The sequence below is a fragment of the Lygodium microphyllum genome, chromosome 13, assembly GCF_053477565.2.
Source record: "Lygodium microphyllum isolate KBCC chromosome 13, Lygodium_microphyllum_v1.1.10, whole genome shotgun sequence".
In the NCBI taxonomy this organism is placed as follows: Eukaryota; Viridiplantae; Streptophyta; class Polypodiopsida; order Schizaeales; family Lygodiaceae; genus Lygodium; species Lygodium microphyllum.
The window spans coordinates 4814884-4886972 of NC_141147.1; the positions used below are offsets into that span (position 1 = coordinate 4814884).

Here is a 72089-nt window from a genome sequence, read left to right on the forward strand (position 1 = left end):
GTAAGAAAACTTTAACAGCATCACAAGCAGCACAGTTATTTTTGAAAACTGTTTTTACTAACCATGGATTGCCGAAAGTGATTATTTCAGATAGAGATTCTAGATTTTGTAATAATTTTTGGATTACACTGTTTGCAAATCTAGGCACAAAGATTGATTTTTCATCTGCATTTCATCCAGAAACAAATGGACAAACAGAAGCCACAAATAGCACCATTCTAGATCTTTTACGTGCATACACTATCTCTAAACCTCAGACATGGGATACTCATTTGCATTTATTACAGTTTGCTTACAATAATACACCGCACACATCTACAAAGAAAGCACCTTTTGAAGTTATTTATGGACATAGATTATCTACACCTGTTGCATCTTTGTCTAATAGAATACAGAGTGCTGATGATATTGCTGTTATGCATAACACTATTTTTGATGAGGTCAAGGATATGATTGCTAAAGCCCAACAATCATATACCAAACAAGCCAACAAGAAAAGACAAGCCATGAATTTCAAAGTTGATGATTATGTTTGGCTTAGAATAGAAAAGCGTAGACTGCAAAGTGTAGATAGACATCCAGTTGTCAAATTAGCTCCTAGATTCTACGGACCATTTAGAATCATTCATAAGATTAATGACAATGCATTCAAGTTAGAACTGCCATCTCATTGGAAAATTCATAATACATTTCATATTAGTTTATTGAGACCATTTAGAGGCCAATTACCTATCCACCCTGTCTATGAAAACCCACCTTTACTAGAAGAAGAGACTGAAATACTTGAACCAGAAGCCATTATAGACACTGACTACATGACCACTAGAACTGGCAGAAGGTATTCTAGATATCTAGTCAAATTTAAGAACCATCCTGTAGAGGAAGCACAATGGATGCACACTCGAGACCTAAATGCTTTCCCCACTCTGTTAGCTCCACATTGAGCTAATAGCAATTGAGGTCAATTGCTATCCCACCCCGGGGGTATGATGCCAGGAGGCATATGCTACGGTGGATTCCGTGAGGTTTTACGGTGGATTCCGTAAACTTAGATGACCGGGGCTCATACGCAAAGAGGATTCTTTGTGCGAGAAGTTGATGGGGACGCCTGTCCTTTTCGGGCGTTTCATTAATTTAGTGTGTACATGGGTGATTCCATAGCGGGTGATTCCGCAAAATGCATATTAAATTAATAAACGTTTATGAGTTTAGAGTGCGCACTCGTAATAAATTAAGGTTAGGATTTATTTCTAACCAGTTGATTTATTTATGTAGCTGAAGACTGCTAGGTATTCACTTTTGTCGGTTTAATTGTGTTATTTTACTAACGATTGTGAATGCTTCAGTTGATGTGTAGAGATAGCAGCAGTGGCGGAGGAAAGCATTGGAGTCTAGCGGGTTTTCGACTCTTGGACTAGATTTTGATAGGCGCCACGCCTATATTTTGTTATGTCTATTGAGACATCGATTATTTATTATTATTTTGTATGCGCTTATGCGCCTGGATATGTTATTTCTATTTGGACATTGAGATTGGGCGTGCCAGACACTATGGGCACCGTCCATTAGCTTTATTTTCCTATTTTTTGTAGAAAGCAAACTCAAAAGCTAAAAGCTTGTCATATTTTTATAATTGGGCTATTATTGAGCATGAAGATTGGAAATATACATAAAATACATGCTTTCTGAAGCGCTCACACAAGGCATGGGGGGAGATTGAACCCAATTTGTCTCTTGCCTCTTGTCGTGCTTGCTTTTACATGGGTTTTTGTGCTAAAAAGTAGAGTACTTTGTTCTTGGGGACCTTCCGGGATTCACCACGTGAGCTATCTGCGACCGATCTGCGCACCAGACAGTTAGACTTTTGCATTACATGCTTTGGTTCGTGACATATGCTATTTGGTTCGTGTATGCCATACCGACATTTGGAGCTTGGATTTGGATGTATTTGAGCATTCCCGGCTTACTTGATCACTGATCTTGGTTGCTATTTGGATGTCATTGAGTTGACCGAGAGCTTATTTGGGCTTATGTATTGCTTCATGGTTAATACGACCGGTGCTTCATGTATGTCATGCTCTCTTGGATGCGCTTGATGCATTGATAGGGTCACTTATCACTGGTGCTTTCTCTTGGGTTGTTTGAGCTTCTGAGCTCGCTTTGTACGCCTTTTGTGCCAGTGGGAGCATTTTACATGCTTGCTTGACCTTTGACAGTTGCATGCTATTGGAGCACTTACATGTATTTGGAGCAGTTTATGTCTTGAGCAGCTACATACGCATTGAGACTTTGGGATCATACTCCGATCTTTATGGATATGCATTGATGTACTCTTGGTTCACAGGATGCTTATGAGCTGAGTCTCATATTTGGATCTTTCTCTTTGAGTAGACACCTATTTGTGTCAGGTTTTGGCAGTTACAGGAACACTTTGCCTAGAGTGTTTGGGGGTGTGCCTTTCACTGGCAGATGTTATTTTGACATGCTTCGGTGTTGAGCTCATGTTCTTTTCACTGTCATTGGCCTTGCTTATGTCTGTTTCATGCCGGCTTTGGACCTAGCATTGTTTGCTTGACATTGGATCCTATTTTGGGACAGTTTGCTCTCTAGACTGCATACTTGCAATTTATTACAGCAAGCAGTTATTGGTGGACTGAGGTGTACTTTTCATGCTAAAATATCCTGATTTGGTGTACCGCACCTAGTACTAAGTGGGCAGCAACTTTTGGCACACTTTGCTCGCCCTTTGGACCCCGTTTTGGTCATTTTTGGGCAGTTTCTGCAGTAAAACAGCAAGCAGTTTTGGACTATTTGGGCATTTCCAGCCTGCATAATGGCGTCATCTTCGCATGATAGTGCAATCTTTAACATTACAAAGTTGGATGGTACCAACTACTCTTACTGAAAGAGTCAAATATGGCACGTTTTGGTGCAGAAATCTTAGATTAAGCCACTTCGGTTGAGTGGGGAGCAGCCTGAAACTATGGACAATGACGACTGGCTTGAACTTGATGAGCTATGCAAGTCCACGATTGTATTGTCTCTCACTGAACAGGTACATTATAATGTATTTGAGGAAGCACAGAGTGCATGGGATCTATGGAATAAGATCAAGAATCTTTATGATAAGAAAAGTCCGACGAGTCAGATGTACTGGTTGAAGCAGCTTATGGATCTGCGCATGAAGGATAATGCGACTATGTCTAGTCACTTGAGCTAGTTCCATGCTATACTGAAGAACTTGACTTCGCAGGATATCACCTTTGGAGAGGAAGTAACTCCTCTTTTCTTGCTTGGGACTCTGAATGAGTCATGGGATGTTTTCCGTACTGCTCTTTGTGCCTCTAGTGCTACTCTAAAATTGGCAGATGTTGAGAGTGCTCTTCTTCAGGAAGAGGTGAATCGCAAAAACTTGGATGCCTCTCGTGGTAGTCATGCTTTGACAGTTAGAGGCAAGAATGACAGGAATGATCGTGGTAATAACCGTGGTCGTGACTCGCAGAAGGGTCGGTCTAAATCTTGTGGCAAGTCGCGTAGTAAGTCGCGTGGGCGCAATGCAAATGTCACTTGTCATCATTGTGGGAAAAAGGGCCATATTAGACCACAGTGTCATGAGTTGCGCAATGAGAAGCGCAAGGATAAGGGGAAAGATAAAGTGCAGGAGAAGTCCTCTGATCGCAGCATAGTACCTGCGAAGTCCAGCGTCAAGATTGAGGAAATTAATGTCACGCAGACTAAGGAGTCCGATGGTGGTGATGAGTTTATACTTGCAGCTAGTTCTTTTGATGCTTCACACTTGACTGAGACACCTAGTATGTATGCACAGTGCTGGTTATTGGATTCAGGTGCATCCTTCCATGTGACGCCTTACCGTGAGTGGTTCCACTCTTACCGCACTATATCTGGTTCAGTCAGACTTGGAGACGACAGGTCTCTTGACATTGTGGGCATGGGTGATATTCAGTTGCAGTTTTCCACTGGCAGTTCATTTTTGCTTAGGAATGTACGTCATGTACCTGTGCTTATGCGCAGTCTTATGTCTGCAGGACAGCTGGATGATGCAGGATTTCATGCATGTTTTGGGGATTCTACCTGGAAGATTACTCGTGGCAGACTTGTGCTTGCTAGAGGCGCCAAGTCTGGCAACCTCTATCCTCTTGTTGTATCTGGGTCCTCAGTTGACCATGTTTTGGCAGTGGGTTCTATCCCACATGTATCACTTTGGCATGCTCGTTTAGGGCACATGTCTTTGAAGGGAATGAAAATGTTATCTGGTTTGCAGTATCTTCCGCCTTTGGATTATGCATGTTTTGACTCGTGTGATCATTGTCTTTATGGTAAGCAGAATAGGTCTACGCATAAGAAATCGGGTAGGCCACGCATGAGTGAGCCCTTGCCATTGGTGCATTCTGATGTTTGTGGGCCTATGCCTTGCATGTCTATGGGTGGCGCAAAGTACTTCGTTACCTTCATTGATGATTTTTCTAGGAAAGTGTGGGCTTATCCCATAAAGCAGAAGTCCGATGTCTTGGCAGTTTTTCAGAGATGGCTTGCTCTTGTTGAGAACCAGACTGGATATAGGCTGAAATGCCTTAGGACAGATAATGGGGGAGAATATGTCTCGCATACTTTTGAGCAGTTTTGTGATGACAGGGGTATTAAGCGTCAGTTGACCGCCCCTTACACCCCACCCCAGAATGGTTTGGCTGAGCGCATGAACAGGACTATTCAGGAGCGTGTGCGCTCTATGCTTAGCCATGCAGGCCTACCACAGAGCTTTTGGGCTGAGGCAGTTAGTACGGCAGTGCATGTCATAAACCGATTGCCTTCCAGTGGATTGGATTTCCAGGTTGCAAAGGAAGTTTGGGCTAGTAAGCCACCCTCTTATGCGCATCTCCGTGTCTTTGGATGTGAGGCATTCTGCCATGTGCCCAAGGACAAGAGGAGCAAATTGGATCCAAAGAGCATTAAATGCATATTCCTTGGCTATGGTGAGTTAGGAGAGATGGGCTATCACCTATGGGATCCGTAGGCGCGGAAAATAGTACGCAGCCATGATGTCGTCTTCCATGAAGACAAGATGCACAGGCAGCCTGAGAAAGGGTTGAGATCCGCAGAGTGATCTTTCAAGAGGAGCCTAGAGCTCCAGCACAGCGAGTAGTACAGCCTGCAACAGTTCCTCCATAGGGCCAGGGTGTTGGACAGGCAGTTAGACAGGCAGCAAAGCCTGCGGTGAGACGGTCTGCTAGAGACAGACGTCCACCTGACAGATTTCAGCCCTCTATGCATTATGTTTTGGTTACAGATGTAGGAGAGCCTTTCACTTATGATGAGGCTATGTGCAGGGGTGACAGTCACTCCTGGGAGAGGGCTATGCAGTCTGAGATAGGCTCCCTGCATAAGAATGAGACTTGGGATTTGGTTGCCTTGCCTAAGGGCAAGAAGGCTTTGCCATGCAAGTGGGTGTACAAGCTGAAAAGTACCCCTGGACACCCCAAGCCAGCATACAAGGCTAGATTGGTAGCAAAGGGTTTTAAGCAGGAACATGGTGTGGACTTTGATGAGATCTTCTCTCCTGTGGTTAAGATGACCACCCTGCGCTTAGTCTTGGCTTTGGTTGCACAGCTTGACTTAGATCTATATCAGATGGATGTCAAGACGGCTTTTCTACATGGGGACTTGCATGATGAGATTTATATGGATCAGCCTAAGGGCTTTGCAGAACCTGGCAGGGAGCACCTAGTGTGCAAGTTGAAGAAGAGCTTGTATGGCTTGAAGCAGGCACCTAGGGAATGGTATCATAAGTTTGATGCCTTTATGTAGTCACAAGGCTACAGCAAGAGTGCTATGGATCCGTGTCTTTACATGAAGAAAGCCCGTGATGGCAGTTTGCTTATCTTGGTACTCTATGTTGATGATATGCTGATAGCAGGGAAAGCTCATGATGAGCTAGATGCTCTTAAATCTCAGTTGAAGAAGAGCTTTGAGATGAAGGATTTGGGACAGGCCTCACATATACTTGGGATGCGCATTAAGCGCGATAGGCATCAGGGGCTTTTGTATCTCTCACAGCGGGAGTACATTCATAAAGTCCTTGAGCGCTTCCGCATGCAGGACGTAAAGCCTATTGGATGTCCATTACCTTCTTATGTGAAGGTATCACAGGCCGATTGTCCGCAGACAGATGAGCAGAGGGCCGAGATGGCCAAGATCCCTTATGCTTCAGCCGTAGGCAGTTTGATGTATGCCATGATAGCCACTCGTCCAGATATTGCGCATGCAGTTGGTGTTGTGGCACGCTATATGGCTACACCTGGCAGCAGACATTGGGATGCTGTAAAGGGTATCATGAGGTACCTAAAGGGCACACCAGATATGTGTATTTGCTATGGCAGCCAAGATATAGGGGTCATGGGATACACTGACTCCAATTATGCAGGACATGCAAATAGTAGGAAGTCCACTTCTGGCTATGTATTCACCTATGCTGGAGGGGCTGTCTCTTGGATGTCCAAGGTTCAGAAGTGTACGGCTTTGTCTACCACTGAGGCCGAGTATGTTGCAGCCACTGAGACTTGCAAGGAGGCCATATGGTTAGGCCGTCTAGTTGCTGACCTTGGGATTGATGCTACACCTACACTGCATTCGGATTCTATGAGTGTCATTCAGTTGGCTAAGAATCCGCTCTTCCATGCGAAGACAAAACACATTGAGGTGAGGTATCACTTCATACGTGGTGTCGTGGAGGACAGGTCTGTTGACCTTGTCAAGATCTCCACTGATGAGAATCCTGCAGATCTGCTCACGAAGAGCCTCACTACTGAGCGCTTTGCCTTCCTCAGGAGGTTGATGGGCGTTGGATGAGATGTCGCCTTTCCTCATCCCTTGTACCTATGTACATTTGTACTGTCTTTTCTTTTTTCTTTTCTCTCTCACTAGGGCAGATTTGCCTTTAAGTAGGAGGTTGTTGGGGTAAAGGCGCCTCCGCCGTGCCGCCCTGTGTATTACTACACTGACAGTACCCGCCACTGCACACTGCAGGTGGCGGGCGCCCGTCACGTCACTTTATTCTTTATTCTTTTAGTGACAGTTTGAATAAAGGAAGGCCCGGTCACACATTGTGACTGTTGGAGTTCCCATTTCTTGTCTCTCTCTTTCTTGCTCTTGCTCTCCTGCCATAGCTCGCGTGCAAGCTTCGATCCTTCTCACCTTTCAAATGTGCGTGTAAATAGACCCGAATTTTGCGTTTATATATCTGCGCAAATAGACTCTAATATAGACGCGCCAGTAGACGCACAATTATTTAACCACCTAAAATTAGCAATTCACATAATTAAAAAATCAAAGTTAATAATTATTTAACCACCTGAAATTGATTCTTGAGCATGCACATGTGCGCATGATAAAAACCATAGAATTAAGAATACACATTGAATCATTGAATTTAAAAAATAGAGTTAATAATTACTTTTTCATTGCTCTCTAATGAATGGCAGTTCCTTCAGTTGACAAGCCTGATATAAGTAATTTAGCGGCAAGCGACAGAAACCTTACAATTAATAGCAAGCATTGCAATATGTATCTCGTAATTTCTCTACGTACTTGAAGATGATAAAAGAGACTTTCTTTTTATTATGGAAAATTCAATTTAGCTTTAAAATTAACTATTGATTCTTGAGTATGCACGTGTGCACATGATAAAAAGCATAGAATTAGGAATACACATTGAATCAATAAGCAAATTAAGTATGTTATAGTGAATGATCCATCTCATCTTCAATGAGATCAGCCCTTGCTAAACTATCTACTTCTAGGTCTATGTTACCAAGAGGTAATGGAACAAATAAGTCTATCCCACTATCAAATGTGTTGCTATATTGCTCAATAACTTCATCAATATCATCGACAATCACATTATTGTCTTCTTCTCAGTTTCCTTGAACATCCTCGCGAGGTTCATCTTGTACTATATATGCATATCATCCATTATGGTGTCGTCATGCACATCATCATTAATTGTTGGATTGTCATCTGCTATCTCCATGTCGGTAATATTACCATATATTGGTTTTGAACGATTAGATATAGGGATGACATACCACCATCGGTTATTATTTACCATTGGATGATACACAACCTGTATTTGGAAAACAAAAGCAAAAAACTTAAGTACTTATTATATTGTGTATATGTATCACATGTATACATATAAAAAAGTTAGCCTTTGCATATATACCTGCTCGCATTGTTGAGGTAGTACTAATATGTCATTCTTGTTTTGGTGAAATTTTGTAGAGTCAATGATTACAAAACCACTTGGATGACGTCTGATTGTGCAATGCTCACCATTTGTTACCACTTCTTTAAACCACTTCACATCGAGTACATATATAAAGAATCGTTTGAAGTCAAGCTTCGGAATATCTTGGATCAAGCCACAATAACCTTCCATAGTACCATTGGCAGCCTCGAAGTGACAATCTTGGGTAATGAGAGCGGAATTTAGGTGACGGGAAGTGCTTAAAAATAGCTAAAAATTATGAAGATCAAGGGAAAAATATCCACCGTCAAAGGCGGCGGCTCGATCTAGGACGATTTTAAGCGCCAAAGTGCTTTAAAGGCGCCCGAGCGACACTTGGTGATTTTTCATAATTTTTCAGACAGTCATGCGGGTTGACACAAGCTACTGGCCAATGCGGGATGCTAAGCCGGACGCCCAGGATTTTTCAGAGCTCAATTCGGAGTCCGGACAGGGAAATGGCCAAGGAAACGGTCAAGATATGAAAAGGTGGACACTTGGGAGGCCAAATTTGAGCATGCCTTTTGAGTTTGGACCCCCCCCAAAAAATTTATGCACCTTATGAAGCAAAAAACGTGGAGAGAGAATGAAGAGACATGAAAAAACGTGGAAGAAGATGGCGCCCGAAAAATGCGCCATGAATGGATGAGAGGCATCATGGCTGCTGCAAACAACCCCCCCAATGGATTATGGGGCTTCATTCCCCTCTGTCTGTGGACTCTATCGCCGCCTCTCGCCCGAGAAATGGTGGTCTCTATGAAGAATTCTGATTTCAGTCTTTCTCTCTCCTCCCTCTCTCTCTTCTAAGAGGCAGTTCATGTGTGGGAAGGAGCAATGAAGAAAGAATGATGGAGACTTGTCCGGCATGGACCGGATTGCTCCACGAGCTGAGAATGGTGATTTGTGATGTTGCTGGACATGAAGTGTTGCTGTTTTCCAAATCTACAGCCATGGACACAAAACCCGAAACACGCGTTTAAGCGGTAAACTAAAAAATTACAAAGAAAATTTAGTGTTTTATGCTTTTGATTGATGGAATGCCGTTCATATGGACTAAGATTTGATTATGTTGCTGATTCTTCTGAGTTCTTACTGTTTATAACTAGAAATTATGAAAAACATGCATTTCATGGCTCGAAATAATGTCAAGAAACCCGAAAACCATGAAAAATGGGGAAAAACAAGGGTTTTGGGCGTATAAATGGGGAAAACCGTCGATACACATCAACTAATCTTTCAATTTTGTTGCAAATGAACTAAGGGCCACAGCCCATAAACTGGTTTTCATTTTCAGCAATTTAAAAAATACAAGAAAATGAAGAAAATGGGGGAAAATGATAAAAAAACCATGAAAAATAGGGGAAAAATACATTTGGGGCTACGAAAAATATAGAAAAAATAGGATTTATGTTTGTTGATGTATAGCAAGGCTGGGGCATGAAGTTATGCTTCAGTTCAGCCTTGTTTATATGTTTTAGTGCGTGTTTCCTTCCTTTCTCCATATAAAATGACAAGGAAACCCTAAAAGAAATGAATGTAATGATGCACTATCAGCGGGGGAGGGTAGAGTTGTGGAAAAAATGGTTAAATGCCGCTGAGCATGAGGAATAATTTGTTGATTTTATATGCATTGCATCTAGGACGGAATAATAATGATAAAAATTAAAACCTAGTAGCACGAAGATCACTTCGGTGCTAGGTGTTGCAGCGAAGCACAAAGCGGTTAGAAAGAACAGCATGAAAGAGATGTTTTGCACTTACACGCTGCTGGTTTTTTAAAATGTTTGAGCACTAGGCATCCACCTCTTTGCATGATCATTTAGAGGAAATTAAAAGTATCAGAGTTAGCTCCTGGATATGCATAGCAATTGTCTTCAGTAGGCCCTTGACCCACCGTTGAGAGCGTGAGGTTCCTATGCTGTAGGCTAGTCGAGGGTTATAGGGGAAGTCAAGTAAGGACAATGGTACATTCCTGGATACGTTTATTTGGTACCTTGAGTGACGTTTGTGCGAAATGTCTAAATGTTGAGCGGCGCATCGAGGGGCCAATCCCCGAGGTGTAGGAGAGTCGCAGAGGGTTGACGGCATTCAGCCGTAGGAGGAACCCCATGTGTATGTGTTTCGAGCCTTTTGGCTATGTGAAAGGGACTCCCTCTGAGGAGCAATATTGGGTTAGGATCAGTTGGACTACAACGTATTACAAACGCAATGTTTAGGAAGGCAGAGATTTTGATAGACGCTCCTGGCCGCGAGGCCGAGGGGTTGTCTTGCGCATAGTGACGAGGTCCGGCTAGTGCATGAGCCAGTGCCGGCCCGTTTTTAGGTCCATCAGTGGTGCGTCTGCCGGGAGCTGCTTAAAAGTGGCGGTTCTCGAATCCTGGTTGTTTAAGGACCAACTAGCAGTTTATGCCAGAGGATACTGAGCTTGACCCGTTATTTATTGATAAGCATCGTCTAGCAGAAATCCAAAAGCAAGAAAGAGACGAAAGAGCTAGGCGACGTGCTGAAATTTTTAGGAGATATTCCCCTAAGCGTAGCGGTGCTGAACCCTTATGAGGGAGTGGATCTAGTGGTCTTAGGACCACAAGTAGTAAGTTAGGAGAAGGCGGAAGCTCTAGTGCTCCCCTTCCTGCCATAAGGCAGTCCACGTCAATTGCGGGAGGTGTAACCCCACCGTTCCCTATTCCTAGTGCAAATCCAATCCTCGTCATGGCGCAGCCTATTGCAATTCCAGCAGGAACGACGGATTTGCCGGCTCTAGGTTACCCGCTACCCATTTTTAATGGGCTAGTTGAGGAAGATGCGGAACTCCACATTAGGGAGTTTCAAAAGCTGATGTTTAACTGTCGCATTCAAGAAGAAGGGCATTTAATGATGTTCTTCAACATGACTCTCAAAGGAAGAGCTGCTATATGGTATCATGGTTTAGAAGCCGGAACCATATTGAACATTGATGCATTTTATGGAGCTTTTCGAAGGGAGTTTGCCCCTGAAAGGGGTGGGCAATATTGGTTGCGTGTACTCAACGTGACCCGCCAAGATCCACACGAGGATATTCGTGCTTATGCGAAGAAGATAAAAGAGGTCTTCCGTAAGTTGGACACCTCTATTCCTATCCCCGCAGCTGCCCAATTGCAATATTTCCTACATGGTTTGGACTTTAATATTCAATTGCAGTTGAGTAGTGTTCCCTTGGGGGATATAGATACTGCCATTACACGAGCACAAGAGGTGGAATCCCGACTACAAGCAGCCTATGCTTCTAGAGGCAATTCGAACATGGGTTTAGTATTGGGAAACAATATGGCAATAGCCAATGGCAGTAGTGGCCAAGGGATAGCGATGGCTAACCCTAATGGGAGAGGGAACATGATACAGAATGTCCCTTTATTACCAGCTCCCCCTAGCATGTCGATGCCTACGGGCAGTCAAATGGCTCCAAGTAGTGGAGGCCAGGCGGTCAATTCTAACACCATGTCTGCAGCTCAACAGCCTGTGCCTAATCGAATTGTTAGGCCGATGGAGCGACATGGTAATGACCAAGGCTATGAGTCGAGTTCTTCCAATGTTCTTGGCGAGGTTAAGGACATGATGAAGCATTATACCGACATGATTACGGAGCAGTATCGACAAATAGCCGTTGATGTCAACTTCCTTAAAAAACAACAAAATTTAATAGGAAGTAGATACCCAGAGGAGGGTGCACCTTCGAGGTTTAGTTGTAAATGGTGTGGCGGGCAGCACTATCCAAGAAATTGCCCAAATGTTAAGTGCGACATTTGTGGAAAATCCGGCCATTTAGCAGCTACTTGCTGGAGTAAGATCAGTTCTCTCCAGCGAGGAAGTCGGCAACCAGGGCCTGTCAATCATCGTGCTCAAGGAAATGATTCCCAGCCAGAAAATGGGCCTAAACAAATACTTCAACGACCAAAGACGACGGTGGAAGAACTACCAAGTGGTAGTGGGGTTAGTTTGATTGAGGCTGTACGCGTTAATGATGCTGAAACCTCTAATCTGCGAGCTGTACTTACAAGAGGTCAAAAGGGTAGAGAGGCCGACAAGGATAAGCCTGTCGAAGGAAACCCTAAACAAGGCGACAAAGGAACACAAGTTTTGGATCCTTCCATGGAAGGGGGACCTTTGAAGCCTGTAGAAAGTAAAGCCGATAAGGAACCACCAAAGAAGAAGGTGAAAGTTAAGAAAGAGGCAATAAAGCCAGTTCAGCGACCTAAAGAGCGGATGATTTGGCGTGAAAAGCGAGCTCTATCGAACTATCATGAATTCGATTTGGCGAGCTCTCTTTGCGAAGTCAAGCCGGATGTGAACCTTTTGCAGCTTATTAAGCTTTCCCCAGGAGTACGCAAGGAATTTAGAAAGATCCTACGTACCGGGTATATCGTAGAACCTTTGGGTATTGCGCGAGTTGGTGATGACTGGTTCGAGCATGCTGAGAAGCATTGCCCAAGGGTTGCAGCCTATGTCGATGGGATATTAGTAGATTATGCTATTGTCGACACGGGATCATCTGTTAACATTATGAGTTCTGAACTGATGGAAAGGTTGGGTCTTGCGATTCAGAAAGATACCTCCGCAATTCTTAGAATGGCAGATGATAGTTTGAGACAGCCGGAAGGCTGCATTACTAAGGTCCATGTCACTGTTGCAAATGTAGAATGCCTGTTGGACTTTAGGGTGATTCGTTTTGCAGGGCGCCCAAGTTATCAAGTATTACTTGGACGACCTTGGATCTTGCAAGCGGACTGCCAAGTAGATATACCCGCCGGTCGATTGATATTCGGCAGAGGTGCCCAGCGTGTGGTAGTTGATGCTTATCCTGAGTCCCCGCAGAGTGAAAGAGCTCCTCTATCTTCTACAGAATTGGAGACATTAGAAGATTTATCTGGCAGTGAGACATCATCGAGTGATGAGTCCAAAGAAGGATCCACCACAGAGGACATCTATCAGATCACTTTGAACGAGCCGATAGAAGCCCAAGATCGTATAAGAGATGCAGATGTTATCGAGCTAGACCTTGGTACGCTTGATGATTCGCGGCCAATCAAATTAGGCTCTATGCTCAGCTCAGCAGAAAGGGAGGACTATGTGGCCTTGATCCAGGAATTCCGTGATATCTTTTCCTAGAGTTTTGATGAGTTGAGAGGCATCCCTCCCAGTCTTGCTGTTCATACAATTCCGTTGAAAGAGGGCAGTCGTCCTGTACGGCAGAAAGTAAGGCGTATGCCTTTCGAATTGAGGGACGGGCTGTTTGAGGAGTTACAGAAGCTTCGAAAAGCGGGTTTGATTTTTCCTGTGCAACACACGGAATGGTGTTCGCCAGTTGTGATTAGAAAGAAGAAGAATAATCAGATCCGTTTATGTGTAGACTTTAGGGAGCTGAATAAGCAGACAGTTAAGGACTACTACCCATTACCATTTATTGACCAGATTTTGGATCAATTAGCGGGTAGGGAGATATATTCGTTTATGGATTGCTTTGCAGGATACAACCAAATGGCAATTGCAGAAGAGGACAAGTTGAAAACAACTTTTATCACTGTATTTGGCACTTTTGCTTACCACGTGATGGCCTTTGGTTTATGCAATGCGCCTGGTTCGTGGCAACGAACAGCCGATAAGACATTTGGTGACATATCCCCTGACGAGTTGAGGGTGTTTATTGATGACTTAGGGGCCGCCACCGTGAGAGAAAGGCAGTTGATCATTCTGAGAAAATGCTTTGAGCGCTGTAGACAATTTTGCATCGCCCTAAACCCACGGAAGTGTGCTTTTGGAGTACCTTATGGGCTGTTGCTGGGTCATGTGGTTAGTTCGGTAGGAATTGCGACAGACCCCGAAAAGGTCAAAGTTATAATTGCCATGGGTCCACCACGCACTCCGAAAGAGGTTCATAGCTTTCTGTCTTCGGTTGGTTACTACCGTAGATTCATCAACGCCTTAGCAGAAAGAGCGTTGCCGCTTACAAACTTATTGTCCTTTAGCTGTTCGTTTGTATGGGGTGACCCTTGTAAGGTAGCATTCGAGGATGTGAAACAAGAGCTACAAGAGCGCCCGTTTTAAAAGCACCTAAAAGAGGTGAGGTATTCTACATATTTTCAGCAGCCACGATGTATAGTATCAGCTGCTGTTTAGCCCAAATTTGGGAGGAGAAGTGGTACCACCCGATTGCTTTTGCTAGTCGGAAGCTGGGGGTATCCGAAATCAATTACACTTACATGGAGAAATTGTGTCTAGCGATGGTTTTTGGGACCAAGAAGTTCAGGCATTACATTCTCTATGAGAAAGTCGTGCTTTATACGAAGGCGGAGGGACTTCGACTATTGATGAATAAGTTACAGCCGCCTGATCGTTTAGCGAAGTGGTTGATCACTTTGCAGGAATTTGATTATGAAATCAAGAGTAAGCCACCAAGGTTGCAAGGCATCGTGGAATGTCTAGTGGACTTTGGGGAGCCGAAAGAATCTGTGGCTGAAGGTAGTGACATGGAGATTATATTTAAAATAGATACAGCATCTATTCCCTCCTGGTATGCTGCAATAACGCATTATTTATCAACAGGAGAGGCGGGATCCGAACTATCTAAGGCTGAGAAAAGGAAAATTAAGCAGCAAGCGTTAAAGTTTGCCTTGATTGCAGGTACATTATATCGGCAAGGGGTTGATGATATCTATCGCCGATGTGTGATGCCTGACGAGGTACCATTCATTTTGGAGGAGTGCCATGATTCTGCTTGCGGTGGCCATTTTGTTGGACGGCTTACAGCACAAAAGGCTTTAAGAGCAGGTTATTGGTGGCCTGCCATCTTCCAGGATGCGTTTACGTATGTTAAGAGATGCGATATTTGCCAACGACATGATAGTCGAGAGAATAGGAAACGACCACTCACCCCTATCATGGCGATACTTCCATTTGAGAAGTGGGGAATAGACTTTGTGGGTCCTATTACTCCATCATCGACTACGCAAAAGCGGTACATCATTGTAGCAACTGACTACTTCACAAAGTGGTCAGAAGCACATGCAACAAGGAAAGATGATGTTAAAGAAACTGCTAGTTTCCTTCTAGAGCAGATAATATGCCGGTTTGGTCCGCCGAAAGAATTAGTTTCGGACCGCGGAACTCATTTCCTGAATAAGGTGATCAAAGGATTAACAGAGTTGTGGAACATCAAGCATAACAAGACAACCCCATATAATCCGCAAGCCAATGGTCAGGTTGAAAGCACCAACAAGCAGCTTGTGGGCATCCTGTCCAAAACTGTGTCGGAAAAGAAACGGGATTGGGATAAAAAGTTATACGTGGCAGTGTGGGCCTATAATACGACTTTCAAACGAGCCACTGGCCATACCCCGTTCAAGTTAGTATATGGGGAGGAGTGTGTCTTGCCTTTAGAGATTGAGCTGCCGACTATTCGGTTTGCCATCAATCATTCTTTGAGCGATGAAGACGCTCTTTTTGAGCGCTTGACGACATTGGCACATTTAGATGAGCTTAAGTTGCAGAGCTTGTTGCACCAAGAAGTGGCGAAACGCCGAATGAAGAAGCTACACGACCTTAAAGCCAAGAAGTACACCTTCAAGAAAGGACAGCTTGTTCTGTATTATGATGCACGACGTGAATTATTCCCAGGCAAGCTAGAACCCAAATGGGATGGGCCCTATAAGATCGTTAGGATAGGAAAGAATAAATCTACAGTGTTGTTAGCTGACCTTGAGGGGATAGAATTTAAAAATAAGGTTAATCTTAATAAGATTAAACCTTATTACTTCTGATTGCACTAATGCTATGACTGCCTTGCAGGTCTAGGAAAGATCGATCAAACATCTGCAAGGAAATCGTAATAGAGGTTGATGGGTCGTCTGATCCCTTATTTAGAACACCCATATTTGGAACAGAGATATCATCAGGGAAAGCTCATTTGGTGGAGCAAAGGATACAAGGTGATTGAGCAAGAAGGCGGGACATTCATTTGGGAAATCAAGGTCTTCTGCCATCACTGCCTACAAATTTTGACGAGCATCCCTGTTGAATTCAATGATGATGGAGGGATGGAGGGATGGAGCCTACAGTCCACCCGTTGAATATGCTGAATTTCGATTACCATAATTACGCGTAGAGTCCAGGATGGCAGGATATGTAAACCCTTTATGGACGTACACCTTGTACTTTGATGGGGCGTCCAGGGGTGCATGCAAAAAAGGAAGTGTAGGAGTTGTCATCCGAGACCCCCGACGACGCATTGTCATGAAGTTAGCTGCTTATCTCGGGGCGAATTTTACTAATAATATGGCCGAATACAAAGCCCTGATCATGGGTTTGAATATTGCAAAAAAGGGGGGTATCCGCCAGTTGTTGGTGAAAGGGGACTCTCAGTTGGTTTTAAATCAACTTAATGGGACGTACATGGTGCGGAACCCGATCCTTTGTATGTACCATCACACTGCTATAGCCCTGCTAGACGAATTCGAGAGAGTGTCTTTTCAGCTGATTCCACGGAATTGGAATCAGTTTGCCGATTCATTGGCTAATCTTGCGTATGAAGAGGACCTCTTCTTTAATTGTGGCCCTTGTCACGATATATCTATTGATGGTGATACAGGACCTGGTCGTTTGTGGGGTATGCTTTCTGAACATGCCCTCTTTGGCAGACGATGGTTGATTTGGGTGATGCACAGGGTAAGCGAGACGCATCTACCTTTATTATCGGGGACCCATAGACGGATTCGACGACATGTGATGCGAACACCTCTTGCGATATACGCAGGAGGGATAGGTCATAATTTAATGCACCTAGTTTAGGGCTACAAGCCCTGTTCCCCTGGGAATAGTATGCTTTGATGTCTATCATGGTTGTTTCCAGGTGGATGTTCTGCATAGTATTGTTTTATTTCATTAGGCCAAGAGGGCCGATTTAGTTTTGTAGCAAAGTCATGTCTGATTTCATTAGGCCAAGAGGGCCATTTCCCTGTCTAGTGCGGGTGCGTTTAATTGGGTTTTTGTTTAGTGTTGTGCTGGACAGGTTTCGCGGGTTGTGGAATTTTGTGGAGCCTGGAGGAGCCTTTGCTGCGATGGAAGCTTCTTGTGGCCACTCCAGGTGATATTTCTCCTTTACAAGTACCTTTCTTTCCTGTTATATGTGTATTTGTACTTGTTGAGGGGATACTTTTTGTTGGGGACCGGCGACCAAGGCATGAAGTCCCAGGTTTAGGCTACGTATGTTTGAGGGAGGTCGGAGTAGTCATTGCCTCCTGTAAAGACATTGTTAGACATTGAAAGATCTGTTTTAGAAGGAAGTCCTAGTGGCTCTGTTCTGCTAACCTGCTAGGCAGCCGTTCTAGGAGTTCTTGTTAGTAGTGAGGCAGTTAGAGAAGCCTGCTAGAAGATAATAATAATGATGCCAAGAAATCCTGAACATCCCAAACGATGAATATAAATACGAAGGTGTGTAAAAAGGGGTTCTAACCCCTATCAATGAAAAGAAAAGAAATGAAAAGGTATAAGCAGTTGATCATTGCCTTGCGAAGGCCTGGTAGGTTCCTGGGGACGAGTCAGACCCGGGGCCGATACCTTGTCTTCCTAGGGGTGGCTTCTTGCTGGAAAAATAATATCAAAACAAGGAAGGTTGGAGCGAAAATAAAAGTGAGCGTTAGAAAAGGATTAAGTGTCGCCTTGCGAGGGCTTGGTAGGTTCTTGGGTGCCGAGACAGGTCCTGAGACCGATGCCCTGTTCTCCTTGGGTCACTACGCTCAGCTCCCTCCTTTTTACATGCCCAAGTATGTTCATCCAATAAAAATCCTAAAAGAAGAGATATACTGAAAGAAAATATCCTTTGCTCAGGCTATAGGAGTCCTCGCCTTGTAGGAGCTCCTAGTTGTGTTGTCTTTAGTTGGTCAGTAGTTCAGACTACCACTTAGGGCAACTTCTTTGATAGGTTTTTTAGTTTGGCTGTGTTGGAGCAGTTGGTTAGTGACTTGCTTCGGATCTTCTATTAGATGATGCTAGGCCTACTCCTTGTGGCTGTCATGCCTTGGTTCTGTCTAGGGGTAGGGGAAGCATTGTGCTCAGTTTTATGATGATAATTGTTTTGTATCAGTTTGATGCTTCTTTGGTTGTTTATGTGCAGATATGTTCGTGGATTCGACGGGCTGAGTCGCCCTATCCCGTGGTCGCCAATGAGAGCGGAATTTAGGTGACGGGAAGTGCTTAAAAATAGCTAAAAATTATGAAGATCAAGGGAAAAATATCCACCGTCAAAGGCGGCGGCTCGATCTAGGACGATTTTAAGCGCCAAAGTGCTTTAAAGGCGCCCGAGCGACACTTGGTGATTTTTCATAATTTTTCAGACAGTCATGCGGGTTGACACAAGCTACTGGCCAATGCGGGATGCTAAGCCGGACGCCCAGGATTTTTCAGAGCTCAATTCGGAGTCCGGACAGGGAAATGGCCAAGGAAACGGTCAAGATATGAAAAGGTGGACACTTGGGAGGCCAAATTTGAGCATGCCTTTTGAGTTTGGACCCCCCCCAAAAAATTTATGCACCTTATGAAGCAAAAAACGTGGAGAGAGAATGAAGAGGCATGAAAAAACGTGGAAGAAGATGGCGCCCGAAAAATGCGCCATGAATGGATGAGAGGCATCATGGCTGCTGCAAACAACCCCCCCAATGGATTATGGGGCTTCATTCCCCTCTGTATGTGGACTCTATCGCCGCCTCTCGCCCGAGAAATGGTGGTCTCTATGAAGAATTCTGATTTCAGTCTTTCTCTCTCCTCCCTCTCTCTCTTCTAAGAGGCAGTTCATGTGTGGGAAGGAGCAATGAAGAAAGAATGATGGAGACTTGTCCGGCATGGACCGGATTGCTCCACGAGCTGAGAATGGTGATTTGTGATGTTGCTGGACATGAAGTGTTGCTGTTTTCCAAATCTACAGCCATGGACACAAAACCCGAAACACGCGTTTAAGCGGTAAACTAAAAAATTACAAAGAAAATTTAGTGTTTTATGCTTTTGATTGATGGAATGCCGTTCATATGGACTAAGATTTGATTATGTTGCTGATTCTTCTGAGTTCTTACTGTTTATAACTAGAAATTATGAAAAACATGCATTTCATGGCTCGAAATAATGTCAAGAAACCCGAAAACCATGAAAAATGGGGAAAAACAAGGGTTTTGGGCGTATAAATGGGGAAAACCGTCGATACACATCAACTAATCTTTCAATTTTGTTGCAAATGAACTAAGGGCCACAGCCCATAAACTGGTTTTCATTTTCAGCAATTTAAAAAATACAAGAAAATGAAGAAAATGGGGGAAAATGATAAAAAAACCATGAAAAATAGGGGAAAAATACATTTGGGGCTACGAAAAATATAGAAAAAATAGGATTTATGTTTGTTGATATATAGCAAGGCTGGGGCATGAAGTTATGCTTCAGTTCAGCCTTGTTTATATGTTTTAGTGCGTGTTTCCTTCCTTTCTCCATATAAAATGACAAGGAAACCCTAAAAGAAATGAATGTAATGATGCACTATCAGCGGGGGAGGGTAGAGTTGTGGAAAAAATGGTTAAATGCCGCTGAGCATGAGGAATAATTTGTTGATTTTATATGCATTGCATCTAGGACGGAATAATAATGATAAAAATTAAAACCTAGTAGCACGAAGATCACTTCGGTGCTAGGTGTTGCAGCGAAGCACAAAGCGGTTAGAAAGAAAAGCATGAAAGAGATGTTTTGCACTTACACGCTGCTGGTTTTTTAAAATGTTTGAGCACTAGGCATCCACCTCTTTGCATGATCATTTAGAGGAAATTAAAAGTATCAGAGTTAGCTCCTGGATATGCATAGCAATTGTCTTCAGTAGGCCCTTGACCCACCGTTGAGAGCGTGAGGTTCCTATGCTGTAGGCTAGTCGAGGGTTATAGGGGAAGTCAAGTAAGGACAATGGTACATTCCTGGATACGTTTATTTGGTACCTTGAGTGACGTTTGTGCGAAATGTCTAAATGTTGAGCGGCGCATCGAGGGGCCAATCCCCGAGGTGTAGGAGAGTCGCAGAGGGTTGACGGCATTCAGCCGTAGGAGGAACCCCATGTGTATGTGTTTCGAGCCTTTTGGCTATGTGAAAGGGACTCCCTCTGAGGAGCAATATTGGGTTAGGATCAGTTGGACTACAACGTATTACAAACGCAATGTTTAGGAAGGCAGAGATTTTGATAGACGCTCCTGGCTGCGAGGCCGAGGGGTTGTCTTGCGCATAGTGACGAGGTCCGGCTAGTGCATGAGCCAGTGCCGGCCCGTTTTTAGGTCCATCAGGTATTTCTCTTTTCATCTATACGTTGAGTTCGAAGATGTTTACCCTCACACTAAAGTGCATTGAATAATGTGCACTAGTAGTAAAAGATAAAAGATCAAACATGTCAAATATTTATATAAACTAAAACTTATATAAACAAATTAATTGATAGTATGTCTCACCTTTGATAAGCAACCTCGTGCGTATTGCCACTCTTCTTGAGATATATTAATTTTCTCCTCTTTTTCCATTCTCTCCATTTCCTCATATAACCAATCTATATCAATATGACGTGGGAGCGCATTTAGATGATCTCGAAATGAGACATTACGTCCATATCTAGTGCGAAATTCTTGTCTTTCGCTTTTTCTTCTTGCCCTTGCTTCATTATATAGTGTCACCCATTTGCTCATTACATTACTATTGAGTACACAAAAACTATTTAACATACGAAGTTCTTCTTTTGTTAGCACTTTACTTATTCCTTTTCCTTGAGGTACTATAGAGGCCATCCTCAAGTCTTCATCATCTTTCCATAGTCATGGTTGAGAGGGATCCACTTCAGCAAGATATTCAGAGATATAAACAAGGGATGATTGCACTAACCAACCCTCAGCCATGCTTCCCTTAGGCCGTGCTTTTTGCCTCACAAAATCTTTCAAGGTTTTCATGAAGCGCTCAAGAAAAAACATCCACCTTACATGAACTGCCCCACAAAGTGCGATCTCATCAATCAAATGTACGAGTAAATGTAATTGAGTAGTCAAAATGGATCGATGAAAAATTTCCTCCACCAAACAAACCATCTCAACAGATAATACTCGAGCATCTTGCAATGTGTTTGGATCAATTTCCTTCGAGCTCACGTATCTGTCAAGATGTATTTGATCGAGAATTGTTTATTTTTGTGTAGAAATTCAAAGATATATAATGAAAAAATACAATGTATATACACCTCACAAGCTCTCCCATCTTGCAAATGATATCACGTACATCTTTGGAGGCACAATGGGATATGCTAGTAGGAAGTATGAACTGAATGTAAACAATATTCATAGATCAAATGATTAGTTGAGGAAAAAGTCATCATACCCCAAAGTTTACACATAGTTACTCCACTAATTACTATATTCATGGTTAGAGATATCCTTACTTGAATCATTTTGTGCCAATCGTGGGACTTCAAACCAGATAGTTGCTCCACACCTCTTTTCTTTTTCTTTATGAAGGCTCCCTTGAGACATCTCATGCATCCTGTGGGTGTTCGAAAGCTATATATTTGTTCCTTCACTATTTTTTCCTCGTTCTTTGACACATCCAAGGTGCATGGGGTAGCTCAATCTTTCCTCTGGGTCCAATGCGTGGTCAGGCTCGTCTCATGCGACCAATGTTACGTAAATCCTCCCTTACATTAACTGAATCACGAGCCCCTATCAAGTGATCCCATGATGTAGATACAACATTTTTGAATATGTGCATGGGGTCCAACAGGTGATTGATCTTGAGTTCAATCCAGTACAGAAGACAAAAAAATATAGAGAACCTAACAAACAAATAATATATTATGTAAACAATTCATCATGCTAAATACTTTAAAGTCAATCGAGAGAAATGCACTTCTTACCGACTCATGCCAAGTGGAGGGTGGCTGTCGGCATTAATCCATCTCTCCTTCCAATCTCGAATGGTTAGAGATTATGGAGTCATTCCATTAGTAGGGAGAACATATTTGGGATGGTCAATAGGAAGAAATCGATGATGATTGTCGTAGATAACCTTCTTTAAACGTGCCGTCCTAGAGGAAACTAGAGAGGGACCGCAAATAGGACATGCATGATATCCTGACGTGGTTAAACCCGAAAAAACAAGTGAATTAGTAAAATGCAATTGATTCAAGTCTTGAATTTCAAATATAGAGTTATATACATGTACCTGAACACTCTCCGTATCCTGGAAAGTCGTGCATGGTCCACAACAACATGGCCTTCAATGTGAAATCTCTAGAGGACGCAGATGCACTTGTATCTTGCACCTCAATACCTTCCCATAACATTTCTAACTCTTCAATCAAAGGCTCTAAGTAAATGTCCATGTTTTTTACCTTGTGCTTTCCAAGAATCAGAAGGGACAACATTACATGTCCCTTTTTAATTGCCATGGATGGAGGAATATTATAGTTCACCAATACCACTGGCCATACACTGTATGATGTGCTTTTGATGCCAAATGGATTGATTCCATCCATACCTAAACCAAATCTCAAATTTCTTGGCTCTTCTTTGAAAACGGGCTACAAATTATCTATATGTTGCCATGCGGGTGTGTCTGTAGGGATCCTCCATTTTCCATTACTTGAACGATGACTAGCATGCCATGACATGAGCTTTCCAATAGACTTACACTTGAACATAAGTTTTATACATGAAACAATTGAAAAATGTCGCAAAACCTTACGAGGCACATCCATTGACTTCATCTCCACTTCGTATCTAGATTCACCAAAAACAGGACACTCTCGTGTGAACTCATGAATCCCATGAAATAAGACACAATCATTGACACATGCATGGATCTTGACATAATCGAGGCATCCCAGAGATGTCAAGTAATGTCTTGCTTGCTCTCTCTTAGTTGGCAATTTGTTTCCTTTTGGAAGCATTTGTGATAATAACCTACATATATTTTTAAAAGTGAGTTAAAAAACCACCAACATATATTTCTTTCTGATTTCAAAATAGAATTAACAATTAATATTATGATTCATATATAAGCCAAACTGAATTGATACCTACTTCAATAGCGCATCCAAACTGACATTACTCCATCCATAAATTGTTTGCAAGTTAAGTATCTGGAGGGACGCACGAAGAACGGAGTACGTACAACCTTCATACAACGGAGTAGATGATCCTACATATAGTGGATCATCTGGCTTCGTAGAGTGACCTTCTCCCTGAACCGGTTCTAAAAATAGATGGTGTACCATGTTGTCCAAAATCTCATCCTCTACGACTTGATGGGACATTTCATGAGGGCTACTATCATGGTCATCAGTCTCTACTCTTCTTGAAGTCTCTACCTCCTCGCGTCGACGTTTTGTAGCCTCTCGACGCTCGGGAGGGAGCATCTGAGGATGTGGCACCGCATCCTACTCAATCACAAAAGGGAGTTTCATGTACGTTGATATATAATTCCCGTAACATAGACATGCAATCTTAGTGGTAAAAAAAACAATGAATACCGATGATTTTTCTCGGTCCCATTCTCCATACAAGCTGAGGTGTGACATTGCAATTCGACGTGCTCAAAAAATACACTCTCGACAACGATCACACATGCATTTAATTTTTCGTCGTAGCCATGCATCTCGATTATGAAGACGCAATGTTTCATCCTCACTTGAGGATGTGCTCATTGACTCACCAGCTTGCACCGCACTAGGTGATGACGACATCGACATGATTAAACCTAATTCATGACAACATCAAAATATTTGTCATTCATATGTTTACATAAGATCTTAATTTTAAATACACAAAAATCATCATAAATACATTAAAACTTATGATAAAAATTCACTATCAAAACTTATCTTAAAAACAAAAAATTATGATAAATCAAATGCGCTCTATATCCGCATTTAACTACACGTCTATATTCGCGTCTATATTCGCGTCTATATGAACAATAGACGCACATATACACGCGAAAATAGACGCACACATCAAAATTCAAACCATACTTAAATCATTTCTTTTCAAACTATGCCTTTCCTTTCCTGCGTTTTTTGCGGTTCTGAAGCTTGAGTTTAGCCGATATGCAGTCTCTTCATGCCTCACCTCCTCATGACTCACCTCTTCTTTCATTTCAAACACACAAGAAGGGAAAAAGGAAAGCCAAGGAGAGGAAGAAAGAGAGCACAAGAAAGAGGAGAACAAGAAGAAGCAGCAAGCAAGCATCAAGGGAGGGTAACTTAGTAAGGAGAGGAAGAAGGAGAAGGAAGAAGCACCACCACCAGCCACACCAAACACCCAAGGTGAGTCTCTCTCTCTCTCTCTCTCTCTCTCTCTCTCTCTCTCTCTCTCTCTCTCTCTCTCTCTCTCTCTCTTTCTCTCTCTCTTCCTCTCTCTACTCTGTCTATGTATTTAGGATTTGTGATTCCATTATGTATTGCATTTTGTAAATCGTCAATGGCGGTCGTCGGCCTAAACTCGGCAGACTTGGCGACGTCGTGCTGCTATGCATCCGAGCCGTAAACACCTCCATTTTTGTTGTGCATCTTTGTTATCTTTTCACGTGTGTTTCATTGTGTTTGATTGCTGCATTATCTTTCCGTCCTTTTCAGTACCCGCATCCAATGTACATACTCCACTTGTGTGTTTGTGTTTGCGTGTGTTTCTGTTTGTGTGCATATTGTGTGTGTCAGAAAAATATGAAAAACTGATGCCAAAGAATATTATCATGCTGTCAATTTCAATGATGAATTCCAAGAAAAGTGCAGGAAACCATGGAATCAAAGGAAGCTTTGTAGAAGCCGACATTTAAGCTATGAAGATAAAGGTTGCACGTGAACAAGGCCAACGTAACATGCGGGACAAAGCATTTTTGAAGAAGATACATTGGCACTACATGCAATGGAGATTATGATGGAGCGGGGTCCTTGAAGAAAAGAAACCTACTTGAGGGTCAAAGACAATACAACTCTTTAGTTCACTCCATTGAGGAAAAGGTTACCAAGCAGCTGTTATGCTAACAGGCGGAGAGTTGCGATCATATCAATTAGAAGGCTTACAGTGGATGTTGTCTCTGTACAATAACAACTTGAATGGCATATTGGCTGATGAAATGGGGCTTGGAAAAACCATTCAAACAATAGCTCTATTGCCATATTTGATGGAAAACAAAGGATTAACTGGCCCACATCTCATCATCGCACCGAAGGCAGTTCTTCCCAATTGGGCTTATGAATTTGCCACTTGGGCACCAAGTATTGCTATAGTTCTGTACGATGGACGCCGTATTGACCGCAATGATTTGAGGGATTTATACAAAGAAGAGGGAAGATTTAATGTTCTAATTACTCATTACGATTTAAACATGCGTGATAGGAGCTTTTTTAGGCCGTGCCTATTCTTGTCAAAGAGGACTAAAGCTAAAGAAAAACGGGAAAAAGCGGGAGGAGTTTTTTTTCTCTCTGACAGGCAGTCAAGGAATGGAATCTATGGAATCAGCCTAAATGATCTTCACTGGCGATGCCATCGCTTTGGGTGCTCTCTCTCGCTGGCCTTATTCGTCAGTGTTCAAGCTCATCGTGCGATGGAAGTTTGGGTGTATGTTGTTTTGTTTTCGAGTTGTCTTTTGCCTCCCAATCTTGGATGCTGCCCAGTTCCTGCCAGCTAAATCAATCTTGGGTTTTACACAATTTTGAGAGGATTGTTTCAATAGGATCCTGTAGGGGTCTCACAAAGTCTAGTGCGATTCAGTTCATCGTCTGTATTACTGAATTCAGTTCATTAGATGGCAGCCCTCCTGGGTTGAAGAGGAGTTCTGGGTTTCCTCTCCATCACACAACCAAAGGATTTATACAAATACAAACAGGGAAGGAGGAAGCATCGAGTGAAGGGCATTGAGTGAAGCAACAGGGTGACCAGCACCACAACTCCCTCGCCTGTAGAGATGAAGCATAACAAGAGGCCTCTGAATCTCCCGCTATTACTGCCGCTTCTCGTCCGGATGCTGGATCAACATACAAAGCTGCTGCGACTTTAAATCATCGGCAATCTCCTTGAATTCATATTAACACAGAATATTCACTTCTAAATAACCAAAAATTCTTTAAGGCAGTCAATCAATGAAAATCTTGGTGTTCGTGATTATGACAACAGCAGCTGATGTCAAAACCCAGAGCGGATGGAAGGACATGCATTCTACTATGAGAGAGGAATGACAAGTTTGAAAGATGAAACCTCCAAAAGGAGATGACATAAAGCAGAAAAAGATGACATAGAAGACGTGGATGGTGAGCTTGGAGATCGTGATAACATCATCGAAAAAAAACGCTACTTTTTCTGAGGGTAACTCTGAATTATATTGGGCCGACACTCAAGAGCCCCATGTCTCCCGTAGAAGAGAGATCCTATCTAAATACTCTGAAATCAAGTCCCTCTTCGGTCCGGATGTCTAGGCCTTCCTTAAGATAGTAGCAGTAGTGCTTGTACAGTTTTGGACAGCATTCTGTCTCAGATATGCTCAGTGGACAACTCTCTTAATTGTTGCCTATTTCTTTGGAGCCTTCCTCAATCACAACCTTTTTCTGGTAATACATGAACTAAGTCATAATCTAGCCTTCTCTACATCGATATACAACCGGCTTCTTGGAAATTTTTGCAAAGTTGCCTGTGGAGTGCCATGTCTGTGACATTTCAGAAGTATCAACTGGATCATCACAGGTATCAAGGGGTGGAAGAATTGGATATGGACAAACCTAACTAATTGGAAGAAAGGCTTATTATAAACACATTCTTGAAAGCTTGTTGGGACTTGTTTCAGCTCTTCTTCTATGCCCTTAGGCCAATGTTTCTGAACCCCAAAAAACACCCAGGTTTAGGGGAGTTCAGTAATGCTGAGGTACAGGTGGCCCTTGATGCTGCTCTAATTTATACATGGGGTTGGAGACCATTTGTGAACCTTCTGCTGTCTACCTTTGTTAGTGGCTTGAAAGCTTGAGCTTGCTTAAGAGCCTTGGAGTAAGGCCAAAATTTACATGTTGAAGGACTTGAACAAAATTTGTTTGTTGGTAGTTTCTTTGTTGTAACTCTACGAACTTGACAAGCAATATAGTGAACTTTGGCATCAAAAATTGAGTTCTTCTTGTTAGCCTCTTTCCTTGCAGCATTTTGAACCCCGTGTTTAGCAGCTCTTGCACGAACTCTACTACATATCTGGTGAATCTAACGTGAAATCGCTGCATCAATTTCCAGCAAGATGGGAGACTCGCAAGAAGAGATGACGGACGAGAATGTCATGAAGCATTTGTTTCAATCATTTACATCCTATATGCAGCAGCAAGCACACGGAAATGCGATAGTGATGCCATGGATGCCTTAAAGGCTGTCCAACAGGAGATGAAGCAGTTCAACGGCCAATAAGTTTCAACTTACCTGCATTTGTATGAAGAAAAGATGAATTTTTTGGGGTTTCTCAAGACGTTTGGAGCCGCTACTTCTTGCGGATCGTGGTTCGCGCACTTGAAGTCCGAATTTCAAAAATTCAAGGAACACATGCTAGTTGGACAGAGTTTAAGAAGGCTTTAAAAGATGAATATTTCCTGGAGGATACAAGTCTTATGAACCGCAGGAATTTCTTAGCGTGGGTTTCTATGCCTAATAAGGGACTTTTAGTTACCGCCCTTCTGCGAGAGTTTGAGAGCCGCTATGATCAGTTGGACGGGACAGAGTAGCAAGCTTTGGAGATGGAGAAGGTGGAATTATTTTTACAAGCTGCTGATGCTGATTTACAGGAAAAGTTGGATGATCTTTTGGAAGATCAAGCTACCGATTCAGGCTTAAAGACCAAGTGGAGACATGTCATTGATGCTGTGAATGCGCTTGTTAAGAAGCAGCGCAAGAGGGTACGATTGCATCGTAATACATGATCTGCTTCTGAAAAATCCTTGGAGACCTCTACTTCTACCCCTGCTGCAAGTTCTATGCCTAAGCCTACTCCTCCTGTTGTAAATCCATCAGTTCCTGCTGCTCCAGTGCCCTTATCAATAGATGATGTTATTAAAGGCTTGGCAGATTTGACGATAGAGGCAGTCAAAGATGAAGTTGGGAAGTTAAAAGAGCAACTTATGTCAGTACCTGTTCTAGCACCTGCTCCAGTGTGACTGCTTTCCCAGCTGGCCAAAGAAAAGGGAGATGATGTATTTGGTGCGATAGTACAGAGCACCAACACTACAGAGATTGTGATGCTTTTCAGGAAGCGTGTAAGAAGAACGTAGTGTTTTGGGGACAAGATGGGAAGATATGGATGATAGAGACTGGTTCTCCTCTTAACACGAACTTTGGTAAGGGAGGCATGAAGAAGCTCGTTGATGATATGGCTGCGCGATCAGCTTATGTGAGTGTTAGAGGAGATGCTTCAGCTTATGGAGTCCAGCTTGAGCAGAAATCAGATGGAGACTCTGCCTTATGGTCCTCTGCCTTTGAGATAGCGAGAAGAGGGAAAGTTCAGGCATCCACTATGACTTGTGTGGGCTCCAGCATCCAAGGAGAAACGGGATGGGATTCTCTTGTTGACAGGTATTCTATTTTTGCTTATATGGCAAAAACACAAGGTTTAGATGCCATGGTTGAGGAAAAGAGAAGAAGAGATGAGGACAGTCTTAGCACTTCCAAAAAGACTAGAGGGGGTGACTTTGTTTCACCACCTATGATGAGTTCTCCAGCACAATCAGGTCCTGAACAACCTATGGGAGACAAACAAATGAAAGAAAAGAGACAACCAAGAAAGGAGCCAGGATTCAAGCTCTTGTCAGACCTTGACATGCAGACGGATATGAGTAAGATTTTTCATGAAAGAATTTTAAATAATGAAGTTACTTTTACTGTTGGTGAAGCTCTTGGGATTGCGAGAAGAGAAATATAGGATCAGATCTAGGATCTTTTGCGGAGGAAACGACATGCGATGGAAGGACCTGATTTATAGGGGTTATGGCATGGAGCTCTTGGGAAAGATCAAGATGATGCAGTGATGGTTGAGAATGCTTCTGTCAATCCACAGTTGGAGAAAAAAGTTCAGCCTATGCAGTATGAGGATGATGATACCCCAATCCTCATTCCTCGCAGCCATTTTTCACGTAGTCATTGGGCTAGAGCAACCACTGAGACGATTGTAAGGATTGGAGAAAAACAGATTCCTTTGGTTGCTTTAGTCGATCATGGTTCCGAGATTAATCTCATTGCTCGAGGTGTTTATGAGAGTGGCAAGTGGCCTATGGATGCAGAGCATGGCTGGCGCATGAGAGCAGCCAATAATACTTCTGGTGATATGTATGCTGCTTGTCCGAGCATCAAAATTTCTATTGGCAATGTTGAAGAGGATTATCATTGCTTTGTTTAGGATTCTTGCTCTTATCCGATTATTCTTGGACAGCCTTTCATTACAGAAGCAAGAATGGAGACGAAAGTGATGGATGATGGCTCAGCCTATGCATGGATACATAGTAAGGATGGTATGTGAGCTGTTCAGTTTATGACTGTTGGAGTAAATCATCCGAGAAACAGGGACTCCTTGCATGAGGCACCACTAAGGAGATCTCGCCTCCTGGTAGCCAATCTTTCTCCACTAATTTTTTTGGTTTTTCTTCAAATAGTTCAGTGAGTTATCAGAAAATTTCAGATTTGTCTAGAGCTGCCAGGCAGTTTATTGGTCGTAAGGAGAAAGAGTTGAAGACTGCAGGTATTTTGCAAGCAGAAGAGCATGTGGATGGGCTGTATGAAGGAATGTCTTATGCAGATACATTGTCTGAGATGGAAAATATGCTGAAAACTGATGTATGTAAAGGTTCAAGGATCATACATGTGCAAACCTTGGATATGTATCAGGAAATTTCTGATTTTATGCTGAAAACTAAGTCAGAGGCTGAGAAAACTCAGCAAACCGAATCTATGGCTGATCTTGATCAGCTTTCAGAGTTGCAGAGGGCTGAAACCTTTCAGCCAGTAGAGTTAAATGCTAGAAAAATTCAGGATATAGAGTATGAGACTGCATCATGGTAGTCCACAGAGCAAAGCGCTGAAACCTTTCAGCCAACAGAGTTTAATGCTGAAAATTTTCAGCATACAGAGTTTCAGGCTGCACCCATGCAGTCCATAGAGCAAAGGGCTGAAATCTTTCAGCCACCACCAACAGAGTTGAGAGTTGCTGAAAAATTGCAGAAATTATAGTAAAGAAAAGAGTGCCTGACTGATGCCAAGGTTGACACGAAGTATAAAACAGTTGATAAGAAGGTTAAGCCGGTTGCAGGGCCGCTTCCTCCTGATAGTGATGAGCAGATAGAAAAAGCTATGAAGCAGCCTATGTTGAGAGATCCTGCAAATATTGGCCATGAATTTACAGCTGAAACTCTTGCAGAATTGAAGATTGGAAATGATGATTTCTTGCTTCCAGTGGAAAAAGAATATTTTAGAGAGGTGCTTGGACGACATGGTAAGGCATTTGCTTTCTTTCCTCGTGAAATTGGCTGCATTAGTCACGAATTGGTTGCGCCTATGGTCATCTTCACTGTTCCTCATGTGCCATGGAATATACGTCCTATACCTGTGCCTAGAGCACACTTGCCAAAGCTAATAGAGTTGCTGAATGAGAAGATTAAGATGGGGATTTTGGAACCCTCTTCTGCGCCCTATTCTAACAGGTGGTTTATTGTACCAAAGAAGAATGGAACCTTGAGATTTATTCAGGATATGCAGCCCGTGAATAGAGTGACAATCAGAAATGTGGGAATAGGACCAGTTGTGGATGAGTTTGCCGAGGCTTTTGCAGGACGAGCCATCTATTCCCTAGGTGACTTGTATTCTGGTTATGACCAGTTTCAGCTTGCCTTGGAAAGTAGGGATATTACCACTATGCGGATATCTATTGGTCTTGTGAGGATATGTACCTTGCCTCAAGGTGCCACTAACTCAGTTGCTCATATGATGAATGCTATGCATAAAGTTCTACGAGACTATATTCCGCAGTATACCATGCCGTTCTTAGATGATGTGCCTATTAAGGGTTGTGCAGAAGAAGAAAAGAATGAGAGTCTTGATTTGTGAGGATGTAGACAGTTTGTGGCTGAACACTTGGTTGCTTGTGAGCAAATATTGACACGATTAGAGGAGGTGAATTTGACTCTTTCAGGGCTAAAATCTGTCTTTGGTGTTAATGAAGTTATCATAGTTGGGCATATGGTTGGTTATTATGGCAGAAAGCCTTCACCTGCAAAGGTGGATGCCATAAGCAGGATTGCAGAGTATTGCTCGACTACTTCAGAGGTGCGTAGATTTGTGGGAGCTTGTGTATTTTACATGATTTGGATTCCTCATTTTGCTCACATAGCAGATATTCTCTATCAGCTGCTTCGAAAGGGGCAGAAGTTTCATTGGATGAGAAGCATTCGAAATCCATGCGTAAACTCAAGAAGCTGTTGCAGTCAGCTCCTACTCTTCGCAAGGCGGATTATCAGAGTGGACGGCCAATCATGTTGACAGTTGATACTAGCCATATTGGCATAGGTTGGGCAGTGGGACAGGATGATGCTGATGGGAACAGATATGCAATCCGCTTTGGAGCTAAAGTTCTTAATGAGCGGCAGAGGAGATATCTGCAGATTAAAAGAGAGTTGTGGGGAGTAGTCACTGCACTGAAGTGTGATAAAGGGTATTTTATTGGTGCTTCAGTTGTTGTGGAAACAGATTGCTTGCCTTTGCTTGGCATGATTACTAGCTGTTCGACTCCAGATATAGCGATGCTTCGGTGGATTGCCTACATCAAATCATTGAATCCAGAATTTCGACATATAGCAAGAAAAGATAATCCAATTCTGACATGCTGTCTAGAGCAAGATATGAGGATGAGGAGTCGTTGCTTGCAGAAGATGATGAGACAAAGTTTACAGCTTCTGTCCTTGTTCATGATTGTCATGTATCTACTGTCGAAGCCTTTACTAAAGAACTCTATGTTGGTGAGTGGCTGCAAATTGGTCAGTATCTGAGTTCATTGACTTGAAGAGCTGATTGGATAGATGATGCATTCAAGAAAATCAGAAGAAAGGCTTATGGGTATTTCTTGAAAGATGTTTTTCTTTGGAAGCACCCAAAGAAGAGAGGCGGACTACCCTTGAGAGTAGTTTGTGAGGCAGTGATGCAGATACAGATTATGCGAGAGTTTCATGAGAGTTCTTGGGCTGGACATAGAGGTGTGTGGGCTACCTATGAGAAAATCAAAGAAAGATACTGGTGGAAAGGGATGTATAAGGATGTTTCCCACTTTGTGGAGACTTCCAGGGACTGTCAGCTCTACTCTTTAGTGCGGCATCGCGATGAGTTGCATCCGACCTATCCGCTATGTATGCATTATAAATGGGTGGTTGACTTGGTTACTTTGCCAGTGGGGCTTTGGCAGATGAGATATCTTGTCTTGGCCAGGGAGGATCTTACAAACTATGTTGAAGGCAGATCTTTGCGGACGAAAACCACCACTACAGTATGTAAATTCTTGTTGAAAGAAATATTTTGCAGGTATGGATGTATAGGAAAGATTAAGTTGGCTCTTACTACTGCCTATAATCCAGAGGGGAATGGCAAGAGCGAAAGAGGGCATCCGCCGATAGTTAAGGCATTGGCAAAAGCTTATAGAGGTCGGATTGGAGATTGGCCGAGATTACTACCTTTTGCATTGTGGGCAGACCACTCTACACATAGCGTGACTACTGGATACATGCCTGCAGAGTTGATGTATGGGCAAAAACCTGTCATGCTTACTGAAATTTGTGCTCTCACGTGGAGTGCTTTTCCTTGGCATGAGAATTTATCAAGAGAGGAGCTTCTAGCTCTTCGGATTCGTCAACTAGAGAGAAGGGCAGAAGATGTGCAGCTGGCAGTTGATCGTTTGAAGACAGCTCAAATCAGGAACAAGGACAGGTTTGATTTGAGGCATCGCTTGCGGCCTAGAGCCATAAAAGAGGGAGATTGGGTTCTAGTCTACGACAGTAGCCTAGAGAATCAGCATAGCAGCATGATAAAAATGGTTCAAAGATGGTTTGGACCGTATGAGGTGAAACGGGTTTTTGACAATCCTACCTATGAGTTGGCTGAATTGGATGGGACGGTATTGAGGGTGCCCATTGCTGGAAAATGAGTCAAGATTTTCAAGAGAAGAGAAGATGAAGAATATGCACTTTAAGCATTGGCAGAAGAAGAGCAGTCAGAAGAAATTCTAGTAGAAGAAGCAGAGAATATGGATGATGTAGCTCATGGAGAAACAGGTCTACCAGAAACTGATGAAGAACTGGACTTGTTTGTGGACTTGGATGATCATGGATAGTTGGCTCATCCGGAGGATGTGCAAGTTTAGAGGGGGTGGATGTCGTGCTGCTGCGCATCCGGGCCGTAAACACCTCCATTTTTGTTGTGCATCTTTGTTATCTTTTCACGTGTGTTTCATTGTGTTTGATTGCTGCATTATCTTTCCGTTCTTTTCAGTACCCGCATCCAATGTACATACTCCACTTGTGTGTTTGTGTTTGCGTGTGTTTCTGTTTGTGTGCATATTGTGTGTGTGTCAGAAAAATATGAAAAACTGATGCCAAAGAATATTATCATGCTGTCAATTTCAATGATGAATTCCAAGAAAAGTGCAGGAAACCATGGAATCAAAGGAAGCTTTGTAGAAGCCGACATTTAAGCTATGAAGATAAAGGTTGCACGTGAACAAGGCCAACGTAACATGCGGGACAAAGCATTTTTGAAGAAGATACATTGGCACTACATGCAATGGAGATTATGATGGAGAGGGGTCCTTGAAGAAAAGAAACCTACTTGAGGGTCAAAGACAATACAACTCTTTAGTTCACTCCATTGAGGAAAAGGTTACCAAGCAGCTGTTATGCTAACAGGCGGAGAGTTGCGATCATATCAATTAGAAGGCTTACAGTGGATGTTGTCTCTGTACAATAACAACTTGAATGGCATATTGGCTGATGAAATGGGGCTTGGAAAAACCATTCAAACAATAGCTCTATTGCCATATTTGATGGAAAACAAAGGATTAACTGGCCCACATCTCATCATCGCACCGAAGGCAGTTCTTCCCAATTGGGCTTATGAATTTGCCACTTGGGCACCAAGTATTGCTATAGTTCTGTACGATGGACGCCGTATTGACCACAATGATTTGAGGGATTTATACAAAGAAGAGGGAAGATTTAATGTTCTAATTACTCATTACGATTTAAACATGCGTGATAGGAGCTTTTTTAGGCCGTGCCTATTCTTGTCAAAGAGGACTAAAGCAAAAGAAAAACGGGAAAAAGCGGGAGGAGTTTTTTTTCTCTCTGACAGGCAGTCAAGGAATGGAATCTATGGAATCAGCCTAAATGATCTTCACTGGCGACGCCATCGCTTTGGGTGCTCTCTCTCACTGGCCTTATTCGTCAGTGTTCAAGCTCATTGTGCGATGGAAGTTTGGGTGTATGTTGTTTTGTTTTCGAGTTGTCTTTTGCCTCCCAATCTTGGATGCTGCCCAGTTCCTGCCAGCTAAATCAATCTTGGGTTTTACACAATTTTGAGAGGATTGTTTCAATAGGATCCTGTAGGGGTCTCACAAAGTCTAGTGCGATTCAGTTCATCGTCTGTATTACTGAATTCAGTTCATTAGATGGCAGCCCTCCTGGGTTGAAGAGGAGTTTTGGGTTTCCTCTCCATCACACAACCAAGGGATTTATACAAATACAAACAGGGAAGGAGGAAGCATCGAGTGAAGGGCATTGAGTGAAGCAACAGGGTGACCAGCACCACAACTCCCTCGCCTATAGAGATGAAGCATAACAAGAGGCCTCTGAATCTCCCGCTGTTACTGCCGCTTCTCGTCCGGATGCTGGATCAACATACAAAGCTGCTGCGACTTTAAATCATCGGCAATCTCCTTGAATTCATATTAACACAGAATATTCACTTCTAAATAACCAAAAATTCTTTAAGGCAGTCAATCAATGAAAATCTTGGTGTTCGTGACTATGACAACAGCAGCTGATGTCAAAACCCAGAGCGGATGGAAGGACATGCATTCTATTATGAGAGAGGAATGACAAGTTTGAAAGATGAAACCTCGAAAGGAGATGACATAAAGCAGAAAAAGATGACATAGAAGACGTGGATGGTGAGCTTGGAGATTGTGATAACATCATTAAAGAAAAACGTTGCTTTTTCTCAGGGTAACTCTAAATTATACTGGGCTGACACTCAAGAGCCCCATGTCTCCCGCAGAAGAGAGATCCTATCTAAATACCCCGAAATCAAGTCCCTCTTCGGTCCGGATGCCTAGGCCTTCCTTAAGATAGTAGCAGTAGTGCTGGTACAGTTTTGGATAGCATTGTGTCTCAGATATGCTCAGTGGTGGACAACTCTCTTAATTGTTGCCTATTTCTTTGGAGTCTTCCTCAATCACAACCTTTTTCTGGTAATACATGAACTAAGTCATAATCTGGCCTTCTCTACATCGATATACAACCGGCTTCTTGGAAATTTTTGCAAACTTGCTTGTGGAGTGCCATGTCTGTGACATTTCAGAAGTATCAACTGGATCATCACAGGTATCAAGGGGTGGAAGAACTGGATATGGACAAACCTAACTAATTGGAAGAAAGGCTTATTATAAACACATTCTTGAAAGCTTGTTGGGACTTGTTTCAGCTCTTCTTCTATGCCCTTAGGCCAATGTTTCTGAACCCCAAAAAACACCCAGGTTTATGGGAGTTCAGCAATGTTGAGGTACAGGTGGCCCTTGATGTTGCTCTGATTTATACATGGGGTTGGAGACCATTTGTGAACCTTCTGCTATCTACCTTTGTTAGTGGCTTGAAAGCTTGAGCTTGCTTAAGAGCCTTGGAGTAAGGCCAAAAGTTACATGTTGAAGGACTTGAACAAAATTTGTTTGTTGGTAGTTTCTTTGTTGTAACTCTACGAACTTGACAAGCAATATAGTGAACTTTGCAATCAAAAATTGAGTTCTTCTTGTTAGCCTCTTTCCTTGCAGCATTTTGAACCCCGTATTTAGCAACTCTTGCACGAACTCTACGACAGCGCGTCTGATGGCGTGTCTACATCTCATTGTAGATGCAGACATAGATGCGAAAAAATGTTTCCTCTCAGAGCGTCTGAGGGCGCGTCTTAGAGCGCGTGTGCTGGCGCGTGTGCTCTGCAGTGTACACGTGATGATACACGCGCTGCACAGAAGGTTGACGTGCAGTCTACACGCAATTATACACGCGCATTGACCTGGGATTCGCGTTTGGCAGCGCGTCTGTGCTGCATGTTAGATGCGCAGATAGACACGCTGGACAGAAGGTTCACTCTGGAGCGCGTCTAAGAGCGCGTCTAACCTGCAATGTAGACGCGGGGATACACGCGCCAGGTCTCCCAATTCTGATATTAAACAATATATGTTTGCAATGATGAATGTGACCATTCCCATGTTTGTGTTTATCAGTTTTCTTATTTAAGAGAAGCATTAGTACTTAAGTGTTATGCTCAATGTCTAAAGAAAGCTCTTTGAAAATGTAGGTAATATATGATTTTTTGTATGCAAATAAATTTGTCTTTTTCCTGTGTTTTTTTTGCGGATATCGTATCCTAGTTCATCTAGCAATGACCCAGATGTGGATCGCATGAATGATCCATTGGCCTCCTTTGGCAGGGGGATCAATGCATTTTTTGGAGGTTTTCCCAGTAGGGAAGACTTCATGGGAGAGATGACCAGACACCTTGGCCGCTCTCCCACAGTGGATGAGGTGTTCAGTGTCATGTCTGGGATGCCTCTGGCGTCTTTTGCCTGGCACTACTTCCCAGACTCCACATGCAGGTACTCCACATACAGGTACTCCATATGCAGGTACTCCATTTGCAGGTATTCCACGTGCTCCACGTGCATCGGCTGAAGCACAAGCATCTGCAGAAGCACGTGCATCTGCAGAAGCTCATGCGTCCAACAAGGCAGAGGGCAGTCGACAGAGAGGGAGGAGGGAGAGTCGAGGGGGAGGACGAGGGTTGTGTGGGGGTTGCCTAGGAGGTGGCGAGCGATCACCCTCACCAGTAGATCACATAGAGGAGGTTGTATGCTAATACTATAGAGTTACAAATGCTGGTGGCATCTTTCATGATGATGAGGGAAGGGATGTAATGGCGTACATGAGGAGCATCGTGCATGCGACGTATAAAGATTGTTTCATTGTCTTCAAAAATTAGAAAAGCGGCTTGTGGCAGGAGCTATCGAGGGCAGTCCATAGGAGGTACCCAAATCCTGAGGGTCAGCGATTCTCGAATGATTGGGGACGTACAAAAGTGAGGGATATGCTTCACAACAAAAGATCCCACCTCATGACACGGGCCAGGGACTCACTGCGGAGGCTGGAGGAGGGGCGTGGAGCCTACAGCCAACCACCTATGTGCCACCGCGTAGAGTGGAAAAAATCCAAGAAGAAAGCAGCTGAGAAAGTGAAGAGTCGCCAGCACGTAGAGGCACGACGGATCCAAATGGAAACAATGGGATCGTCGCATTACGAATCGGGCGACAGAGTTTGTAAGTATATTTTGATTTCTAGTTTTTTTAAATTTATATTTGGAGCCCCAAGAGGAACACCAAGGAAAAGGGAATTCTCTTGCAAGAAAGTCTATCTTGTAACATCAACAAGCTTGTTTATTAGGTTTTATATGATCACAATGAAGAAAAGAACACCAGGCACAACAAATCTTCATGCAGCATCATGTAGATCTCCCACGGATTTGATAGAATCAACTATATTCTTCAATATCTTCATAAAATCCATCAATATAACAAAGAAAGCAAAGGAATACACCATCTTTGAATGGAAATACATCACATGCTATTCATCTTCAATATCTTCATAGTCTTCTCTCTCAATCTCTCATATACAATCACTCTGTTTTAATAGAATTGGCTATGTCTGACTCTCTCTCTCTCTCTCCATCAATAATACATCATATCCTCACTACAATCTCTCATAATCACTCTCAATAATCCTTCTTAGGTCATGGATACCCCTCCCAAGAGGTATGTCTGATATGAAGAGTCACCAGAGCCACTACAGTGTCCTTTCATAGCTCACTACTGTCACTTCACTTCAGTCTTTCCTTGAGTCTTCAGCAGCTACTTCTTTCACTTCTTTTAGCTCTTTTACACTTGTATTCACCTCTTTCCAAAGCTAGAAAACTTTCCCAAGCTACACTCTCATCCATCAGAACACATACATAAGCATACAGAACAATCACAGTACAGTACCAGAACAACTACAGTACAGTTACAGTACAGAGACAGAAGCTCTACAGAAGATCTACAGAAGGTCATCAAAACCTCATAACTCATACTCAAACCATGAGGGACGTTACGACACTTGGAGTCAGGTATGTTCCCGTTTCCCTATGCACCCACGGGATGGGTCTCTACCGTCTTCACAAGACACGTCACCCTGTTCTGTACACTGCACTGTAAGGCTCCCTTGCCTTCCTCCTTGCACTTATGCTAGACGGGTTGGACGCACTAATGCACCATCAACTGTGCACCTTGGCATACTCCTTCTGCACCATTTCCCTGTCGATTTCTAAGCCGGGTATGAGATATGGGTTTCAATCATTATTCCTCGAGTGATATTAGTCAGGGGGCGAGTGACAGTTCTTTCATTCCATATGAGTGACTGTGAATTGAGTGCAACATTCCTTATCATCGACGCATTTCCTGCGATTTTTTCAACCAGCTACCTCCCTGGGTGTTGTCGCGTGGTCCCTGCCATGACGGACGTGTGCTGAGAAGATGCCTTCATACCTTCTGCAGCCGACAACAACACAGGACGGGCCATTGACAACGGGCCATCGACAATCAACCTTCATTCTCGACAACATGGGCCAAGTTTTTCTAACCCTACCACTTATGTTTCTCCGTGACGATTATGTTTTAAGTGTGGGGATGTTAGTGGATGGTCTATGGCGTGGTCCTAGGTCCCTGTTGCTCGGTTCACCCTATTCGTTAAGGTTTTAAGTGTGGGGACGCGTCCCTGCGCGTCTACGTTGCCTCCCCATCTGCACATGCCTCAACCTGCTAATACCTCTATGCCATGACTTGCTTTTACCCTGATGGGGTCCCTTCCCACCCACTCGTCTATGTTCCACCCACCCTCGGGGCTGTTCCCTTGCAGTTTTCCTTCATTCCCTGATTTTGATGTGTTTCCATGTGAACGTACCCTACGTTTACCAAAGTCCACATCCAACCTTATAGCCCTGTTCCTCCCTGTGAACTGACCATTTTTCCTTTTTACCAACCCCTGTTCTGGTGCACAGTTTTCGAGCTATTAATTTTTGAAGCATTTTGCGCACATTAGCCGGTTTTCCATGTGAACGCGCTTTGCTTGCTTCGGAACCATGACCTGACGTCATAGCCCTGACAACAACAACTTTTCCCCTAACATTTTTCCTTTTTACTCCGTGTCATTTTGATGCACAATTTGTCCAATATTAATTTTACGATTTTTTACGACTTTTCGTGCGTCTTTTTGATATTTTTCCATGTGAACCTACCCTTTTTGCATCGGAATTCCAATTTGATTTGACAACCGTGTCTTCCGTGCCTTCCCCCACCTTTTTCCTTTTTCCTCCACCCACTTTCACCTTCTGGATTTTTAATTATTAATTTTTCAATGTGTTTTTGGACGTATTTTTGGTGTTTTTTGCGTGTGAACCCCTCCTACTTCAACCAGAACTGCGTTTTGACATGACAACCTTGTGCCATCTCTTCCTACGGACATTTTTCCTTTTTACTGTATGTCATTCCGGCAAGCGGTTCGTCCAATATTAATTTTCGATTCCATTTTCGAGTCTGTTTTTTGGGTTTTTCCCAAGTGAACGCATCTTATCTCAATCGGAACTATGTTTTGATGTGATAAGATTGTCGGGCATATCTTTCTGCACATTTTTCCTTTTTCCTGCACCTCGTTTCAATGCACGGATCTTCCGATATTAATTTTTAATTGCGTTTTTGGACCCGTTTTTCGTATTTTTTGCACGTGAATGCCCTGTCTTTCCCCCGGAACCCCCGTTGCACATTTTCCCTGTCTTCCTCCTGTCGTTCTTCCCAGTTTTTGTTTTTACGACATTTCGTTTTGATGTCCAGATTGGAAGATATTAATTTTTCTTTATTTTTACGTGTTTTCGTGCGACTCGTCCGACGCGTGAATGCGCCCGTTTTTTATTTTACGCATCTCCACGCGCCCCGATCGTGTCCACGTGACCCGTACCATCATCCGGGTGCTCTTTTAATCCAGTCACGGCAAATTTTTTTTACCCCGCCCCGTGCACGGGCGCGGGACGGGGGATACGCCTCTCTCATGGGCCCCCGCCCGTTCTTTCCCCTTGGGCACCCCCCATCCTATTGGCACCTGCCCCTTCCCCTATGCCCACCCACACCTATGGGCCCCTGCCCATACCCCCCCTCCCCATACCCTTCCCACCCCCCCCTCACACCCTGTTGCTGCTTTATGGGAGGTTCTGTACGCCCAGAGGGCCTCTGTAAGTCAATCATCCCAATCACGATGATGTGCCGCAATCGTCCTTGTCAAAATCGAGCAGAGGATGCGATTCGTGACTTCGACTTGGCCGTTGGCTCTGGGGTAATAAAGAGTGCACTTGCGATGGCGGATCTTATACAGCTCTGTGAACTCTTCCATGACTTTATTAATGAAATGAGTGTCTCTGTTACTTACCAGCTCTAAGGGACTGCCAAAACAGGTGATGATATTCTCATACATGAATAGGGCCACGCTGTTACCATCGTCCCGCTTTAGGGCTTTAGCTTCACACCACTTTGTGACATAATTCGTACATACGAGGATGTATCGGTTTTGCTTCCTTCTGGTGGGAGGATCGATTGGACCTACGAAATTGATGCCCCACTTCTCAAACGGCTTCAAAGGAAGGATAGGTTGTAGTGGCATGGCACTTGTCTTGGTAGGTTTCCCCATTCTCTGACAAGCATCACATCTTTTACAGTAATCATAAGCATCCTTATGAATGGTAGGCCACCAGTATCCTGCTTAGCAGAGCCTTCCTGGCTATGGCTTCTCCTGCAAAGTGGCCTCCACATGGCTCATCATGACAAGCCTTCAAAACAATCCCAATCTCATCTCCTAGAACACATCTTCTGAGCACTTCATCTTTGCCTTTCTTGTATAGTGCACTGCCTAACAGTGTGTAGGGGGCTAATTCTAACATAAGCTTCTTCCTTTCCCGACTAGAAATACCAGGAGGGTACTGTTGGGTTGCCAGCAGATTGGCAATGTCTGCATACCATGGAGATACAGTTTCTACCAGGAATAGGGAAGCATCAGGGAGGTCTGGATCATCCTGCTCCTTGTCTGTAGTTTGTGGGATACGCGACAGATGATCAGCTAGAACATGGGAATAACCAGGTTTGGTAATTACCTCAAAGTCGAACTCCTGAAATAGAAGGAGCCATCTCATCATTCGTCCTTTGACATCTGCTTTGTTCATCAGGAAGGATAGGGCCTCGTGATCCACATAAAATTTAAAGTGGGTAGATAGGAGATAGTGGCGGAATTTCTCTAGGGAAAACACCATTGCCAAGCACTCCAATTCTGTCATTGTGTAGTTTCGCTCTCTATTAGTGACTTTTCGGCTTGCGTAATAGATCGTTTGATCTAGCTTTGAGGAGCCCTTTTGGTATAGGATAGCGCCTAAGCCTTCAATAGATGCATTAGTGTGTACATGGAACTCCTTCGTCCAATCAGTAGGTTGCAAAATGGGTGCCTCAATCAGACACTGCTTCAGAGTGTTGAAGGCTTTGTCACATTCTTCTGTCCAAACAAACTCTGCAACTTTCCTCAGAAGCTTATGCAAGGAGGTTGCCTTTGTTGCAAAATGGGCTATGAACCTTCTGTAATAGCCCACATGGCCTAGGAATCCCCTCAATTGTTTGAGGTTGGTGGGTGCTGTCAAAGTTGCAATCTTTTCGATCTTTGCAGGGTCTGTTGATATCCCTTGTGCAGAGACAATGTGGCCCAATAGAACTCCAGAAGAGACCTCAAAAATGCATTTGTCGGGGTTGAGGGAAATCCCATACTCTCGGCATCGATCAAAGCATTGTTCCAGGTGTCTCCAGTGTTCCCGGATCAAACTATAGACACAGAAGTCATCCAAATATACCTCAATAAAGTCGTGCGGATGATTTTGGAATGCGGCCATCATGACTCGCTAGAAAGTAGCAGGGGCATTGTAGAGCCCAAACGGCATCACTCGCTAAGCGTAGGTCCCCCATTCTGTGGTGAAAGTTGTTTTGGATTGGTCTTCTTCTGCAATTTGGACTTGGTTGTATCTGCTGAATCCATCCAGAAGGGAATAAAGTTCATGTCCTGCCACTGTGTCCAACAGCTGGTCTCTAAAAGGGATAGGAAAATGATCCTTCTTCATCTTGGAATTGAGCTTTCGGAAATCCACACATATATGAAGCTTGCCATTCTTCTTGGGAACCACCACGATAGGTGAGACCCATTCACTATTTGCCACTGGATAGATGAACTCGGCTTCCAGAAGTTTCAGCAACTCTGCTTTCACCAAGGTGGAATAATTCGGGTTCATCCGCCTCTGTCGTTTGCCGTACTGGCTTGGCATCAGGCTCCAAGTCAATATGATGCTGACATATTGTGGGATCAATCCCCTTTAGGTCTTTGTAGGACCAAGCAAATATGTCCAAATTCTCTTTCAACAAGTTGTACAAGGTTGACAACTTCTCTTCTGGTAGGCTGCTACCCACCTTCAAATGGCATTCAGTGTCATCTACATCCACAAAAGTTAACTGCCTTTCACCTTCTACTTCACGGATGAAGGTCCCGCAGACTACTTCTAGATACAGATCTGACTCCTTCAAGGGAGTGGTGTCCTCTTCTGATGTCCCACCACTAGAACCACCTTCTTCTTTTGGTGGAGACTTAGGTTGCTCCTTGAGATGTTGAAATGGGATTAGGGCCGTTTCGGTTTTGGTTTCAAGATTAGTTACCTCTTGGCTTGAAAACTCATATTCTGATGACACGTTCAGGAACGTCACATAACAGGGACCCTCTGATGCCTGTTGGGTTTGTGGGACTGGTGCTTGTTGGCATGGTGCATCATCATCATCTTTCTTTGGCAAAGGTGGTTGAGGATGGCAAGAACCACTGCTTAAAGATGGCTTGGTCTTCTTCACCCATTTCTTATAAAGATTTTGCATATGAGAAGATCCATTTACCAGACCAAATGGTACCCTCACCATTCTGTCCCACAGCATGAGCTCGTCTGCTTCTGATGTTTCTGGAACTTCTTCTTTATTTATAACCTCTTCGGGTGGGATAGGCTCTTCCATCTCGCTTTCATAACCTTCTTCTTCCATATCATCTTCATCCTCTTCTGTCTCTGTCTCTCTCTGTCTCTGTCTCTGGCTCTGTCTCTATCTTTGGCTCTGGCTCTGTCTCTGTCTCTGTCTCTGTCTCTGTCTCTGGCTCTGTCTCTGTGGGAGCTCTGTAAGAGAAGAACATGTTCTTTGTTTTATCTTCTTCCTTTGTCTCTAGCTCTGCTCTGGCCATGTAACAGGGAGAGCAGTACATCCATACTTCTATCTCACTGTCAGAAGTGATTTCAAAAATCGTTCCTGGTTCAGGCAGGAAATATTCACCCATTGTCAAAGGCTTTGCATCTTTTGGGAGTTGGCTTACAGTATCCACTGTTAAGAAACGTGCCACTGTTTTCTTGGGAAGGATCTGTTTGACAGCATCTTCGTCTGCTGATGTTCCATCTGTAGCCTCATTAGGGGAGTCAGAAGATAATTCCAAGGAGGTGGATCCATGTCCTTTTTGAGAACCATATAGCTTCAGCACCACTTTGTTGGGTCCTCTACCCAAGGTCAAGGTTCCTTTGAACCAATCCGTTCTTGCTTTGGCTTCAAAAAGCCATGGTCTGCCCAGTAATAGGGGGTAGGATATACCATAAGAGTTTGGCTTCACCACCAGATAGGTTAGCCAATAATCTTTTCCAGCCACTGTAGTCTTCACATATAAGAGAATGCCCAAAGGCTTGATTCTGCTCTGATCCGCCAGTCTGATGAGCCATTGGGTGGGTCGCACCCCTTGTAGGCCTAGATCCTTAATTGTCACATCCGTCATAATGTTCACTGATGAGCCACCATCAATCAGTGCATTTGCAATAAAGCAGCCTTCTATCCACACGCCAATCTCTGGGGTACTCGGATCTAGGAAGGCGTTAGCAACGTCCACTTCTTTTACAGGCTCTGGAGCTTTGTTCGACTTTGTTGCTGATTGGGGAGAAATCCTTAAGTCACGTCTTCTTGTCAGTATACTTTTGAACATTTTTTGGCAAAACGGGGAGACAACATCAATAATTGTCGGAATGTGAGGTTTGGCTTAAAGGTATCTAGATCTCTGACCAGATCGTATTCCTTAATATGATCCATTGGCTTCTCTAACCGGTTAGAAAATGGGGCAACACCCATTTTCATTTTCCTTATTTCTTCCAACAAGGGCATCATGGGGACTTCTTCTGCCACTTGTGACACCTCCTCCTCTTCTATCTCATGGACCTCTGGTCCTGTCTCTAGAACTGTCTTTGTAACTCTCTGTGGCACTGTAGTGCTTTGTACGGCACTGTCAGGCTTTGTTCTGTTCTGTTCTTTTGGTGGAAGATTGAACTTCACTGTTCTGGCAGGAAAATTGTTTTCTTTTTGGATAGGTGGTTCCTTCTTCTTTGCACGCATGATGGCAACAACTTCCAATTCCACTAAATTGGAGGTAGGCTCTTGGGCCTTGGCTGGACTATCAGTAGCACTGTTTTTCATTGGGGCTGGGCTTGGACAGTCTTTTGCAGTGTGGCCTTCTCCTTTGCATCGACTGCATAAGGGCTTGTAATCCACTGACCTTCTGAGATTTGGACAATTTGGTGAAATGTGTCCCTTTTCTCCATATCTGTAACACTCCACTTCTGATCTCTGACCACCGCCAGACTGTCTTCCTCTGTAACTTTGAGAGGGAAATCTTCTGGTCCGAAATTAGGACCAAACTCTCTAGGCTTGGGTCCAATATCCTGCGTTGTCATTTTAGATTCCAACAAGTTGAATCTTGCGTTTTCTTCCTTCCTTCTCCTATCATGCATCTCCTTCAGAGAGTAAATATCCTCTGTATGGTTCTTCCGCAAACAGTAGGAACAGAAGGCTCCAGGAATGGTTGGTTTTCGTGTACATTCAGTGGCTAAATGGCCTGCTTGATGACACTTACCACACCAAGTATTTGACCGTATCACATCTCTTCCTGCTCCTGCAACATTGGATATGCTAGCAATATTCACTTTCAGCATCTGTAGCTACTCTGTAATCACATCCATCAACTCCTTTTTGATACTTGCAACTGAGTTGGATAAGTAATCCTTCAAGCTTTCTCCTCCTGAGGTACTGGCAGTAGGATTTTGATGAGTCTCTGTAATCACTGTATAAATAGGTTGGGCTAGCACAGAGAGGTCTCTGTTCTGGTTCTGATTCAGAGCTCCTGTTTGAACTGTTGGCTGTTGGCTCCAGTTGGTAGGGTTCCACTATTGCTGTTGATTTGGCATTGGGGAAATTGGTTGGGACCATTGTTGTTGTGGTTGAACCATCATTTGAGGCATTGATTGTGGCCACTGTGGATTTGGTGCACTGTACTGTATACTGGGGGCATCTGTTGGTAGGGGTAGGGGACAGTCCCTGGGACTGCATTTGGTGGGTACATCATTCCTGGCATCAGAGGAGGTAGGAATCCTCTTCATGGATTCATCGCCAATCTAGCTTCCACTTCATCGTACAGTCTTGCACCTTCTGTTGTAGCTTGCAGTGTGGCTGGTCTTTGCAGCTCCACAAACTTTCAGACTTCTGGTTGTAATCCTCTGAGAAACACCCCCTTCTGAATGCCATCATCTAGATTATGGTTAGTCCATATCTTCAAGATGGATTCCATTTGTGAGACATAAGCTTCTACTCTTTCTCCAGAGGACTGACTTAGGTTCATAAATTCCTCTCGCATCCGCTCTTCAAAACCTTCATGCGTGAATTTAGTGAGGAAGGCCAACTTCAGGTCGTTCCATGTGCCAAAAGTTCCTGCTGCTTGTCTCTCATACCACTGAAACGCCGCGCCCTTGAAAGTGGCGGGGAATACTGCCAACCAATGCTCAGGGGTTCTGGCATTGTTAGCCACATATGCTACCATAAACTCTGCTACATGAAGATCGAGGCTTGATGTGCCATTGGGACTTCTGTAAAGAGTTCCGGAAGGGCGTCAAAGGCAGCTTCTGCTGCGAGCTCGTTCTCGGCTCTGATTTTTGCTTTCTCTCTTCTCACATACCTCTGGACTCGTTCTAACGCTTGCCTCTTTATTGCGTCATTCATCAAGGGGTTGGCTCCACTCTATTGTTAGTGCTCCACAGAGGGTTAACAGAAGGCTTCAGTCTCTGTAGGACTATCTTGCCAACATTTCTTCTACTTCTTTCTTTTCAACGTCTCTGAATTCTGCTTTCATGCCACTGCACAGAGGAAGGTATTCGGTTCTGAAGGTGTCAAAATGCATACATCTGAGCATTGTGGTGGTGCCATCATCATAGTAATGCTAGCTTCTGATGGTTTCAATAGTGTATGTTGTAAAGAACACTCTGTCTACCAAATTCCAGTGGGTTGCTAATTGAACAAACAGCAGTGCACCAAGCATCCCATGTATCTTGCTGTTGAGCATCCACGAACAAATTCCAACTCTTTTCCTTCTTGTCTCTGTGAACCTCCACAGACCAAGACTCCTAAAGTTTCTTCACAATCTCCCACTTGATGATGTCTGGAAACTTCTCAACGAATGCCAAATCTTCCATGTATGGTCATTCTCTTTGTTTCTGCTCTTCAGTTTGTTCCCAAACAGTTTGCCATCAAGATGCAAGTTTCTGCTGCTTCAATAGGAAGAGGAAACTGTCCACCACATAGAGCATGCATCATGATGGTGATGTCTTTCCGCCATTGTGGGATGAACTTCTTGTGGAAAGTGACTTTGATTATGAGAAATTCCAACTCTTCAGTGGAAGAAGGAACTTTACAAACATTCATTGAATTCTTCTCTTCTTGGCAATGCCATTTCCTTCATTTTCAGCCTTTTCTGGTGCTTGTTGATGGCAAGTTTCCTCGGCTGCGCACCAAAAACATGGAGCCCCAAGAGGAACACTAAGGAAAAGGGAATTATCTTGTAAGAAAATCTATCTTGTAACATCAACAAGCTTGTTTATTAGGTTTTATATGATCACAATGAAGAAAAGAACACCAGGCACAACAAATCTTCATGCAGCATCATGTAGATCTCCCATGGATTTGATAGAATCAACTATATTCTTCAATATCTTCATAAAATCCATCAATATAACAAAGAAAGCAAAGGAATACACCATCTTTGAATGGAAATACATCACATAGTGTTCATCTTCAATATCTTCATAGTCTTCTCTCTCAATCTCTCATATACAATCACTCTGTTTTAATAGAATTGGCTATGTCTGACTCTCTCTCCTCTCTCCATCAATAATACATCATATCCTCATGAAAATCTCTCATAATCACTCTCAATAATCCTTCTTAGGTCGTGGATACCCCTCCCAAGAGGTATGTCTGATATGAAGAGTCACCAGAGCCACTATAGTGTCCTTTCATAGCTCACTACTGTCACTTCACTTCAGTCTTTCCTTGAGTCTTCAGCAGCTACTTCTTTTACTTCTTTTAGCTCTTTTACACTTGTATTCACCTCTTTCCAAAGCTAAAAAACTTTCCCAAGCTACACTCTCATCCATCAAAACACATACAGAAGCATACAGAACAGTCACAGTACAGTACCAGAATAGCTACAGTACAGTTACAGTACAGAGACAGAAGCTCTATAGAAGATCTACAGAAGGTTATAGAAGGTCATCAAAACCTCATAACTCATACTCAAACCATTCCAAACCATCAAAAATCACTCAATAAGCTTTCAAACAATCTCAAACCCTATCAATCAATACTCTATCACTCCTTATAGAGAAAAAACAGAACAAAACAGAAGCTTTACAGAAGGTATACAGAACCAATCAGAACATCACATCTCCACTAAAAAACATCATGAACTTCCAAAACATAATCAGTATCATCCAAAACACTCTCAAACCACTTCCAAACCAATCAATCATCTCATAAAATCAACCATTCTGCTCTCAAAAACAACAAAAATCAGCCAAAAAATAGGTCATTTCAACACTCAACAATATTTCTTTCAATTCTTTATATATTTTAGTCTAATATATTGTGACTCATAATTGTTTGTATATCTCTAAATGTTTTGCAAACTACCGTCGTTGGTAGGACACCTCCTAGAGAGGTAGGTTACCATTGAGGCCATAACCGCGCAGCGACATGGCTTCACTTTTATGAGGAGGATCTCATCACTGAGGACCAATACAACCGGGCCATGAGGATTCGACAGCCAGAGGAGGTATGTTTTTCTTACTTTCCTATTAAAAGTATAACTAATTATAACTTTTTCTCCACCTTGTCTATGTAAGCAACCCTGATCTTTTGTGTGTGTAGGCGAACCCGGATGTGGAGAATAGCGAGGAGGGGGATAGCGATGCTAGTAGCCATGGTGGTATTAGCAAGGATGTTTCCTCTTCAGATTCGTAGAGGAGCACCATACCTCCTCATGAAGCCTTTTTTCTTGTATATGTATGATATCTCTTTGAGCGTACTGCTTGCGGTCACGCTTTAGGTCGCAATCACTTAAACTTCCCTTGTAAATGCTTTGATATATAATGAATACATGGACTTTTATTTTCAATTCTCGTGCCCGTAAGATACATTGTCTTTTTCCCAAATACACAATCTGATGTATGCTCTCTGGTTTTTTTTGTCCAGTTCTGTTTTGCGCGTCTATCAGCACGTCTATCAGCGCGTCTAAATTGCAGATAATTCACGTTTATTCGCGCATCTATAATGCAGACTACACGCGCTTATACACGCGCTTCATAATTCAAATTAAAAAAATAAATTAAATATCTTTAAAAAAAGGATATTTTTTGTTTTTCGTTCGCGTCTATCAGTGCTTGTAAAAGCGCGTCTACTAGCGTGTCTATATGCGGATGCATATGTGCGTCTATTGCACGTCTATTTGTGCGTGTAAATTCGTTGATACATGCGATTATAGATGCGAAATGATAGACGCGCAAATAGACGGGCGGATAGATGCGCCCGTAAGATTTTCTCTGTATTCAAAAATCGCGTCTAAATGTGCGTCTATGAGGCCTTTTTGTTGTAGTGTGATAGGCGATTCAGGTTGAAAGATGGCATCAAAGATTTGCCGTTGAAAGAGGAAATGAGGAATTTGTAATTAAATGAGGAAAGATGTCAGCCTCCTAAGGGCAGAGGTGGCCTCCGATCTGAGGGAAGCAAGGATCAGAGATTCAACAGGCAAGATTCCTCCCCTTGGCCGACGATATCAATCGTTGACGACCCTAACGCACCCTTGGCAAGATTCCTCCCCCTGGCCAATGACAGCCATCGTTGACGACCCTGACGCACCCCTCATGAAGAGAGAGAGAGAGAGAGAGAGAGAGAGAGAGAGAGAGAGATTTACTCGGTTAAATGTCGACCCCCTGGCTACAACCTCAACCCCCACGTCCTCAGCACCCAATCGATCACCCTTGGCGCGATGCACGACCAGCAGGCAAGAGTAGGAGGATCGTAGGCAAGAGCGCGAAGCCACCAATGAGTGATGTGGAGGACGACATGATGAACAGGAATGAAGATCACACCTAGTCATCATGGTAGGTCCTTTTCCATGCAAGATATGCAAGATTTGAAAAGTAGGCTCGACAACTTTGTGGTGCTTACCCAATAATAATGTAGTATAGATAGATGAGATAAGGGGTGCTTTTTGGGGGAAAAAGAACACTTAACGATGCTTCATGCAAAAAAGAAGGGGAGATTTTATGAAGGGCATGGGCATGAGCTGATCAGAGGGTGTGGAGTAGCCTTTTGAGTGGAAAAAGGGGAGCTTTATGTTCAAAGAGGGAGGAGATTGGGAGGAAGAGGCGTTTTTTCTGCATGGCCTAATGGCCTGAGAGGAAAGGAGCAGGCCGTCGTCGTGGGAAGGTCAGTGTGCTGCTTTGTTTTATTGCTGAAAAACAGGTCCACAGGGGGGAGATTCAGCTAAACAGAGAGGGAAGGAGAAGAGTGGAAGAAGAGCACTGAATTCTGCATAAAGAGAAGAGGTAAGGACAGATGGAGTTATCCGGCTTCTAAAGGTTTATCGTGGACTGATCATCATCGTCGGTCTGATGTCTGTAACATCAATGAGGAGAACGTCAGTTCTCATGATGGCGACAGCAGAAACTTGGCCGAGGACTTCAAGCTATAGAGCCGATTTGAGCGTGAAAGCATTCAGTAGCTGAGCCCTAAGGGTGCCCGCTCCAACCAATGCAAATAATGGCGACATACTGGAGACGTGTGCATGGGCGCTGAAGGGGAGATAGGCCGATAGCTACACAAGGAACTTTAAACACTTTTCCAACCTACAGTTCATTGTTTGATAGCTAAAGATTTAAGGATTGGAATTCATCATGATGATAAGATTTGCAAGTTTGAATGCCATGTTGCTTAATAATGTAAAAATTTAATTGATAACCAAGATATTTTATTATCGCAACAAGAGTTTGTATCCCACATTGCATGAGCCCATGCAAGTGGGTGCATGGAAGCTTGCTTAGGCCATACCAAGCAAAATATCTAGCTCTAATGTGGCAATAAAGGACTATGCAAGGGATGTGAGCTCATCAAGAGTAGTTAGCACTACCGCAGGAGAGAAAGTGGAGCGAAAGTGTAGTAGAAGGCATTGAAGGTTTTGGCAAAGCTAGCAAGGAGGAAGATGAGCCTCACTCAATACACAAGAGGATGTCAAACTATACTTGGAGGCCAATGCCCAAGTACTTTCAAAAATCCTTACAACAATGCTTAACACAAATAGGGATAAGAGAATGGATGGCATGGCCAAGTGAGTCACCTTGGATGCAAACAGGGTGAATCACAATGTATTGCACTTTAACATAAGAGTATTAGTGGTTTTCTTTACTAGGAAAGCTTTGAAAGCTCTTGACTTGGGTAACTCGTTTAACATTATTCTCAAATTATAATGCCAAGTTGAGTAGATTTATAACAAGGTAGGGGGTAAGGTGGTATTTAGTAATAAGAGTGCAATGCAAAAAATACTCAAAATTGGATTCTTCTTCTAAGTCTCAGAGCTCCTAGCCTACTTATGGAATCTTTTTCTTCACATCACTAGGGGCTTGAGTAGACCTCTTTACATTCCCCCTCTTGCTAACTGATGTCAGGAGGCATATTCCACGGTGGATTCTAGGATTATATCTATTTGACGAGGCTTGTACACAAGGTGGATTCCTTGTGTAAGAAGTTGACAGGGACGCCAGTCCTTTTCGAGCATCAAATTAATTGAATGTGCACGTAGGTGATTCCATAACAGGCGATTCCGTAAAATACATATCAAATTAATAGACATTTATGAGTTTAGAGTGCACAATTGAATTAAATTAAGGTTAGAACGACAAAGTTCCAATCTATTTAATTATTTTGTAGCTAAAGACTACTAGGTATTCACTTTTATTGGGCTTTATTTTATTATTTTCTAACAATTATGAATGCTTCAGTTGATGTGCAGAGCAAGCGGTGATAGCATTGGGTAGCAGCAAGCGATGACGTGAATCCAAATGCCTAGAAGAATTACCATTTTTGATGGGCGCACTTCTTATCACTAAAGGTGTGGTGCCAATATTTATTTAAGGGCGTTTATTTATTAAAGTGCTTAATAAAATATTTATTATCTTGTATGCGCATAGGTCCTCGGTTAAATATTTCATTATTTGACATATGTATTAGGGCACAGCTCGATTTTTGGATGCCCAAAGGCCTTACTTTATATTTGGACAAAAGCAAACACAAAAACAAAAGCATGCTATTTGTAAAGTGGACTATTTTTGAGCTAAAAGATAAATAAATCTATAAATAAATGCCTTGTGAAGAGCTCACAAAAAGCATTGGGGGGGGGGGGGGGGGGGGAGGGGGAGATTGCACCCAATTTGTATTTTTGTCTCAAGTTGTGCAAATTCTCTTTTGCTTTTTATGAAGGTTTGTAGAGTTCTTTGTTCTTAGGGACCTTCCAACATAATTCGCTACACACGCATACATCATCTGATCTGCGCACTGATGATATGAGAGCAAAGCTAAGATCAAAAGCTTTGAATCACTTACCATCTCGCACGAAGACAAAGCTTCTAGAATGAACGGGGTCTATAGGCGCGATGAACTGACAACATAGGCATGTTCTTGGCAATGGAAAACCCCCTGTTGTACCCTTTGATCGTGAAGGACCTCTCGCAGGAGGTGGAGGACCACTTGCGAAGTCTCCTCTTCAAGTTGTTTTTTCTCAAGGATAAAGCAATTCATGATTAGTGCAATGTTAAGCTTAATGCTTAAGCTTAGAGAGCTTAAGCTCGAAACTTTTCAATTTTGTAATTTGGCATGAACTTGTTGATGAGGTTTCCGTCAAAAACATGCTGCCATCGTATACGTTGATCCAATGATTAGCTTAAGATTTTATTAAAAAGCTTTAAGCTACTAAGCTTATCTAAAGCTTAAAGTTTCAATTAACAATCTCTTATCTAGTGGTGTTCACACTTTGGTATTCCCAAACTGGTTTTGAAGTTCTAGCAAGCCCATGTTCCCACCTACAACTTGGCTGAGTGAATTTATAGTAAGTAGGCTGTCACACGCAGTCTATGCGGAAGACTATTTTGCTTCAAAGAAGACCGTTATCAATTGCCATACTTGAGAAAAGCAAGATCGTAAAAGCAAAAGCCAAAAAAAAAAAGCAAGCCTTGTAAACCCAAATTTGAGCTACGCTCATCCTTCTAACGAGATTTTGAGTATGTGAGGTTGTTTGACATTCTTGTAAGATGTCGGATCATAATATAGATGATTTTATTGGGCAAAGGCGATTTGCTAGAGCCAACTATGGAGCAGAAATTGGATCTAATCATGATGCAACTTCAAGATGAGCGAAGAGCATGTCAAAATTTGTAAGCACAACTGGTTACATTTCAAGAATCTACTGTCAATCAGATAGAGCATAACCTGAAGATGTTATTTGATGTACTATTGATGCAACACTTGATGCACATGCTCTTAGGAAAGAGGCCAATATAAGTAAAATAAATTTTAAATTTTTCACTTTTAATGGCTAACGTGATGGCAAAATTGTTCTTGCTTTCATTAGTCTATTTGATGACTATTTTGATGAAGAGCAATATGTTGAAAAAGATAAACTTAAATGCGTCATTAACCATCTAGTAGACAGAGCATCATTATGGTGGACTATTGTCCGCAAGAGTGTCAATTGTCCCTCTACTTGGGAAGCCTTTCAAAAGAATTTTTTTGCAGAATTTCATTCCACCTCAATTCCATGAGAAAGCTATCAAACAGAGGGATCTCCTGCAACAAAGAGATTGTGAATCCATTCCGCAATACACTAAGCATTTCTGGAGTATCTTACTTCAACTTCGAATGCTTGAAGATGTTCCTGAGGGGACCCACAAGCACAAGTACATGTCTGTTTTGCTTGGTCACTTCTATGTGAAAGTGAATATGTTCAAGCCAAAGACTTTGGAGGATGTGATTTCTCTAGCGCATCATGCGGAGGATAAAATTTATGGATGAGAAAAGCAGCAGCAACAATTTTCGATTAATGGTAACGTTGGTACAAAGCAATTCAATTCAAACTTTGGAATATTCAATCAAAATCGCTTTGCTCCTTTTTTTTGTAAACCCTGGACTCAAACTCGTGCTTTACCATCAAATACAAAGTTAAATCCTAAGGCTTCCCTCCAACCAAATCCCAATATACCCAAATTTCTAGCCCTTACCAATAATGTCTTCAAATCAAAGCCTATGGTTTGCTACAAGCATCATCAGCTTGGACACTTATAGTAGCGAATTGTCAATCCAAGAAGCAAGTTGTTCAAATCAAACACTTGGGAGCAACTAATGACCGGCACCATGAAGATATACCAGACTTCACTAGAGATGATGATGATATCGGTGATGCTTCAGATACTTTACCAGGTATGCCAAATCCTCATTCATTATTAACAATGAAATGTTTTGTGCATGGTCAAGAAAAGATTGTTTTACATGATGATGCAAACACACATGATTTTATTTTTGCAAAATTGATAAAAGAATTAAATTTACCTACTGTTTCAACTCATTATCGCATAAAGGCTGCATTCTTAGGTACTAGATACAATGGTATACAAGAAGTGCATGATTTAGAGATTAAAATTGGTGATTAGTTGAGCGTAGAAATTTCTTGGTTGTGATGGTATTCGTGTTGATCCTAAAAAGATAGATGCAATTTTGAATTGGCCAATCCATACAAATGTGCATGAGTTACGTTCTTTCTTAGGTCTTGCCAGCTTTTATAGAAATTTTGTAAGAAATTTTTTATTGCTTGCATTGCCTTTGACAAAATTGTTAAAGAAATGTATTGTGTATCATTGGTCTGATAACCAGCAAAAGTCTTTTGATTTGTTGAAACATACTTTAACACATGTACCTGTTTTGCAATTACCTGATGTTAATCGACCATTCTTCCTCCTAGTAGTCACTGATGCTAGCTAGTGGATCAGGAATAGGAGCTATCCTTATGCAATATTCACATCCCATAGCCTATTCTAGTTGCAAACTTAAACCTTCTGAGTTGAAGTATTCCACCTATGATAAAGAATTGTTAGTTGCCATTCAAGCCTTACGTCAATGGAAACACTATTTCAAGGGATCCAAATTTATGATTAAAACTAACCAGTAAAATATCAAACATCTCCTTAGTCGGTCACAAATTTCAGAACGTCATATCAAATGGCCTGCTTTCATTCAAAGTTTTCATCCACTTATCCAATATCAGTCAGGAAGAGAAAATTTTATTGCCGATGCCTTGAGTAGAAGACCAAGTATCCATAATATTTCCGTTCTATCCTTTGATTCCCTTACTCCTATGAAGGATACTTATGACCATGACCCCAGTTTTCAAGTTGATTGGAACAAATTAGTTGCGAATAACTGGATTCCAATTGATTCTTTATCTTGTTCTGATGAAGTTATGTTTTATGAGAAAAGATTGTGTGTCACGATTCAATTTAGATCAATTGTGTTGTACAAAATTCATAATCCTCTATATCAAGGCCATAGAGATATTATTTCCACTTTAAGAACATTGGTTGAAGATTTTTACTGGCCGCAAATGGAATTTGATGTTTCTAACTTTGTTTCTGAATGTTTAATTTGCCAAAGAGTCAAGTGACACCATGGTAAGCAATATGGTTTGTTAATGCCTTTACCGATTCCTGACCATCCATGGGAACATATTTCAAAGGATTTTATAACAAGTTTGCCTAATACACAAGCCAATCATGATATGATTTGGACTATAGTAGATCGGTTTAGCAAACAAGCATATTTTCTACCATGCAAAAAAACATTAACTGTGTCTCAAGTTGCACAATTGTTTTTTAATACTATTTTCACTAATCATGGTTTGCCAAAAATTATTATTTCTAATCGTGATTCTAGATTTTGTAATAATTTTTGGACTACTTTGTTTGCTAATTTAGGTATTATGATTGATTTTTCATCTGCATTCTATCCTGAAACCAATGGGCAAATAGAAGCTCTAATAGTACAAATCTAGATCTTTTGCGTGCATATACAATTTTAAAACCACAAACATGGGACACACATTTGCATCTACTTCAATTTACATACAATAAACCACCACACACAGCTATGCATAAAGTACCTTTTGAAATCATTTATGGACATAGATTGCCTACACCTGTCACATCATTATCGAATAAAGTTAAAGTTGCTGATGATATTGCCAATACACATGCTACTTTTTTGCTTAAGTTTAAGATATGATTGCAAAAGCCCAGCAATCATACACTAAACAAGCTAATAAGAAAAGACAAGCCATGAGTCGCAATGTTGTTGATTATGTATGGTTACACATTGAAAAGAAAAGATTGCAAAGTGTTGAGAAACATCATGTTGTTAAATTAGGACCTGGGTTCTATGGACCTTTTAAAATAATTCACAAGATCAATGACAATGCATTTAAATTACAATTACCCAACCATTGGAAGATCCATAATACTTTTCATATCATTTTGTTACAACCTTTTAGAGGCCAATTACTTGTCCACCTTATCTATGAAAACCCTCCTTTATTAGAAGAAGAAACTGAAATTCTTAAACCTGAAACTATTCTAGACACTGACTTTATGACCACTAGAACTTGTCGTAGATATTGTAGATATTTGGTTAAGTTTAAAAATCATCTTGTTGAAGAGGCCCAACGAATGCACGCCCGCGACCTAAGTGCTTATACCTCATTGCTCACTCCACATTGAGCTAATAGCAATTTAGGACAATTGCTATCCCACCCCGGGGATATGATGCCAGGAGGCATATTCCACAGTGGATTCCGTGATTATATTTGTTTGCTACAGCTCCTCATACACAAGGTGGATTCCTTATGTAAGAAGTTGATGGGGATGCCTGTCCTTTTTTGAGTGTCACATTAATTGAATGTGTACGTGGGTGATTTCACAACAGGTGATTCCGTAAAATACATATCAAATTAATAGATGTTTACGAGATTAGAGTGTGCACTCAAATTAAAATAAGGTTAGGATAGAGTTCCAACCTATTTCATTATTTTGTAGCTGAAGAGTGCTAGGTATTCACTTTTATTAGGTTTTATTTTATTATTATTTAGCCATTGTGAATGCTTCAATTGATGTACAGAGCAGGCGACGATAGCGTTGGGTAGCACCGGGTGATGATGTGAATCCAAATGCCTATAAGAATTACAAATTTTTATGGGTTCATGCCTTATCACTAAAGGCGTGGTGTCAATATTTATTTAAGCGCGCTTATTTATTAAACCAATTAACAACATATTTATTATCTTGTATGCACATAGGCGCTCGGTTAAATATTTCATTATTTGACATTTATATTTGGGCATAGCCTAATTTTTGGATGCCCAAAAACCTTACTTTATATTTGGGAAAAAGTAAACACAAAAGCAAAAGCATGCTATTTGTAAAGTGGACTATTTTTAAGCTAAAAGATAAATAAATCTATAAATACATGCCTTGTGAAGCACTCACACGAGGCATGGGGGGAGATTGCACCCAATTTATATTTTTGTCTCATGTCTACAAATTCTCTTTTGCTTTTTATGAAGGTTTGTAGAGTTATTTGTTCTTGGGGACCTTCCAGCATTCGCTACGCACACATACAACATCCGATATATGCACCACTAACCCTTAAAATTTTTACATTTTCTTGCTTTGGAGCATAATGGAGGAGAAGCCAACCTTCATTGACATTGACATTCCTATTGTGGGAGAACTGCAATAAAAGTTTTTCTAAAGTTGATTTGCTAGTGCATATTGCCATTGTGATTAATGGGGCCACTTTTTCTAAGAATTCCCACAAATTGAGGTAGAGAATAATATACAAAAGGTAGCCAACTAGAGCATCTTCTATGGAAATAGTTAATAATGTTGCACACAATAAATGTAAAAGTGTTGAAGCAACTAAGGAGGTGCATCAAGAAGGATGATAGAAAATTAAGACTAAAAAGGATAAGAAAATATCTCAAAAGTAATCAACAATCCTTCATAGCATGCTCATGAATCTACCTTGGATTGAAAATTTTTGGAATAAATCTTCCATTCCAAAGAATAGTCATGGTCAAATCAATGCATTTGCACAACTCAATGGAGTTCCACTAGAATAACTCAACATAGAGTTTCTAGGTTGGGATGAAAAAATAAGGTAGCCTCACATGGGCATTGCCATGAAGGAGTAGGGAATAACAATCAAGATTGCTTCATGACCCAACTCAACTCGAGCTTGGGAGGAAGACATCAGGAAGAAAAAAAGTTTAATGAGCACTCCTAAAATGAATATGGAGATAAGGGAGATAAAAATTAGCCTATATTGAATGCAGAGCTGACGAAACTTCTTTTTGGAAATGGATTACTAAGCATGAATTTGATTTTATTAATTCTTTCAAACACGAGTGACATAGATGGAGTTAGCCTATATTGAATGGAGAGGTGAAGAAACTTCTTTTTTAGAAATGGATTACAAAGCATGACTTTGATGCCATTAATGCTTTGAAATACGAGTGACATAAATGGAGTAGTTCTAAGTTCCAGAACAAAATATTCATGCTACTTTGAGGGAGTCAAAAATGGTAATTTTGATTGCATGACATAGTGAAATCAAGTAGAGATTGAGAATGCCTTTATAAGTTTGAAGAAGGTAGAATTTTGACTATCTCTATAACGTGGGAAAAGAGAAAAAAGAACATCACCAATGTCTATGGAGCTAATGAAAATACAACAAAGGGGAAGAAATGGGCTCAACTACTTGATGTCTCACCAAGAATAGGACTTGTTGGGGGTGACTTCAACATGATCATGGACTAGCGTGATGATGCATCGTCCTAATATTTAGTTTGCTTAGGTAGTACTAAGCTTGATTCCTATAAGGAAGTATTACATAGTTGGGGGATGGAGGACATACCAGAGGTGTTGGAAATCTCTGAGCCATCATTTACACAGAACTCATTCATTCATAAAAATTATTGGGCTTTAGTATATAGGCGGTATGGTAGTGACCATGACTAGTGGCTCCCTTCCCTCCTAGAAATCACCACCCTAGAGGTGGATATTGAATGTCTTTTATCTAATCACCTACATGTTGTATTGTAGCTCAAAATAGTGGAAGTTGAAGGTCATGGAATGCATGAACCCCTTGTGGTGGGCCCAAGAGACTACTTGTAGAGGGCTTTTAACTATATATTATTGGTGGCAATAGGAAAACTAAAAGAAGACATTGGCAAGCACAACGAGGCCCTTGGTAGAAAGTTTCTATTACCTTCTAGCAAATGATCACCTCACATGACTTGTGGCAATGTGCTTAAGAGAGGATGGCCAAACAATGGTTTTTTTTGAAATTTCATGGATCGCCGAATGAAAGTCAACAATTGAGCAGGGAGGCCATGAATTGATAAAGAAAAAATCATTCGAGGATTTTTTTTTTTGCAAGCTTTCCTTTTTGTTCTTTTGTGATTAGCTAATGAATTAATGTGGCTTCTTAACAATCCATATCATTTGTGCATCATGCAAACATCCTCTATCAAAGCTTTAACTTAGCTATACTAATTCAGAAAATTATTTTGTTGTAGGAGTATCATTTTTCTCATGGTACTGTTGTAAGTGATGTAATCCATTATGGCTTGCCTATATGCAGAGCTATCAAGTGGCCATTTGAAAGGAAAGAAAATGTTTCGCATAGAACTCCACATATAATTATGATGTAGCATGTGATCTACAAGCCCAAATCAAGGTAGAGAGAAGTGTTATCCTAGGAGCTCCTCGACACACAAATGGATAAGATTCTGGAGTAAGAATTCACAACACCCTATGCCAAAATGGGACATTAGTAAACTCTTGCTTTTATTTAATATCTCATATGCTCTTTTTCCATTATATCATAAATAGACTTTGAGCTATATAGTGCTAACCTTTGCTATGTAGCATTGAGATCTTAGCTATGAAGCAATGATCTCTAGTATTTAGCAAAGCCCTTAACAAACATGGGGCACTTCAAATGGTATAGAATGTCTCCCAAGTGTCTACCCATGTCAAGTGCTTTATAAAACTAATATGCGTTATAAAGCATAGATATCACAACTACATAGCAATGACCTCTAGGATATAGCAAGCTCCTGTGCAAACCATGCGAGATTTGTAGTGGTAGAATTGGCTCCTAATTGGATGCCAACATGATAGTGGACACATTTTGCCACTAATATGTATACTACATAGCATAATTCTATGCAATCTAGCATGGAGACCTTAACTATTTAATGCACATGTTCCTCTAGCAAACATATCAGCAATGTTAGTGGTGACATGCACACCTACATGCTAGCAAACCCTAATGGTGGCTAGCTGCAATCTTGGTAGAAAGGAAAATCACATTGCTTTCTTCTTCTCATAGCTCAAAATTTATGTGGGCTACATTCTTAAAGTATACAGTTGATTGAGTGACTAATGTCTTTGTTATCTTTCATATAGATAAACAACATAGCATCAAAAGGAGAATCATATGATGGATAGCAAAGTGAAGTAGTCGTGTCTCTACACACAACGATATAAAAACATTCAATTTATTAATAACAAGGTGCCTAACGTCTATATGTGTTGTTGGATCTCGACAAGAATATTGAAATGCTACAAATGCTAATGAGAGGGGAAGTAAATATGGCATATAAACATGCAAGGTTTGATGATGATGTAAGGGTCTATGCCTTCATTAGCCCTAGGTTTATGGCTTAATCACCATGAAGTTTGATGATGATGCAAGGGAAAGATGATTTCTCTCATAGGTCTATGTCTTAATCAATTCGAGGTGATAATAAAAGGCTTCACTTGAAAAAGAAAAGGGGTTGGGTAGCCCCCCATGGTCCGTGTGCACGCAGATGATGGGGGGGCTCCTAGCCCCCTTTTATTTAACTAGCCCAAAGCTCTTGGTAGGTTTGTAGAGTTGCAAGGTCGCAGGGTCTATAGGTTAGCAATGGAACCAAGTAGAAGCATAGCATAAGGAATCATTAATGAGCAATGATCAACACCATCACAAATGTGCAACATGAGAAACCATCTAATGAACCTTGCAAAAATAGACTCCATTAATGTAGTAGCTTCCTATTATCCATGCACGTGCGGACGAGCCGGCCTCTCTATGATCGTGAGGAGGAGGATCTATGGCTTGACAACTTGTGCTTCACGAGAGCATTAGGAAAAAAATGGACTCACAAATGGTCCCTTAAAAATAATATAGTTTAAGATGTGGGCCTTTTGGATTGTCCAATAGGAAGGCTAGATGTTGACATCCATGGAGGGTGAATCTTCTCTCTCTAAATCTTGGATTTTCTATTTAAAAAAGGGGTATTGGGGGATTAAAAAAAGGGAGAATGAATAGTACACAAAATTTGAGTTTCTCTCACCTCGTATTTTTTCCTTTTTTTTGAGAATTTTCAATTTCGGTTTTTTTCCCTCTCACAAAATCAGTTTGACCCAAAAGTTGAGCAACATACCACTTTTCCTCTCTTCTCTATACTTGTGAATTTTCGTCTCCATTGAAGCTCCCTGCTAAGAGTAATTAGGGTTTTGAGCGTTCTGCTTACCTCTGCACTTTCTTCTCCATGTAGCTCCCGATTTTGGGCAAAACACAGGTGCCCATCTCTCTTTGCATTTTCTCTTGTTTGCTATTTTTTCAATAGGGTTTGATGTCGTTTCTTACTGTTATTGTTATTTTATTGCAGAGGTTGTTTGGGGCAGGAGACAGAGGTGCTCATCTCTCTCTCCTTTCTTTCCCCCTCTCTATGTGTTGTTTCTCTTTTATGTTGTGTTTTCAATAAAATTTGATGTTGGCTCTAATTGTTGTTTTCTTATAGAGTTTATTTGGAGCAAGAGACAAAGATGTTAATCTCTCTCTCTGTTTTTTTTTTTTGCTGATATCTTTTCAATACAACACAATGTTAGTTCTAACCCTTGTTGTTGTTTTGTTGCAGAGATCATTTTGAGTGACATTGCATAAGTGCTTATCTCTCTTTCTCTCTCCATGTAAATACTAACTCTTGCAAAATTGTCTTTTGCAGAGATCAATTTGGGAAAGATTGGATAGGTGCTCATTTCTTTCTCTCTCTCGTGTACTCACACAAACTCTCTCTTTCTTCCTCTCTGCATTATCCCTTTTCTACTATCTTTATAATAGGGTTTGATGCTAGTTCTAACTTAAGGATCAATTGTTGTTGCAGCACTTAACACAAGGCAGAGCAGAGATTCTTAGCTCAATTTATAGGTAAATCTACCATATTTTGTGGTGCCAAAATTTATTCATTTAATTAGTAACTTTTATATTTGATGGGATTGATGTTTTCTTATGTCCATCATTTGCAATGGGTTTTGATTAGCAATGATTCAATCTTATCTTCAGCAAATCAGCTTATAGGTAAATTGGCCCTGTTTTGTATTGCTTCTATTCATACAGTTATCTAGATATTTTTTGCTAAAAGGGTTTCATGCAAGTATTTTTGCTAAATGGGATTCATGCAGGTTTTTCTTTGTACATGCAGGTATTGTCCAAGGTTTAGGCGAAGCATATAATTCTCCATCAACTATTTTAATGTGGTGAGTGATTCCTTTGTGTTGGATGATATGGATTTGCTGGAAGTCGATGGTTCAAAAATCCTCTGCTTTATTGGTCATGTGTGTCCATTTGGATCTCTATGCCAATTGGCAATAATCCATGAAACTTTTATATCATATAATCCATATAACACACAATGTGTTGAGTCTTAGAATATCTCATGTGTCAATCCAATGTGCCTATTAAGATTTGCACGCCATGTGGCTACTATCCTTGTAACAACTACTCTATAATACCCACATTTCATACAATGTATTGAGTCAAATCAAACTCCTCTTCATTATAATAAAATTTATTTTGGTGAAACTCTCTGAGTATGCTTGTGCTATTATTTTCATTTTATTTCATGTAAATGATATGATTAAAGTGATGTATTGAAATTAAATCTATACTTTGTGTTGATGTATATATCCAAATGCGTTTCGATATTGATGTTTATGTCTGTTTACAAAAGTGTAAACATCTCTTAATGCCATGTTGATTTGTATGGCATATTAGTGATTACTGGACAGACTTAAAATCCTTATTATTTAGGCGTTAATACATACTTCTTTACATCTAATGCATAGGTTATAATGCCTGAGAGAAGAACAAGCATTCTCTCGATAGAAGTACATAACAGAAAAGATGAAGAAGGGAATTGGATCAGTGATACGTATCATTGCTCGTCTTGGGTACATATGCATCCAAGTATGAAGGGAGCTTTCAGGGTGAAAGCATCTGCAATTGTAGATGTATCAAAGCATTGGAAGGGTAAAATTTTAGCTCTCAGACAAAGGAATGTTGATTCTCACCTTGTAACACAGGCATTTGTACAAAATCCCATCACTTCCTAAAACTCAATGCACAAAAGGGGATCTTTCAGGCCATCTACATTGCAAATGATTAAAGGAAGAAAGGACAAAGAACATGAGAAACTATGATGAATGAGAAAAAAAACCACATGACCTTCCAAAACACTTTACCAAATTCAAAAAGGGACATATAATATTGACATTGTTGGGAGCTAAATGGTAGGGGCAATAAGCCAATAAACCAATAGAGGCATTTGGCAAAAGTAAAAGAAGGGAACTTAGTTGAGGAAGGCTAAAAACCTCGACCAATGTTCATTATCAATGACCTAACAGAGGACAAGGAGACTAAACTCATAATCCTCTTATGAGAGTTTAAGGATGTGTTTTCTTGGTTACTTGAGGAGATCAAGGTAGTAAACCCCAATATCATCACTCATAATATTCCCATAACACTAGATGCAATCCTAGTGAAGTAACGACTATATACTATGAATTCTAAGGATGAACATGCTATCAAAGAAGAAATAGATAAACTAGTGAATCTTGGATTCATTTACAAAACAGAGCACATGGACTAGGTATCTCCAATCATGACAGTGTTGAAGAGAAATGAAAATTTTTGAGTTTTTGTGAGTAAGAAGAAGGTAGAGGTAGCAACAAAATAAGACAACTACCCACCACCATACACTAAACATATGTTGGAGAGAGTCACATATGGAGAGAGGTAGCAACAAAATAAGACAACTACCCACCACCATACAATAAGCATATGTTGGAGAGAGTCACATGAAAGGAAGCTTATAGCTTCCTTGATGGATTCTCAAGCTATAATTAGGTACAGGTCCACCTAGATGACAAGCATAAATTAACATTCACCATTGAATGGGGCATATTTGACTATATAATTATGCCATTGGATTAAGGAATGGTCGTACCACTTTCAAACAATTGATATGTGTGATATTCAAAGACATGCTTCAAAAATGGTTGGAGGTATTTGTAGACAATCTCTACATTCATACCAACTGGGCTTAACATCTTGACAAAACTTTGAATGGTTTTTGAATATTGTAGGTAGTATGGTCTCTCCCTAAACCCCTTAAAGTGCAAGTTCTGGGTAAAGCACAGATGCATGTTAGGGCACATAGTTTCAAAGAATGGCATTGCTATTGACTTTTTCAAACTTCAAGTCATTTTTGATCTATCACCATTAACAAACTACAAGGGGGTTTAATGCTTCATTAGCCAGACAAGATAATATCAATGGTTTGTGTTGAACTATGCACTCATTACAGAGCCACTTTACAAACTATTGATTGTATTTGAGTAGACCAAGGAATATCAATGTGTTACAAGGAACTAAAAAATTCTCTCACTACTCAACCAATCTTATGAACCCTAGATTGGAGCATAACCTTCCACGTGCACATTGATGCTTCAAAAATTGTTGTAGGGGCACTTTTGTACCAACTTAAAGAACATAATTTGGATTATCTAGTGAGTTTTGCCAATTGCCAACTCACCAATAAAAAACTCAATTATTCCACCACTAAGAGGGAAGGATTAGCTATGGTGCTTGCTATGAAAAATTCTCGACACTATTTATTAGTGATTTCTTCTATTTTATTTGTGGAACATCAGGCTCTATTGTACAAACAAGTTCCAAACTATAGGGTGCATAGCTAGATGGTTATTTCTTCTCCTTGAATTTGACTTCTTAGTGGTAGTGCAAAAGAGAAAACAACATCACGTGGTTTTCTTGAATTTCTAACAAGGAGTTGGTTGAAGAGGGCATCATTGATGACCTACCAAATGCTCATTTGTTTGGGATCTCAAAAGATGATGATATTTTTTAAGGCTAATATCACTCCTTATTGGGAAAATAACATTTTTGAGGTATTTGGAAAAGGAATACTAGATAGTCCGATAGAAAAAGGAAGATTATGTGGCCTCATGACCAAAGCATAGCCATACTAGCTAGTCCCTAGGTAATTGTACTGGTTAGGCTAGGAGGGTTACTAAGACGATGTGTTTGCAAACATGAGATGCATGAAGTCTTAATAGAAGTGCACATTAGAATTTCAAGAGGATATTTTTATGGACGTTCCATTGATTGAAAAATCTTGCAATCCTAGTTGTGATGGCCTACCTTGTTTCATGACACTACGAGGTTTGTGAAGCATTGTGATGAATACCAATGTACTAAAATTCTAATAAAAAATGATAGAATGGATTTTAATCCACTAATAATAGCAAGACAAACTTTTGAAAAATGGAGAATTGATTTTTTTGGATGCATAAGCCATGCAATGCAATACTCGCATGCAACATACATCATTGCTACCACAAATTATCAAACAACCAAGTGGATGGAAGCTAAAGCTAAGAGAGAAAAATATGCAAGGACCATAGCTAAATTTGTATGGGAATATGTGATCTCTTGATTCGAATCTCCAATTGAGATAGTAAGCAACCAAGGTACCCACTTTAGTAGTGAGGTGATTGCACACTTGTTATCCACCTTTATGATCATCCACAAAAAATCTTTCCCCTACTAGCCCCAAGCCGATGGCTAGGCAGAGTTCACCAATAAAACCTTGATCAATGTCATGATCAAAATTGTCTCAATCTCTTAGAGCCATTGGGACAATAAACTCATGGCTACTCTATGGGTACATTAGATAGCCTACAAAATGATAACCAATCCAAAGCCCTTTGGACTTACATATGGCACACACATAATCATGATTGTAGAATTCTTTGTTCCAAGTCTAACAATAGCTATCCAAGAAAGATGGGAGGGACAAGTAACATGGACTAATTGAAGTTAGAGCAACCATCTAGAGTACAATTACTAAGTACCCATGCACCACCAACCATTGCTACATCAATAGTAGAATTACCAAACTTGACCTTAAGGATGAAAGCCCCATACCTACGGCTTATTTGAGTATCATTGTAACTAGTGTAAGGACATCTTGCCATGTTGCTGCCTTGATCAACAAAGGTACTAATTGTAATATCATGATGCATGATGATTGTATAGCAATTAGACAACCACCACTCATGTCTGTGATGCCAAAAGTAAATCCATATAGGGGATCTCATTAGGCACTATTAGAGAAATGTCAAATCACCTCAGCCATTAAGACTGCAAGTCTACCCATGCCAACTTCTACGTGCTATCTAATGCCAAATAAGTAGGTAAATGATAAACTGTTGGGACACCATTGAAACAACTCACCAAGTGTATATTCCACCTTGAACTAAAATGCAACCATTTGGAGCTACCCAATGTCAAGATTATCACCACTTTCAACAATAGTCATAATACCTCAATGGAGAAGGTAGTACCACCAACACTCCCCACACACTCAAATTCACCCCTTAAAAAGATCAATGACGCTCTCTTCAATGAGTTTGTTAAGGCTCAACCAATGCACAATAGGTTGGCTAGTTAAATATATCCATCTTATAGCAACTATCAATGGTGGGTGCTGAAACATTGAATAAGAAAAGGCATGGTGCCCACTCACACGCTCATCCTCAACATGGGCCAAACCCTAAATAATTACAGTGGTGAAACAAATGATGTGTCCCAGATCTAACTCGATGGGTCCTAAAGCCTTGCTCAAAGCACAAGGCTACTACACTAGCAACAAGCTTATCTCGTTGCTAAGGCTCATGCACAAAACTATCATGATATCCCCATACATAAAGTCTTGGGAAGCCAAAACCCCACAACTGAGAAAGCAAGCACCACGATTACCCTTACCCAATCATGGTCCTCAAGTCAATCCTATATAGAGCTCAATCTCTAAGTCCTAACAACTACCTTACGAAGGATCACAATCCAATGAGTTTCTAGAAGAACATTGATGATTGTCACTAACCGTGAGAAAACACCAAAGATAGACGACTCTCATTCACCAAACCAAAACCACTTAGTTGATGGAAAAACCCAACATGTGCCTAAAAGTACCCTTAATTCAATGCCTACAACAAGCCAAAGCCAAGTGTTTGTACCACTCAATCAAATTAGCCACCACAAAAAGCCAAATGCTCCTCTTGGCCTCAATAACTCTTGTGAGAGATAATCTCTCTTGAACTAGCTACCAGAGCATGGTAGCAAATACTAGCAATGACATTGTCACATGTATTCCATGACTCAATAACACCTTCACTCTATTCGCTCACAGTACAAATGGCTTGACTTAGGCCTCCTTGATGAAAACATGTAATAACCTTCCCTCACTGCATAGAACCCCCCCCCACTTGTAATTTAAGTAAAAATGATTTTTTTTCCTTTTTCCCCTGTCATCGCCGATAGGTGGTGAGGGGGAAAGAAGAGGAAGGTGGGAGATGCTGATGTGGAGGAGGAAGATGGTGTGATGATAGGAAAGGGAGAAGATAACATGGAAGGGGGGAGGGAGCAAACGATGTTATGTGAGCGGTGATCGAAAGCAAGCCTCACTCACAACCCGATAACGAGATGTTAAGGAGTGCCGGTTGGGATAACTAACTTTGTCAAATGCACAACACAACTTGAAAAATTCAAATATTTGATAATACGCCACAAGCCACATATAAAAACAAGACAAAACACAATGCCTCTTGAAGCTTAAAACAACTAAAAACCCGAATGTGGGTAGAGCATCACACAACCACAACACAACGAAAATACCAACAATTCGAAAACAAACCAAATGAGGTATATTTTCGTACCTTAACAATCCTTGAGCCGATGCTCGGCGCTTTGACACCCAAAAGCTCCAACTTCCAAATTGGCATGACAAGAGCTCACTCTAGCATGCGACCCTCCACTCTCCTCTCTCATAAAATACAATTGTAATCAAGGGGGAAGGCCCTTAACTCTCTATTCTCATCTCCTGATATAGTTTCCTATCCACACTCACACACATTAGGCTTTTTGCTTTCAGCTTTCAGCTTTTGGCTTTTGCTTTTCTATTACTTTTCACTATTTTTGTTTTTTCTGCCATATGCTTGTTTGCAACTTGTTTGAATCATAACTTCGTCATTTGGACTCCAAATATAGTTATTCGGGTACTCAAAACGATTGGAACACATTGGTCGACAAGCTATCGTGGGCAGAATTACGAAAATACATACAAAATGGGCAAAAATATTGATTTTCGTAAATCGTATCATTTTATCAATCTTTTATCTTGGACGACTTATTCCCTTCCTTGGCCTATTGTTGTTGTAATTGCACACACTTTCAGCACACATGTCCTCTTTTTCTTCAAGAAATACTCGCCAACGATGTAAAACGTACGATCTTTTCCTTTGATCCTTGAGTTTTCAAAATAAACATTCTCTGGATATGAACTTGTTTTTTTATGCAATGTGCCCTAGCATGAATATGATTTTTTGAAATTAACTCCGTGCCCAATCATTCATGATTTGGAAAAATATGCAATGTTAGATCCATGATATGCAACCAATCAATCGATGCTACACAAAAAAATAATGTATGCATTGAAGAAATTGTGCCTAGTATATGTACATGTGATTGTGCGTTATGCAAAATGCAAACAAAATTTCTTAATTAATTTAAAATTCCTTATACTCACCTCTCAACTCTCATAAAAAAGATATGATATATTCCGCTCCACCCATCCAAAATCTCACAATCACTCTAGAAAATGATTGTCCTAAAGACGTTGACCAGATAAGAATAACCCATCTCACAATTAGTGGCGTCCTTCATGACCCTCTAACTCGCCGAACCTCCTAAACACTCAATCAAAGGTTCCTAACTTTGTGACGAACATTCCAAATATCGTTCGTGTAAGAAATGTGCGTGCTCAATGACAGGTGCTCTCTCATGTGCACATGCATCTAAAACTTACTACATATAGCTGCAGCGGACCTCATGCCATGCTAGTGCTCAATGATGGTGCAAAACGTGCATAATCCCAACCCATGACATGGAAGTATTTGAAAAGAATAGGAGAGGACCCCCGATTGTAGTGCATCAACAAGTGTAACGTGAAGTGCTCGTGAACCCATTATCCTCGTGATGTGCAAAAGTATCGACAAGAAAACATACCTAGCTCCTCAATGTTCAATAGTTATTGATAAACACAAGCTTCATCCTGTCCAAAAAAAATACCAAGATCGATCAAGGCTATCAAGTTTCACACTCAACAAATCAAATAAAATGATAGAAGCAAATCCTAAGCTAGACAAACACAAGAAATCCAATTATGAAACAACAAAACAAACTGTCACGCAAATAACTAAGCTAGTAAAAATTAAACCTAACTAAAGTTTGACTAGGGCTTTTCAGTTTTCAGAAAAACACTTGACATATTTAGCCCTCCCCCTAGTCTGCAAACATTTATGTGCAGCAGTTGCTTTCATAAAACGATGCAACATTTATAAGCCAATCAAAAATGAAATCCAATGATCTATCCACAATCTTCTCAACAAACGCAAATGGCACATTTCTCTCAAAGAACTCCTTTACAGGTAGACAAAACTCATCCATGAAATTCTCATCAAAATCCTTGAGACAATCCTCTCCATCTAAGGGAAATGCATCATCCTCCAAATTCTTCAAATCCCAACCATAATCCAACATCTTCAAACCCCTCAAATCGCAACCACACTAAAAAATGTTCAAATCCCACAAATTCTAACCGTAATCCAAAATCTTCATATCCCACCCATCCTCCCTAGGAAAAACCATGACAAAGCTAGGGTTTTGAAACAAGGTTTGAACTCTTTCTATGTTGCCAATCTCAAATTCATCCACTGACTCATCTACAACTTTTCCTAAAGATACTATGTAAGGATCTCCCAACTCAATCTCCAAATCAAACACAACATCAAAAAGAGTCAACTCCAGACTCATAACACCACAAAAACCAACAACATCCACAAATGGGTTCACTCCAAGACACCCAGCCACCTCACTCAACTCATCAACACTACAAGACTCCATCGAGTCTTTCACACACAAAGAGTGGTAAACGCCTTCCATAGTATCTTTACAAGAAACCTCATAAGAAACTGAAGAAACTTTCACCTCTACATCATTATGAATAACATCTTCACTATACAACAATTTTGGGTCTAAAACCTCAACCAAAGACTCCTTAACTACCAAATCCCCTACTACCTCCTCACAAACCTCTTCCAACTCTATTTTCTTGATTTTAAACCACTCTCCTCCCAAATTCTCAATTCTTTCTAAAGCCTTACTCAAATTCTCTCACACATCCTCATCAATGTCACTCTCAAGATCCTTAAAACCCCAATCAAAATCATCACAAACTTCATCAAAAATTTCTAGAGAATTCAAAGAAACTACAAGACTATCAAATGAAGTTTTCTCTTCAACATTTTTGCCTAAAACAACCAATCAATCATCATCACAACTATCAAGGAGTAAGAGATTAGGTCTACTCAAAACCACATCATCAACACCAAAAACAAAAGCCTCTCCCGGAATACTCAAAACCATCAACAATCGACTCACAAGACTCAACTGAGTCAACAACATCAACACCAAAATCACAAAAAGATTCAAAATTTAAAACCTCCATACTCTCTTGATCACCAAACTCATAACCAAACTCACAAAAAATCTCCACAAACTCATTAGGCAACAAATTCGAACCCTTAACTTCATCTTGAAAACTTACCATTTCTAAGCCCTCCCCCTCATAGTTTTCCAAAAGACTCAAAAAATCATCCTCTATTCTCTCTTCATCTTTCAAGCAATCAGATCCATCTATACTATCACCAAGACAAACAAGCTCACTCTCTAAATTTTCTTTACTCTCTACAACACTTCCATGACTCATTATAAGGATTTAAGCCTATAGCGACAGCGGGTAGCGATGCAGGTACCGGCGTCGCTATTTGCGTCACAAAAGTGACGCAAATAGCAAATAGCAATGCAAAAAATAGCGATGCAAATAGTGACGCCGGTACCGATGCAAATAGTGACGCTCCACAGGGAAAAAAAAAGGCCGAAACCGAGCGTGAGTTTATTTCGCGTTTTTGCATCTTATGTTTTGAGAGCGAGAGCGAGAGAGAGAGCGACCGTCATGAGAGAGGGAGAGGAAGAAGGCTTGCCACCGCCGTCTCCGCCGTTGTTCGCGAAGGAGAGGAGGAGCCTTCATCGTGAAGAGGAGCCGCCCCACAGTCGCCAGATCTCATCGGTGAGTCTATTCTCTCCTTCTTTTGCTTGTTTAGGGTTTAAATTACTTTCTCTTTTGCTTGTTTAGGAGAGGAAATGAGAGAGAAAGAGAAAGAGAGAAGGAGAGAAAGAGAAAGAGAGGGAGAGGGAGAGGGAGGAAATGAGAGAGGGAGAGAAAAAGAAAGAGAGGGAGAGGGAGAGGGAGAGGGAGAGGGAGAGGGAGAGGGAGGGAGAG

The 72089-nt window shown here is 41.5% G+C and overlaps 2 pseudogenes; both read left to right on the forward strand.

Moving 5' to 3' along the window:
* Positions 1-26627: 26627 nt before the first annotated feature.
* Positions 26628-27337, forward strand: LOC148026298 (sphingolipid delta(4)-desaturase DES1-like pseudogene; annotated as a pseudogene).
* Positions 27338-35533: 8196 nt separating this feature from the next.
* Positions 35534-36246, forward strand: LOC148026299 (sphingolipid delta(4)-desaturase DES1-like pseudogene; annotated as a pseudogene).
* Positions 36247-72089: the final 35843 nt, after the last annotated feature.